Source organism: Nicotiana tabacum, chromosome 3 (assembly GCF_000715075.1).
Source record: "Nicotiana tabacum cultivar K326 chromosome 3, ASM71507v2, whole genome shotgun sequence".
NCBI classification, from domain to species: domain Eukaryota; kingdom Viridiplantae; phylum Streptophyta; class Magnoliopsida; order Solanales; family Solanaceae; genus Nicotiana; species Nicotiana tabacum.
Window position 1 is genome coordinate 122,912,046 of NC_134082.1, and position 71,733 is coordinate 122,983,778.

The 71,733-nt window shown below is 35.2% G+C and overlaps 5 protein-coding genes and 2 long non-coding RNA genes across 16 annotated transcripts; 5 read left to right on the top strand and 2 right to left on the bottom strand.

The window, feature by feature from the left end:
• Window positions 1-6,768: 6,768 nt before the first annotated feature.
• LOC107831178 (uncharacterized) lies at window positions 6,769-17,391 on the bottom strand. 10 transcript variants are annotated; one of them, XM_016658915.2, is made up of 14 exons: window positions 17,127-17,389; window positions 16,642-16,763; window positions 14,262-14,668; window positions 14,103-14,165; window positions 13,203-13,337; window positions 12,614-12,716; window positions 11,949-12,019; window positions 11,757-11,861; window positions 11,331-11,364; window positions 10,827-10,927; window positions 9,369-9,428; window positions 9,107-9,310; window positions 7,746-7,863; window positions 6,769-7,048 (listed from the first exon to the last, which is right to left on the bottom strand). In XM_016658915.2, exons 3-13 carry the CDS (start codon window positions 14,388-14,390, stop codon window positions 7,777-7,779), a joined length of 1,092 nt encoding a protein of 363 aa, XP_016514401.1. In that variant the 5' UTR covers window positions 14,391-14,668; window positions 16,642-16,763; window positions 17,127-17,389; the 3' UTR covers window positions 6,769-7,048; window positions 7,746-7,776. The 10 variants fall into 10 exon arrangements, with proteins under 10 accessions (XP_016514401.1, XP_016514399.1, XP_016514403.1 ...); XM_016658913.2 differs by having other exon boundaries at window positions 14,262-14,694; window positions 17,127-17,388; XM_016658917.2 differs by lacking the exon at window positions 16,642-16,763 and having other exon boundaries at window positions 6,769-7,045; window positions 14,262-14,694; window positions 17,127-17,391.
• A 319-nt stretch (window positions 17,392-17,710) lies between these two features.
• Window positions 17,711-22,299, top strand: LOC107831176 (ATP-dependent Clp protease proteolytic subunit 3, chloroplastic-like). Its single transcript, XM_016658912.2, has 5 exons — window positions 17,711-18,108; window positions 18,753-18,867; window positions 18,950-19,125; window positions 21,671-21,766; window positions 21,870-22,299. Exons 1-5 carry the CDS (start codon window positions 17,803-17,805, stop codon window positions 22,155-22,157), a joined length of 981 nt encoding a protein of 326 aa, XP_016514398.2. The 5' UTR covers window positions 17,711-17,802; the 3' UTR covers window positions 22,158-22,299.
• Window positions 22,300-22,750: 451 nt separating this feature from the next.
• On the bottom strand, window positions 22,751-27,417 carry LOC107831175 (uncharacterized). The gene is made up of 4 exons (XM_016658911.2): window positions 27,157-27,417; window positions 25,934-26,340; window positions 24,165-24,207; window positions 22,751-23,553 (listed from the first exon to the last, which is right to left on the bottom strand). Exons 1-4 carry the CDS (start codon window positions 27,278-27,280, stop codon window positions 23,099-23,101), a joined length of 1,029 nt encoding a protein of 342 aa, XP_016514397.1. The 5' UTR covers window positions 27,281-27,417; the 3' UTR covers window positions 22,751-23,098.
• Window positions 27,418-39,560: 12,143 nt separating this feature from the next.
• Window positions 39,561-39,989, top strand: LOC107831182 (uncharacterized). The gene has a single exon (XM_016658921.2). The coding sequence runs from the start codon at window positions 39,561-39,563 to the stop codon at window positions 39,987-39,989; it is 429 nt and encodes a 142-aa protein (XP_016514407.1).
• A 2,811-nt stretch (window positions 39,990-42,800) lies between these two features.
• LOC142177247 (uncharacterized) lies at window positions 42,801-43,241 on the top strand. Its single transcript, XM_075245719.1, has one exon. The coding sequence runs from the start codon at window positions 42,801-42,803 to the stop codon at window positions 43,239-43,241; it is 441 nt and encodes a 146-aa protein (XP_075101820.1).
• A 2,854-nt stretch (window positions 43,242-46,095) lies between these two features.
• On the top strand, window positions 46,096-46,851 carry LOC107831181 (uncharacterized). Its single transcript, XR_012707807.1, has 3 exons — window positions 46,096-46,370; window positions 46,462-46,547; window positions 46,655-46,851. It is a non-coding gene; the product is annotated as an uncharacterized LOC107831181 (long non-coding RNA).
• A 22,564-nt stretch (window positions 46,852-69,415) lies between these two features.
• On the top strand, window positions 69,416-70,273 carry LOC107831179 (uncharacterized). The gene is made up of 2 exons (XR_001658303.2): window positions 69,416-69,968; window positions 70,076-70,273. It is a non-coding gene; the product is annotated as an uncharacterized LOC107831179 (long non-coding RNA).
• The last annotated feature ends 1,460 nt before the right edge of the window (window positions 70,274-71,733 follow it).

The window sequence follows — 71,733 nt, forward strand, 5'->3', positions numbered from 1 at the left end:
CCCACAGGTAAACAGATGAAACTTGTTATATATACTTGGACTCAATTTATTTATCAAAAAAGAGAAAAGGAGTGTCACTCGTCTTCTGGGGTACGTCTTTGGACCAAAAAGAAGAAGAAGAATGCCAGCTCTTAAGGCATAATATAGACAACCATTATGGAGTACTGGATATCTCCAGTATTCACACATTGGACCGCCTTTTTATGCCATACTTTTCTTCTTCTTTTCTAGCCGGTTATATATGTTATCAACATATCATCATCATTCTCTACTTATAAGTAACATGTTTGACTTTGAAACAGTTTTAGATAATAATTTGAGTATAATATACTAGTCACACACGTACAGACAATATTAGTGTCATTCGGAAGTAAATGGAGAGCATAACAAATGATGAGCCCAAAATGCTCCAACGATTGGAGTACATTTCATACTTGTCTTTTTAGTTTGGGTGACAAACTCTATGCCACATAGAACCAAAGTGGCCTAGTGGGAAACAAAACAGAATCATACTTTGGTGAAGAGAATATATATTCGACTATCTTCCAACTTATCTGCAAGAATTAGGGACCCCACCGTGAGAATCCAGATTGGAATTTTTAAGTGGTGACCTACTTTTGGTATAATGATTTATAGGTTTCAACTTTCTGACTTCCTTTTGTTTTTCTCACTCAAAATTTCACCTTTATTAGAATTCAATTTCACAATAAAAGAAAGGACGTTGAATCAACGAAGCATATCGAATTTATGTTTGAGTGAGATTTCTCCAATAATGCATTGGGTATTTAAGTTGATATATTAACATGATATTGATGAGTCATGACCCTCTAATTGATGTATACTATATGGGTCAAAATCTATCCCTGGAATATTTAAACCAACAATAGTGTTAGGGGAAGAGTTCTCAAGTCGTCATTTATTGAAATGGCCCGAGAAGCGGCGAAGTTTGTGGTCAAAGAGTCAACAAAGGACGTGTTAGGACCGAAATAATCAGGTATCTTGCGGAAGCTAGCAAAGCAAATCTTAACAACGATAATCATATAACAAACGAGAATTATACTAAACGAAACACAAACATTTAACATGGTTCAGTCAATTGACCTACGTCTACGGGCAGAGATGAGCAATCCACTATAATAAAAGAGAGTACAAAATATCGAGAGAACAACCTCACAAAAACACAAGTGACACACTAACATTTGTCCCGTAAAGTTCTACACTAAACATGACTCTCCAACCCCATATGGCTACATTGTGGATGATATTGAATGAGAAGGAAGGATTCTCAATTTATAGAAGTACAAACATTTTCCTACAAGAAAAAGGACTAGCCAAACATGGAAGAATTATAATTTCTTTCTACAAAAAGAAAAATCAAATTATGGTAAATTTGTTGTCCTTTCCTTCATGAGATAGGAAAACCAAATATGGTAAGAAAATTAGGACAACCCCTAGCAGGACGAAGCCGAAGACTCAACAAAGAACGAAGTCGAAGAGTCAACAAGGGTCGGGGCCGAGGTCGAATGCCTTAGACGGAGCAATAACGGCTAGTTTCAAGGCATGATTTTACAGAGAATATTCTAGTGGATATTCTCTGCATTTATACTATTAGGGTTTGTTAGAAGTAGGTTTCCTATAAATAGAAAAAGATATTATAATAGGGGATATATGATATTCATTTGTAAAACAAACACACTTTGGGTGAAGAAAGAAAACGGATCTCTTTATTAGTAAACATATCACCTTTTCGCTTAGATTCTTGTCTATGTTTTTCCACCAACGAGAATAACTCAGAGATTCAAGGGATTGTATATCATTCATCATTGTCAGAAAGAAACATCCTTTCTTGGGTGACTCATTCATCATATTTACTTAAATGTCAGTTATTGCTATTCATTGTTATTGAACTTTATGTTATTACTTCTAATTTTTGGAATATTTACTACATGTCATTGCACTTTCCGACCATATTAAATTATATAGCATTTATTGATTCTTTAAGAACTCCATCTAGGGATATTATTGTTAGCAAAGCTTAAGCCTCATTTACATAAATTTAATTATGTGAACCAAGATCCATATTTTTGGTAAAACATATACTGCTACAGATTAGCGTTAATCTTCATTGTTTAGCCATTGTCATATGAATCATCACCTTGCTTCTTCAAATTCACCTTGTAAAACTGTATTTTTTTAACATGATCATATGTTTTTTCAATGTCTAATTTTACATGTCTTTTATAGGGAAGTCGACATTACTTCATTATAATTGCGGATACCAGAGAACATGCATGATGACATGGGGTGATGTCACGCTAAGGTACCCGTGTAAGGTACCCAATTTTATGTGTGGGGATGCATGTGAATGCAACAAAAAAGTATGCCTAAGTCATTATAATTAAGGAGGAATTATAATGATTATTTATAGCCATCGTTGTTTAAAATCATGTTAGACAAGGGTGGCTCAATAACACTAATGGCCTAAAATTAAATTTAATAAGAGGCCTTAAATTTTTTAAATTGAACACAAATATGCAAAAAGTTAATGTTGCATTTTTTCTCTTTTTATAGTATAATATAGTAGGCTAGTAGCCTTAAAAGACATTGAGCCTTTAATTTCATATATATAATAATAATATTATTATTATTATTATTATTATTATTATTATATTGATAAAGGTTAATTTCAGGTTGATCAGATGTTAGTCATGTATTTACAATGCTAGTTGGATTAGCTCGGGTTATGCCCGGGCCCAACTACCATATCTTCCTACATCTTGTACAGTAAGTATGAATAACTCCATATATTGGAAATTCAATACTTTTGATTCCCATCAAATGTAATTCCCAAATTTTAAGTTTGAATCACTAAGAAATCAACATCGCGGGAGATTTGATATGATTAGAAATAGTTTAGCACTACAAAGTTATATTCAAAATTTTCACTCCGTTTAAAAATTTATCACCTTTCTATAAAATTACAAGGCCCACAAGATCTGTCGTTAGACGCAAGGGCAATTTTATTAATAGAATTAACGTCGAATACTAATAGATAGACGAGGGATATCTATAAAACATCGGAAAAGGGTCAAATATGTGCCTATACTATTGAAAAAGGTCTAATATTTCCCTCCGTTATACTATCAGTCCAAATATATCCCTAACATCATACTATCGGTCCAAATATATCCTGACATCATAAAAGTGGTACAAACCTACCCTTCCTCCGTTAACTGCCTCTCTATGACAACATTTCATTGCTACCTCACCATTATACTCTCATTTTCATCACTTCCCCACAACCTTTCTTTCCCTTTCATTTGAAGAAAATCACAGATCATAGATATACAAACAAACTATATCAAAAGAAATGCTAACGGCTAAAGATAATATGAAACAACGTGAACCGAGAAATTCTGATTTTGCTATTCAAAATTCATACTTATACGAACGAAAATACATTTTGTTTTATATAAAAAACTAAGCAAAGATACAGGCAAACTAGTTTAAGGTTTCAAAATCGTCCATGGTGAGAAAGAAAAACAACCTAGACACGAGCGTTGATTTTTTTTGTTTATTTCTCTTCAACCACATTTCTGGAAGGCTACCATTTTTTCTCTCTTTACGTTTTATGTTAAAATAAAAGTGCTACTAAATTTTCCCTAAATAGGTCTTACAAATTCAGCGGCAACACAAGGAAATGCAAAATAAAACACAAAATTGTAAGATCAAGTGAAATGTACGTATAATTCCAGGATCGGTCGGAGAAGCAACATGTATTTTGAAAAGCAAGAGGAAGTAGAGGCAATGAAGTCTTCAAAATAATGATAGAACTTTAAAGTAATTGAACTTGGTAGCTGCAAACAGGGGAAAATGGTGAGGTAGCAATAAAATGTGTTCATAGGGGAGGCAGTTAACGGACGAGGGGTAGGTTTGTACCACTTTCATGTTGTCAGGAATATATTTGGACCGATAGTATGACGTTAGGGTTATATTTGGACTGATAGTATAACGGAGGGTAATATTAGACCTTTTTCAATAGTATAAGGACATATTTGACCCTTTTCCGATAAACCATTTAGCAAACGATAGAGCTAGTTCAGGCCTTTTTCCGTATGTAGTATACGTTTTACATAGAAATCCTAAAAGTCCAACATCTTCAAAATAACAAGTTATGATGTTTTACAGGTATTTCATCACAACCCGTTTGGATGATTGTTACCTCTTGTATTTCATCGTATCGTAACTTTAAATATAATTTATATTGATTGTTACTTATTATTGTTTTGTATTGCTAAATTGATCATTACTCAACGACGAAATCAATTTGGTGTGCTCGCGTCGTTACCTTATTTTTTCTTCTCATTTGATTCTTAATAATTTTTTAATATTTATATTTCACCCTCTACACTGTTTTAATAATAAGTCTATCTTGTATCATACTTTTTTTTATATTGTATCCTTCAAAGTGCTGGTGTATGATATTATAAAATGATGAGAAACGATATAATCTATCCAAACATTGTAATCATCGAAACAATACAGTATAATACATACAATAGAATACGATATACACCATAAAATGTTGAATAACAATCATCTAAAAAATACAACAAAAGTTGCAATTTAAATGCACGCATACCCGCTTTGCTTGCATGAGTTACTCATTTCAGGAAAGTTTAATCATTAAAAATCTCTGTTCTTTTTCTTTTTAAAGGACATAAGTTTTCTTTTCTTTGCACATTATTATTTTTCATCTGTTATGCTCACGGTATCATTATATATTTAATCTAGACAAATAAAATACTCCAAGGATATCTTCCTATGCATTTCTAATTAGTTATAATTAGTTTCATCTAGCCTTTCGTCCTTTCCACGTCTTTAATTCGTCTTACATTTTTTATTTTTCAAATTTTAGTTAGTAGAAAGTTTATTTGACCAATGCAATATTTTTTTAACAAAATTAATACTCAGCTACAATTTTCATTTGAAATGATTTTCTCATTTTGGTAAAAAGAAACTCTCTGTAATAAATTAATTAAATTGAGTTATCTAGTATACATTTACAAAACATTGCACGTGACTATTACAATAAAAAACCTGCAAAATCACATTTCGGAAATAGAATGAGCATGAGAAGAAAATTCAAAAGGGGACCACTTATTAGAAAAGTTGTACATGCACCACTACGTTAGCCAAAGCCAAAATACATAACTTGCCCCTTAAACTATGGACCAAATCTCTGTTACACTTTCTAACTACAAAAATTATCTTACACACTTAACCTTTTCAGAGTGTGTCTAATACACACCTCTTTTTTCTTGACCAGTTTACCAAAAGATGTATAATGTCACGCACCAATAAAGTCATGACATGTGTCATTATTATTTTTTAAAAAGGAAAATATTTAAAATTACTCTTATACCCCCAATTTGAAAATCCTTTTAACTTCTCCATCTTCTACTGACGTGCGTCGTCGATGGCACCACAAGAAAAAAACCATAACCACTGTTTATTAGCTTCACCCATATTCAATTTTGCATTGATTCCTCCATAGCAAACCCATGATCGAGAATAGAAGAGATGAAAATTGAAATTGCAACTCCTATATTTTTCATTTTCCTCTTCCATTTTCAGATCTCATACTACACCCAAACAAAGTAAATCAAAACCAATTTTTAATTTTCATGAATTAAACAACTTTATTATGACTAGATCTCAAACCTACCCTTATAGGAAGGAAACTGAGTTGGGATTTTATAATTTTAGTCATTCTCATAAAATATTTTAAATTTTTTTTTATTTATTTAAAGATTAAATAGTTTGTGGGTTTTAATGACAGAAAAAGAAGCGACAGAAGTTTGAAAGATAATTTTAAACGAAATTTATAGCACTTCCTTTAAATTATTTACGATGAGTTTTGTGAATTTTTGAAATTTCAGAGGAAGAGACGAAACATAATGGGTGTTTGGGGAAGGCTGGAGAGGAAGGAGGCGGGTCCTAGTAGTTTGGGTAAGACAGGAGACAGAGATTATTAGTTTGGAAACTTTTTTTATTTGATAAAAATGGAAAATAAAAGAAATACACGCGCTCATTATTTTTGTTAAAACACGCGCGAGCCACGTATCAAAAAAGATGTGTATTAGACACACTTTGAAAAGATTGAGTATGTAAAATGATTATTGGGATCAGAAAGTGTGTAACAGGGATTTGGTCCATAGGTTGAGAGGTAACTTATGTATTTTGCCTTAGCCAAATGGTAACTTAAGGGCTGTCAAACTGCGTTCCACATATTAGGATGTAAGTGCAATTACTATTTTATCCTCGGGCCACCATAACCTGCCTGGTTATTTCCATTTATAGTATAGTAATGATAATGATATTACCTTGGATGTTGTTGTTAAAAATTATTTTTTACTAATATGAATATTTGAATAGTTTAATTCAACATTCTAAAATATTTCTAATGTTAATAAAATGTCGGCAATCTTTTTTTTTTGTTTGAATAAAGATTCTGTACATTCTCTTCGTAAACTTTCTGCCTACTTCAATATTGTCTAAGCAAAAATAAAATAATAAAATTTATTATTAAAAATTTTGGGCCTAAAGCAAAGATATTATTAGCCTCCCACTTTGAGCCACCCTGATGTTAGATAGCCTACATCAAAAATTCATCACCTGCTCTCTATCTATTTAAGCTCCTGAATAGTCTACACTTGATAGCTAGCTAAATAGCTGAAACATGAATATTCTCAAGTCAACAAATAGATTGAGGGAACTTTACCATTAAAAAAAACTAAATCGAGCATACAAATCAGTTCAAACAAATTTATTAGTCTACTCCTGAAGCTGGAATATATCTTGTATAAGAAATGTGACTTCCTTGAGAAGTCTGAATTATCCCGAGAACGGAGAAGATCACGATAAGAATCAGAAGCATCCAATCAAAGTTAAACCCATCATGTATTCTCCCAGTTCTGCGTTTTATGATCAGATATGCAATGAACTCTCCAGAACAATGACATTTTGTGCGACCTGTCGACTTCTGCTGCAAGCCAAAAAAAAGAAGCATCAATCTTTTCTTGTTATGCTCTGTGGATAATGGTTTACTTGCTTTTGGACTGCCAAGTCCAATTGGTTTACACCACTTGAACAGAAAAAGGAGCATATATTCCATATACCACCAGTTTGTGGCTTTTGGTATCTCATTGCATTTGTCAGTATTTCAAATTATTTCACCCTTACATTGTGTGTGTTTTTACTCATTTGCCAAGATACATTAACTGGATTAAACTAGCACATGACCATGGAAGTAATTTAACGGTTTAACCACTTCCATTTATCTGATAGCTTTCGCTTTTACCGCATGCTAATCTACAACCTTAGAACATTACTCTATACGATAAGTTCCTAGAAGTCATAGAATGGTAGTTGACTCGTTATTCTTCAAAAGTAAGTCTTTGCAAAAGTCATATTTAAGGTACAACTCCCGAGTAACTCGACACCATGTATTATAAGCTGAAAAGGAAAATGAAAAGAAAAGGAGTCACAAGAAAAAGAAAAGGAACCTTTTCACAAAGAACAAGGATAATCAAGTTAGTTACTAGGATGTTTAATAAAAATTATTGTGGGTTTGGCATTCAATGGAAACCAAAAAGATAGAGCTGGACAACTAGAGGAATGGCTCACATGTGGCAGTCGCTGCAAAGAAAAAATCATTAAGAAGAGAGTAATTTCAGCCTTACATTTGGTGTGCTTGACCGGCTTTGAGATCCATCATTTTTTCAGTATTTGGCCTCTTAAACCGTTCCAAAATGAAGCTGCATTAACAGCCCTCTTGCCGGGAAGTTGAACTTCCAAAACCTGAAATACCAAAGAACTAGTGTTATCAATCTCTAATATTGCCCATATTCGAAGCAACTCTCTCTCTCTACACACACAAATCACTCAAGACAAATACATGAGATAAACTTTAACGGATGCAGGTAAATGCGTATAACCAATAGTAGGGCTTCAATCCAGATGAACAAAAAGAAACCCAACCCTCTGTTACCGGATTCCCAAGAAACATCAAATTTAGAGTTTACGAAGTTTCTAAATAAAATGCTTAGTAAAACTTTGAGCCAGCATAGAATAAATACATATACAACCCATTCTACTTGGCACCATTTTTCATTTTGGCACTCTATCTCTGCCTTGTTCCATTTTGGCTCTTCAACTCTATTTTAACTCTATTTCTTATGTTTCACTTTAATACAAAAGTTAAAACCAGTGCAAAAAATATAGCGCTCGTGTATACACAAATCTGAAGGATAATAAATATCCAATTAAATGTTGTCACCTGATTTTTTCATCCATATCAAACGGGTCAATACTAAAATACCCGAACCCGGCCATATTTTTTGTGGGTTTATTTCATCTAAATGGGCCAGGTATGAAATCAGCAGATGAAAGGTTTGGCACTTAGAGAATGAAGATGGGGCAACAGTGGATGAAAAAATACGATCGGGTTCGGGTATTTTAGTATTGAACCATTTAACATGGATGAAAAAAATCAGGTGGCAACATTTAATTGGATATTTATTACACCTCAAATTTGTGTATACACGCGCTATATTTTTTGCACTGGTTTCAACTTTTGTGTTAAAGTGGAACATAAGAAATAGAGTTGGAGGGCCAAAATGGAACATATAAAATAGAGTTGAAGGGTCAAAAAGGAACAAGGCAGAGATAGAGTGCCAAAATGAAAAATGGTGCCAAGTTGAATGGGTTGTATATGTATTTGGCCAATATAAAATGTTGTTACACACAGAGACAGAAAGCCAACATCAATTGCGGATATCATGCAGTTATCCAGATTTAATAAGACATGAAAATAGAGAATCTATGTAAGTTGTATAGGATAGCAATTTTCAGTCTTCTCTTCTGTACATATGGTTTTGCAGAGTGTTTGTGCAGTGATATATAAAGTTTGTTACCACTTCAAAAAAGAAAAAAATTAAGACATGAAACTAGCAGCCCATAACATCTAGGATTATAGACGCTGATAGAAAACTTGCAGCTTGAATCAAAATATTCTTGAATTTTAGGTACAAAATCTTCTCACCTCTAGTGCCGTGTCCCCACCGCAAGGAATTACCAGTGAACCTTTAGTAAAAAGCACATCATTGGCTTCTATATCTTGACTTCTGATACCGGTGTAAATCCGAGTAGTGATAATTTTAAGCTCTATACTACTGCTCTCGCCACTGCTAGGGTCAATGACCATAAGTCTAGCTCGAGTTCCAGGCCATCCTGCAAATGCCCGAACCTAAAGCTACTGTGTCATGATCCCTCAGACCAGATTGAAAGACAACTTAGAAGAATACCTTATTATGAAGCACTTGGGCATCTTCATCAAAGGATAACCATGACTCCTCAGGAGTTATCTGAAAGAAGCAAAAATCAGAGCTCATTCCCAGAATTTGATGGGAAAGGTTTATTTTATCTGGATTCAATTAGCCAAAATGAAATCCAAAATCTGCATAAATGCATTGAATGATGTTTGAAACAAATTAATATTTAGGTATTGTACAAAAAGAATTTTCTTGTGCAACAGTTTGAGACCCACTATTGGTGTCACTCCAACCGTCCAACGGTATTATCTCATTTTCAAGATGAATTTAGTTCTCATGTAAACCTACCTACCCATTGATAGTGAAGCATGGCACAACGTTTCAAGCGGGGACGGGCTTACTCTCAAGAGCACTAAAAATTCAAGTATGGAAGAAACATGCTTCGTGAAGTAGGATCCACTATCTGCCTGTGATAATATACGCGTAACCTTCATTCGATCAATCTCTAATATCACACAATAGGAAAAGAGAAAAGCAAGGATTTTGCATGTGAAGATATGCTGACAAGTGAACAAATACGGCTAGAAATATGGAGGGAAGTGAATCCGAAGTTCCTTATGTTTCATGAACAGGATATGCAAGACTTTCCAATTTTGAGCTCCCATCCTCTAGTGAAAATGGACCTAGGCTATTTCAGTAATATCTGGATGGTAAATGAATGGTGAATAAATCATAAAAGGACACGTGGGCACCTATTAGGTGCTTACACGTGTCATTGTGCTCCATGAGTTCACTTAATAGCACTAATAATTAGACACTGATCTTCACCTCTGCACTAGGTAAAGGACCCCCCCCCCCTCAATGCTCCCTTTCATTTATATTTTGACATCTTGGTTCCTAATCGAAATATGGGATTTATTACTCCAGAATTGGAGAACTAACTTGACGAGCGGAGTATTCTGTTAGGGCTCATCTCGGAATTTATTCACATCATCTCAATTTATCTTGCAAATGCATTTGGGATCCTTCAACTAGACTCCACCCTGAACCCCAAGCCCTGATCCTTCAAGGTAACTTTAATCAATATAAGGCATATTTGCACAACACCACGAGACTGTTCCAGAGTCATGATTCCATCCATAGCAGGGCCTATTATCTTCCTACAACAGGCCAATGGTGTCATCTTCAAGTGATACACTTAATGCAATAATAACGAGAGGTTTCTAGGTATCTGAAAGACATACAAAAGTTGAAAGTTTTGTTATGCAGGTCTGGGCATAAGACTTTCCTTAAACTCAGTATACAATACTGGGGCATATATCCAGGCAAGATGGCTGATATCTTAACATTCTCAGGACCTCTTGCTGTTGCTGACGCAGGAAATTTGGGGTTAAATATGCCACGATGTTTAACAAACCCACATCCAATTGGTTGAACATTACACTTGAACTCAGAACCAAACAGTGGACACGCTGTGGGGGGTGATTTTACCTTGGGAGCTAGGGTAGCTTTAGAGTCATCTTGCTCTTCTGCTCTTCCACTTGCAGACCCATCAAATATAGACGGAAGTTCACGAATTAGAAGTTTGGAACCTGAATGGAATAAAAGCCCATCAGCTATTGAAAAATGGAATCTGAATCATGACAAATATTCGACATCCCAATATCTGCACACAGCAAGAAAACAACACCGAATGTTCTTTGGGTACATGAATTTTGTAGAGCAATGATGACAATATTGCACTGCAATACTACCTCTTACGAAAAACCCTGCCAAACATTCTCAATAATTACACAATTAACTTGCTGTGACCAAAATTGAAAGCTGAATACATATCTCCAATTTTACAGGCCAAACGATGCATTCAATATCACAGACAGAAAGAAGGTTGTCTTTTCAACTAAGAATACAAATTTTCATCCAAGGAAGACAAGCATGGTAACAATGAAATGTTTCAGTTAGTGAAGAGCAGGACGTAGAAGACGAGTAACAAACCTAGAGCAAATAGTAAGTCAAGTAAATCTGGAGCCTGCAAAAAAAGATATTATAAAGCATCAGTCAGAAATTTCATTAAAAAATGAAGGTGCTGTCAAGAAGTGGGCGGTCCACATGCCTATAGTTCCAAGGATAAAAATAAGACGAGGAGCAACTATGTGGTTAGGCCAAAACTGATCAATATACTGACACATTTTTCATGTATATGCATCATTATACACCAACTTTAACTGTTTCACCTTACCAAGCAAGAAAAATTAAAAACGTGGAAAAAGGAATAATCACAAGAATCTTTTTCCAATAATAGCAAGCAGCCCGGATCATTTTTTTGCTGCATACAGCACAATGGGCTTGCAGAACTTAACACATCCATCCATGATAACAAAACTAATAAAAAACAAATTCTGGAAAGAAAATCACAAAGACCTTTATTTGATCATCAACTGTTACTCTTTCAAGCGCAATAACCGGTCCAGCATCCAATTTGCGAACTGTATAAGCTAGCGACACCCCTGTTTCTTTAACACCATCCTGAAATTACATATGCAGTTCCACAAATGATAAATCCATCAAGCGAGTAACCCATATAATTTCCATAAGCTTTCAGGAGAAAGAGACCTGCAATGCTCTTTGAACAGGTGCTGCACCACGATATAGAGGCAGTAAACTTGGGTGTATATTAACTGTTCCTGCTTGATTGGACCAAAAAGGCTAAAGCTCATTCAGAAAATTGAGCTTAAGCAGAAAAACTTTCTTTGTAAACTCCAAAAAGAGCAGTTGATCTGTTTAGGCATTAGCTATTCGGAATCCCCTCTACTCGTCTAAGCTTTAGTATTCATATTACAATGACATCCCTTCTTACTTAGTATGCAAACTATTGGAGCTTCCCCTTCCATTAACATCGCCAGCTAAGAATGTTAAAAGGTGCTGACACCCGGCAGCTGCCATAGATTGTCCATTGTGAATCTCAACCGAATGTGCTACATTCAAATATTACATTCCAAGTTTTCACAATCAAATTTGACTAGAAGATTCTTGAGAAAACATCTTCTTAAACCACAGGAATGCCAAGTACAAGAACAATGTGGCTGAAAGCTATATCATGAACTAAAAAAAAAAAAACTAAGGGCTCCTCATCAAGTTTCAAGTGAAAGATGCTTCTACCTCTGATAGTTTCCAAGCTCCAGCTCTTAAAAATATGACAATGAAGCATTACCGAAGAATAAATTAAACCACTAGTTTAAAAGAAAATTGCATAATAATTGAGCGATCTATTGCCTAACCTTTTGACGGAATATTCAGAAACTTTGTGGGTAAAATATTTCCATATGCAGCAGTAACACAAAGCTCTGGCTCCAAAGCTTTAAAGTTAGAAAGAAATGCTTCCTGCATTAGAATAACACAGTTAATAAGACGCATAAGCAGAATCCAGTCACTATAATTTTACAAACCACTGAGGATTGACCGGCAGAATCAATGATAAGAGCTTGGAAATTTTTCTCAGTGAAACACAAAAGCATAAAAATGCATCAAGAAAGATATCAGTTTCTTACAGTTTCATCGCTTAAGCATCATATTTACACTTATTAGGATATAAAACCACAGATCATTAAAAGAAAGGTAACCTAATTTCTTTACCTGTCTTGCTACCCAAGAGAAACTATCCGAGGTTGGCCACCATACTTAATAATGGTTGATGTGCACATACTTTTCATGTCTTAAAGAATTACAACCAAAACTACGGTCTCTACAAACAAAATGATTTCAGTGAAAAGGCACCATGGCAATTTGTCATAAGGAAGACAACCCAGGAGCAGGGGTGCAAACTAAAAATATATACAAAATTCATAAATACGTAAATAACATAATTACCTCACCGGCCTTCACAGGTGTGAAAATCAAATCAGAAGGGAATCCTCTGTCAAGAGCATGTTGAGCAACCGGTGAAGGCATTACTTTTCTTCCTCTATCCCTTCTGGTGGGTGGTTGCGTAACAATAGCTGTGACCTAACCAGTGTCAAACTAGCTCAGTTCTCCACACCATCCGCAAATTAAGTACAACCCAAAACTGAAAAGATGCTTATAGTGACTTTAGCTACGTAAAAGCTACTGACCATAAACATCTACCGCAGATAGTATGCAAAAGCTAGATGCAACCCCAAGAAAGTAAGAAGTCGGCTTCATTCAAAGAAGAAAATAAGCTTGTGAATTTGTTTAGTTATAAGCACACAAAAAAAAAACTGCAGACCCATCAACAAACTTAAGAGAACCACTTTTGGTGCGGCATTACTAAAAAGAATTACTTCAAGGAAAAAAGACATAAGAATATAGAGGAACGGGCATAAATTACCTATGATTATGTAGAATAAAATGTCCGCAAAATTAATTAGGGAAAGTGGTTAAGTCCTTCTTGAAACTCAAGTACACAATAAAGTTACCTTTAATTGTAAAAATCAAGTCTTTCGAGACATTCTTGCTCAGAGGCATCGAATATGTTCATGCACAAACAGCTAAACAACATTACATATATGCCCAGATGAAAAAGAATACACCTCAGTTGGAATAATAACACCACAACCACTACCCCTCGATTCTAAACTAGTTGAGGTCCATTATACAAATCATCTATATCCATTCTACTACATTTTGCACCAGCTTAATTCCAAAGCTCAACTATTTATCTTAAAAAACACAATACTGCAGCAAGAAATATAGACATTTGCTTATGACAGATGTTACACTAGTTTAATCTACAAATGTCTGTAAGCATACCTCAAATAGGGAATCTTGGGCAGCAGAAGCATTGAATAAAGCATCAAGAACTGACGCAGAAACCTGAAATATGCAATGAACAATAAATATTGTAATAGTAAAAGTTTACGCTTTTGCTTATACGAAGAAAGGGGAGATTGGAGCAATATACCAACGGACCTGAGGAGAACCCAGAAAGACAAGACGTTTCTTCTTTGAATTGGAAGTGATAGTACAAGGAGCAGAAGAAGAAGAAGCGGTGACAGTGAAGCTACAAAAGCGTCGAATCATCACTGAAGAAGACAGCATCCTAATTCCCTCCCTGTAAAGATGAGGATGTTTTACTTTTTCAAGAATAGTTTGTTTGGATACACTAGATGAGATCAAGCGCGTGCTCAACGTTATGCTTATGAAGTAGTGGCTTGTTGGTTTTAGCGGGCAAAGGTCATTTTTACGACCATCATTGATCAGGTATGACAGGTTTTGAGACGGTATCAAAATGGTCTAATTTTTCCTTCAGCTCTATTTTGCAGGGAGCTAACTCATCTCGCGCTTCCAACTAAAAGATATATGTGCTTCGATGGTGTCTGCAAACATGGAAGTTTTAAATTATCTGCCATTAAAAAGTGCAACAATGAGTTAAAACTTTCATCATACAAAGAAACGTCCTACTTATGAAGCATGATAACTGAGCTTCTCCAAAATGTACACAAATGAAGCAAATTGATGTAAATTCACAAGGCCCGCCTCATGGCCTATGGACCAAATCTATTACTCAAATATCAAAAATAGAAAAGGAATAATAGTCAACATTAATTTAAATCAAGATAAAAACAACAATGTTTTATTTTCTATATTTCAGATAGGGGATTTTCTTGTAACAACATCAATTAAAGCACTTACCCTTTTATATGTTCACATTAGCTATAATTACGACAATTGATATCTAATTTTTTTTTTTAGATAAGATACAACAATTGATACCTAATTCAAAACTTGATGATGACAATGGTTTATATTTTGAGCTTGTAAAACTTTTGACTTTTGAGTGGCTCCAACAACAAATTCAAAGTATTGGACCCGTTTCTCGAAAGAAGCATCAAAATTTGGAGAAGGAGCAGGGTATAACAACCCCATTGTATAACAACTTTTCACCCCTTAGAGGTCTTAGACATGCATAGTAAAAGGAGCAGGGTAGTTCGCAAGATATTGCATAAACTATCACCTCATCTTGAGTTCCATAAGTCTAAAAACTTTTCACAGTCCCCTTCCACATAGTTATTTTCTACAACTTGTTAAGATTCTTGTTTCAACTTTTATTCATGACATTTTTGTGTTAATACCTCAACACATAATTAAACATACATACTTCAGAAAAGTTGCAAGCTTTTTCACTTCAATCTTTTCCTGAATCAGTTTTTTTTCTCGCCAACTTAATGGATCTTCTAAAGCTTCAACCTAGTAAAATCCAATACAATAGAATATACTTCTAGAACGAAAAAGAAAAGGTTACCAGAAATTTTCAACATCAAAAGTTGTCAATTACTGGAAATTTTATTGAGCACAAGAGTCACTAAGTCCAAGCAAACTCTTATCTTCTTTTGTAAACACGGAGCTTTCAACTCTACGCGTGTTTTTCTCTTTTCTTCAGCAAATGACACTCTATATATCAGAATACTAAAAGTCAAAGTAAAATAAAACAATAAAAAAAATACAAAGTAGTTGAAAGGAGATTAAAAAGCTAAATGTAAAAACCTGATTAGTATAGGTCTATAGGACAATCTTCCAATCAAAGCTTTAAAATTCACATAAAAATGACTACCAACATAATAAGATGATATTTTAGGAGTAACTAAATGTTGAAACAGTCCATAAAAAAGTTAAGTTTTTCCAAGTATCACCATCTACGACATTAATAAGATTGAGAAAAAAACCATAAAAATGCTATAAAATGAACGTATGACCTACTTATGGGAACATAGCATAGTGTATCTAGCACTACAGAGACAAACACTGCAACTGCAAGCTAGTAGCAATTACACGAAGAACTCGAGAAGAGAACCTTCGGGATAGGGGTTGGAGTATACCCACATTTAAAATGGAATTAGCTGAGAAGTTTCTTATAAGAAAAGGCTTTCAAAAGGAATTTGTCCAATATAGCTATGAGGAACCAAATACAACATACAAACAATTACTTAATAATAGATTTTCTAATATTGAACAGTAACACTCTGACGAAAGTTTTGAGTCATTTTCAGATAATCATCAAATCACAATTTAGGAAGTCATGTTTAAAGATAGGTCACATTATAAGAACTCATGTTTAAAGATCTCAAATTTATTAGAGTATAGTGAAAAGAAAGAAAGAAAAAGGCTTAATCAACTCTTAACCGGAAGCTACAAAAGGCCTTTCAAAACATATCGGAAATGGAACGTCATTGTTACTTGAACACGAAAGCATGTATCTACAAGAGCCAAATAATTGGACCGTATCATATTCACATGTCAACCAGATGTATCATTGTTCCCAAATATTGGAGAATGAAGTAGTCAAATTTACCTTATAACAATTTCATTTCCTTTTCAAACTCTCTTCAATGGAAAACAATAAACAGGTTATTGTTATTAATTGTCTCTAACTCTTCCTCTTTAAATAAAACAAAAATTATTCATATCCAAGTTCTGCAGAAAGAAACAATATAGTTTTTCAGAATCATCAAAATATTGCATACTGACAATAGGAGGAAATTTTATTCACGAACGAAAAGCATAAACATAGTGCTCCTATTAGACAATTTTCAAACCAGGGATTAAAGAAAGAAAATGACAAATTCAAGCTTAACAGATAGACGAAGCATCCTAACAAATCAGAATTTGTCGAGTAAGTGTTTGAAGGAGACATCACTCAGCATAAATAATGTCAATAAATACACTTCAAAGAGAGCAAATATTCTCCTTAATTTTGATCATACATCGAAAAACTCAAAATTCTAAATCTGAAAGCCTTGTTTGAAGAAAGTAGCTGGAACAGTAGATTTTGCTAACCTGGTTATATGAAATACAGATGAGTTCTGCTCTGTTAATCTTCCACCGCAATTACATATAGCATAAAGGCAAAGGTTTAAAACAAAGATGAGTAAGAGAAAAACTCAAAATTAGCTAATTCCAGAATTTGGCCAATATAACATGAAAAAATCATTATTCTACCTAAACTAAATTTGCTCTCTATTTTTTGCAGTATTCTCTGGAAGTGAAGAGTATGAAGGAGAGTTGAAGGAGTAGAAGAGATGGAAAAGTGAGATGTTTCTAGACTTAGGTTTAGTGCGAGTGGGATAAAGAAAATTGAGAAATTAGCATGAAATGACTATTTTGCCCTTGGTCGACCATGATGCCTTTTCTTGAGGGGGTTGAGCTATTCCTTTTTCTCTTCCTATTTTGCTCCTCACAAGTTAGACAATTGTATATGATTTTGTAAAACTTTAAAAAAAAGCTCATATAGTATCAGAATTTACATTGTAAAGACCTCGGGCACAAATTAAATGTTTTTTTTTAATATATATAAAAAAATATAATACACACACATTATATATAAAGTAGGACACTAGAAAAATGTTTTTCTTTTCCGGAATATATATCTGTTAAAAGGAATTGAAAAAATCAATACTTCAAGTCGTTAGCCAAAACCCCTAAAAGCAGAGAGGAAGAAAGAAGGAGAGCTTAGATGGAGGGAGGTTGTCTAACATTCACCACAGCACCAACAAGACCTTCAACCTTATTCAATTACAATCCTACAATTACCAAACAATTTTACAGCAATTCACTACCAAATACTATTACACATGATAAACGAAGAAGAGGATTGTCAATAAAAGCATCGACCCACAACTTTTCTACAGCGAAACCGACGCTATCTGGGAACTGGGATGTTTCCAGTTACTCAAAAGCACCTGCTTGGTTGCCCAGATTTGAAGAACTTGATACTACCAATATGCTTCTTCGTCAAAGGATTATCTTCTTGGGTTCTCAGGTTCTCCCTTATTTTAATAAAGATTTGTTTTTTGGGTTTTGTTAATTCACTCTTTATAATAAAAATTTAAACTTTATACGTGGTTTTGTTAATTGACCATGTGGGTATTATGTTTCTCATTCATTCTGCTTAGCTTAATTGGTCTTAGGTGTCATTACTCTGGTAAAGATTTGTTCTTTCTTCTTTTGGGGGTTTCTAATTCAATAAAGATTTGAATTTTGTACGTGGTTTCTTTAATTGGCCATATAGGAATGAGTTTTTTGTCTTTTTCAATTCCGTTTTGATTTATCAATTTGCTGCAGCTAGCTTAGTTTAATTAGTATTGCTTGGATAATTTGTCACTGCATGGATTCGTTTTTCTTAGATGGGTTTCCTGTTTGTTAACAACAATTCACACTATTCTATTGGCCAAACAGATAGCTCTTCGTTCTGCGCGGACAAACTTTCATTTGATTCTTGTGGAATGACAAGTGAATGATACGCTATCTATGATATACTTTTACCTTATAAAAAAAAAAGATGATACGCTATCTATGATTGATTACATTATGATTAGAACTTGACAATGAGGAATTATCTTATATTTGAATCCTAGAAGTGCAATGTTGTTTCTAAGACTTGGGAAACTGTTTGGTGATGAACAGGTAGATGATACGACTGCAGATTTTGTTATAAGCCAGCTATTATTTCTTGATGCCGAAGATCAGAAAAAGGACATCAGATTGATCATTAATTCACCTGGTGGTTCAGTAACTGCTGGTATGTCTAAATGTTTCACTTACTTTGGTTGTATCTGATGCTATCCTTTTCATCTGAAGTTGAAACACACCATTTTTTATAGGGATGGGAATCTATGATGCTATGAAATTGTGCAAGGCTGATGTTTCTACAATCTGCATGGGACTGGCTGCATCGATGGGTGCGTTTCTCCTCGCATCTGGCAGCAAGGGAAAGAGGTACTGCATGCCGAACGCAAGGGTGATGATTCATCAACCACTTGGAACTTCTGGTGGTAAAGTATGTGCTTACACTTCCCTTTACTCATCAATTTGTAGTGTTTTCTTTTTGTGTTTTCCTTATTCGAGAAAAACCTAAGTTATGCAAGGGCGTGATTGATGGTTCAACTTTGATGTACTATTATTTGTTTGTGCTCACTGAGCTTCTCTGAAGCTTTTTGTATTTTCTTTTGCTACATATATACATCCAAACACACAGAGAAGACTTTCTTACCAGAATATTTTCTATGAAATACGCATTTGCCTAAGGATTTTTAATGAAAAACACTGTTCTCTTAACACTAAACACTGTTCTCTTAACACTGCATCTTGAGTTCCCGATTCTGCAAGATATTTTACTCTCTGATTTCTGAACAATTTTCATTCTGTTTGTTTTTCTATTCTGAAGTTCAATAAGTTAGCCCTATCAAATTTGGAACATCCTTATCTTTTAGACTCGGTGCTTACTGGTTGTCCTACTTGTTAGTATTATCCCGTTCGTATTCAGTTCTCTTTATGGATATATCTGAGTTCATTACATATAACTTTTGATTTGCTCATTCAGTTGATAGTGGATTGGTGTAAAATTCTGAATCAACGTATAATAAATACTAACTTGACTGATGGATTGGTTCTAAAACTGTTCGACATATAGTTAATAGTTTATTGGTCTAACTAACTTATTCTTCTAGATGCAAAAATCTTTTAGATCTCTCTCTCTCACTTCTCCTCCCACCTCCCTCTATGTCCCGCAGTCAAAATGTCTGCAGTTGTCCACTCAAATGGGGTTAAAGCTTTTGCTTTACATTGTATGCTTGTAATGGGTGTATGCACATACGATATGCATGATATAGCCAGCAATCAGGTTTCAGGTTGAGCTTTCACTGGCCATTTTTAGATCTAGACAGCCAAGCTAGTATTCTTCTGTATGAGTATGACTGAAGTTCAATAACAGTTGCACCTGATGTCTTGAACTTATCTGCATTTGCTATTCAGTTTTGAATTTGTTCTGTCAGATTCCCTAGCAGCTTCAGGAGTTACTGGGTGCACTGGCTATTTTGTCAAACATGAAGCATAAACCTCTCGTGTTCCTGTTGTGCCAATAATCTTTTGGATAGCCTAGCTAGTGCTGGTTTAAATAATAAATAAATTCATTCTGATATCACAGAGCAAAGATGTGATTCAGGGATTCATTTGCTAATCTTATAGTATTTGGGGCTAAAATATTTGATAAAATGGATCTTGGGCCTAACTCAACCCCAAAAGCTAGCTCATGCGGTGAGGATTGCCCAAGACCATATAAGGAGACCAAGACACCCATTACCCACCGATGTGGGACACAACTCAGCAATATTTGTCTTATGCTCTGTGAATATTTTGGTCCAGCTCGATGCAGAAGTCTAACTGAGCTGTGTTGAGGGAATCCTTTTGGCAAGTATCAGCTTCAGTATAGGAGACCTGAGAGAATGAAGTCATAGGGACGCCTGTCAAATCAGCTAGCAAAATCACTATATTTTAGGGATTATAATTATCCTTTTCACGCACACATGTTGCTCACTCTGATTTTACACTCTATACAATTCTCCGAAACTAATTACCAAAATTCAGTCAACTACTACAACAATTTGTATAAACAATTTCTAACAGCACTTTCTAGTACAGTGCTCAACCATAGCTTTTTTTTGTCATTAAAAAATATATATAATTGGGTAGAACCAAACCAAGGAATGTGCATGCTTTGGTTTCATGTTGATTTCTTATGGACATGCAAGTACACAGTGGTCTTACAAGTAATATTGAGTGAGCGAGTGTTGATCCAACGGCAAATTGATGCCAAGTAGTGTTAAGAACCAAAAATAAACCTCCTATACTTGGTCAAACGACAAGTAATGAAGGAACTAAACTAATTAACAATTTAATTAATATCTCAATAGTGGTGCTTGTAATGGTTCTGAAATTCAAGGGAGTTAAGCCTAGAACTATGATTTTCTCTAATACTGTAATCAGTCAATTGCTTCTTTCAAGGTAACTATCTTTCAAGTTGCTTATAACCCTATCTTAACCTATTCTCTTTATGTCTATGAGGATACTGCCAATGAAGATGCATAAAGCTCCACGCCTAATTATGGTTGCATAAGGCAATTAGGTATATGTTCTTCATAAATAAATAAAAAAGGCAATTAGGTATGTGTATAATATATCCTAATTGTAAATCAGTCCACCTAGTGAACTCAGTAACCTGATCTTATGCTATTTGGCTTAGTTCTAACCCTTAATCTGCTAATATTATTGATGTGACATTAATTTATTTGAGGAAGTTATGCCAGCACTCAGTATCATGTCAATAAATGTTACTCATAAGCTACTGTCTCTTTTCTGGATGCTTTTCAAGTAGGTCAATTTCCGGCATCCTAGCATGCATCCTTCCTAGTTTAATTACTTTCTTTTTGTTGTCTTTTTCCTCTTTAATCAAGATGTACTTCCTTGAATTCATCTTCATTGCTAGCACATCGGTATGTGTCTTTCAACTATTTTCACAATAACTTTTATTTGACTTGATATTCCAGGCAACAGAGATGAGTATACGGATCAGAGAAATGGCATACCACAAGATTAAGCTTAACAAAATACTATCAAGGATTACTGGAAAGCCTGAAGAAAAGGTGATTATTTTAGATACCGTCTCTTACTGTAAATGAATTATTTGTGAAAGTTATATAGCTCTTATATTTCTCTATATCCTTTCTTCTTCTTTTTTTCTTCTAGATTGAAGTGGATACAGATCGTGATAATTTCATGAATGCTTGGGAGGCTAAGGAATACGGATTGGTTGATGCTGTTATCGATGATGGCAAACCAGGATTGGTCGCACCAACTGCAGATGCCACAGCTCCGCCAAAAACACGAGTTTGGGATATGTGGAAGATTGAAGGAAGCAAGAAGGCAAAGAAAAATTTGCCTTCTGAAGAAAGAATGTTGCAAAATGGGTATGTGAGTAGTCAAGATGATGAGCAAAAGAGCAATGAACAGAAAGATGAAGCACCTACTCTATAGTGTATTAGGATACATGTAACATGTGGCCTTGAACAAATGTACTAGTCGTATTCAATTTGAGATGTCGTCTCAGGGATTAATTGTAGATTAATACTAATTTTTATATTATGCTCGAGGTCTCTTGAGCCTTCTGTTGTACCAATGTCTATTGTTTCAAGGTTGTTTAATATTTGAATTGGTATTCTGTTAAGGATTTAGGTCTATTGTTAGAAAACAGTTCGAAATGCAAACTAGCAGAATGTTATGCCAGTTTGCACGACTCGTTTAGGTTAAGCATTAACGACTAACATTTTATAAATTAATAATCCCTCCTGAATAATGATATTTTTGGAAAGAACTCAGTTCACCTAATGATTGAATGAAATCTCCTATAAATTAGCCAGTCAAAGAATTATTTTATCGTAATACTGTTGTAACAACTGTGCAGCAAATATATTGTTTAGTATTATCAAAGATACAATTAGTTTACATGCTATACCTAATATTTGATACTTAAAGGAAATTCTTTGTATTGTCAACCAAAGCAAGTGAAGGATTCTTCCTCGTTGCTTTCCTCTTCAATGATCGCTTCATTAAATGCATTTACAGTCCAGTAAAAGGTCAAAATATAAAATGTCATAATTAAGGAAACTAATGGACAAGAGCTTCATTACATGCATTTACAATCCAGTAATTATCTTTTCTATAATACAATCTTCATTCTTTCAGTTTCCTGCATCTGTAGATAAAAGCCAAAAATGACAAATAGAAAGGGAATAGCAGAAAGGAAAGGTATACTGCAAAAAGGACTACAAAATAAGAGGACATGCCAACAAAGATTTAGCTTGATCCTCGGACTGCATTGTCAGTCAACTGAACCTAGAAGCAATGTAGTGGCTTCTTCTGGAATTATTTCAAACTTGAAGCATCCACCCCGAAAACCACCAGAATACTTCAAGTTCTCAGATAGAGTTGACTGTGTCGCTGCTTTCACTGTCACTGCTGCTGCTTGCACTATCACTTCCACTTCCACTCCCGCTGCCACTCCCACTTCCACTACTGTCACTTCCACTACTACTGCTAGAACTTGAAGTATGACCCTCTTTTCCCTCTGCATTTACCTGAGCTCTAAGTTCTTCTGCAGCATTGCGGCCCTTATCCTCATCATCATCACTGACATCCACATCAGCTATCTCATCGTCTGTATCGTTTTGGTGTGGGATATTAATATCAATGCCTGTTCCGAATTCTTTCACGGTGATATTCCCTCCATTGGCTGCTGTAGTATCATCCTCGTCATCATTCAGTATGTCCAATTCTTCCTCCAGGTCATCATTCTTCATGTCTGGTGATGCAGTTGACTGATTAGCATGTGAAGATGGATATTCAGAAATCTTCTCACTTTTGTTTCTTGAATCTAGAAGAAAGAAGACGAAGAGTCAGCTACTAAATAAAAGGCATGAATGACAAATAAGGAATCAGAAATTTCAGGGTTTCTTTAAAAATGAGCTTGCCTATCCCATAAATGATGCAGATTGAGACAAACGATTGAACCAAAAAAATGAACAGATAAGTGGGAGCAAAAGCTTAGCCAATAATCAATCAGAACAAATGCAAAATGATTTTCTAGGTAGAAACAGATGAGATGTGTGCTGCTTAATTCAATCAAACTACTGATTAGAAAGGGGAAAAAATATCAAGTAAACTATTGTGTCGTGGATGATATGATACAACTTAGCCTATCCTAAACTGTGAGAGCCAAATGGCAGAAGACTCCAGACAACTTAAGTCCCAAAGGTATCTTCTTCTTGGTCAAGCTAGGTCCTTGAATAATTAATTTCAGCAACTTGAGTGATCTTTTACACATTTTTCATCTCATTCCTTTTCTCCCCTGCATTTCCAATCTGTGTCTAATAACCACTTACACTCCTTCATTGGATAATTCAACCAAACTTAAGGTAAAAACCCCTTCTTCCCTATCTTTTCAGCTTAACACCACCATACAGAGCTCACTTTGAGAATACATACCTGAACTTCGAAAATCACCAACTTCAATCCGTTCCACCTCAACCTGAACAAGCATCAAACAGAAAAGTTTGAGATATTGGTCTAATAGTCAAAACTACAAAGGATATGGAAGCGGACAAACTAATCATTTTTCCCCTTTATCTTGAGGGGCAAAAATAAAATAAAAAGGCTGAAATTGATATACTAAAGGCAGCTAGATATTATGGAAAAAATGAGAGGTTGATGAGACACATCAGACAGCGACGAAGACATGAAAGGAGTAAACGATTTTATTTTATCTGTAGTCAGTAAAATTTAAAAAATGAGATACAATGAAGAATAATGTTGCTGGAAAATACAATCATCTGAAGGCAATTTCAAGAACTAAGCTAGACAAGTTCAAGCATGATTTAAACAAGAAAATTCTGTCACTCAAGACTGCAGTTTTAAACTAATGGCTGTAAAAGTTGTTAGCAATAGGCAATGCACCCATCGACTACAGACCCCACCATTTCTTTTCGTTATATTGAAACAAGTAGAATGGGCGGAGAGAAGATACCAACATGTGCAGTGATAATCACTTTGCCAAGTACTACTTGTAATAATAGGAAGCGGCGGCAAAGCCCCCAGCATCTACCATTCCACCAAAATGTGTAACTACACCATGTGCTCAGTTATTTTTTTTTATTGTTTTTTGACAAAGCCACGTACCCAGTTATGCAAACATACATATAACACAATGTCCTGCTATGCAGAAGCATAAAATCAGTGCAAGCAAAGGTAAATTGTGGTTTCCAGCCAGACTCAGTTTAGCATTCCAAAATTGTGGGGAGTCTCGACAAAAGAACTCAAGATAGAGAAATCAATCAAGTAATATCTTTCACTGATCTAAAGGGTGGCTCTAAGCAAAGGCATACAGGTTGAAGATGAGAAATAATCATGGGAGGAATCACTTTCATCTTTCATCAAATCGTAATTAAGTTTGAATAGACCAAAACCAGGATAAAACTTGCTTTTATCTTCACTTTGAGATTGATTTAAGGGTGAAGAGAGAACATGTGCATAACTGAAACCAACCCAACTTTCCTTCAAAAGGAGTGCATTCCAGTTGGAAACTACAAATGCAACAAGGACTCTGCCACCTAAATTTGATCTATGATTGAGCAAGAGTCCTTGTTGGTCTCCAGCCAGAGAAGAATATCTCATTCAAAACTGAGAGTTGCAAAGCAGATGATGAAATGACATCTGCTTATTGGACAGAGCAGCAAAAAGAAGCCACTGCCACTGTTAATTTTGGAATGAATAGTTAGAAAGTAAAATGGAGATCTACTGATTGGAGTCAGGTTTACCAAGGAAATAAAAAATGATCAATGTCAAATGTCACAGTTCATTAGGTCCCAATTGGCATAGACTTCTGCATGTTATCAAAATACTGGAGCAGCCATAATATGTCAGTTCTATCTGGATCAAGCTACTACTTGGACTATGGAATATGGATATAAGTATATAACTGCAAATTAAGCTTATTTCATTTTATCTTTTTCAATAAACTTGTGAACAGATATCATCCATGTTACTAAGAAGGTGAGTTTATCATAATTTATCATCTTGGGAATCTCAATTAGCTTTGCCTAACTCCCTTGAAATCTTTTATCAGAGAATAAGGTAAGCAGTTTCTTCAAATGGTAAGCATAAATACAAAAAGTCATGTATAAAGATCTGCAAAAGTATGACATTGCAGTTCTAAGTAATCTAGAAGAAACTGAAAGTAAGTTTGCAAAAGAACTTACTGGTACAGCAGGAACTGCAGTCTTATTCTGAGACTGAAATTTAGCCCCTTTGGAAACTGGAGGTGAACTCGCCCCTGCAGGCATTCCAACCGGTGCAGATATTGGTGAAGGTGTAGGTGCACGTGCAGGTGTAGATGCAGATGCAGCTACTGCTGCTGCAGCGGATTCTCCGGGGAGTCGGTTATACCTCAACCGCTTAACTGCCGTGTGTAACCGCTCCAACCGAAATGACTCACCATCAAAGAAAAGAACAGCATCATTTTCCTTGTAATCCTCACTACTCCCATCAAAGGCGACTTTGGGTTTACCAGGCTGGTTATTTTGAAATTCAACAGAAATCTTATTGTCCTTGGTCTTGTGTAGTTTTCCAGGTTGGTTTTTATCGATTGAAGCAGGTTTAAATTCATCTGGAGATACAGAAAAGAATTGTCATTTTAACTATTCCAACAACCATATTAGGATAGCACAAAAAAGAAGATAATGTTAGGGGCAAGTTGTACAAATCTCATCCTTTGTCATTTATGCAAATGCAAGTTAAGGACAGTATGGTCAGTTCTAATAAGGGGATTCAAAAAGATAAAAAAAAAATACAAGGACACACATGGGATTTAAAAATGTGACCAAAATCAATACTTGAACCATCTTTGCCACTATATTAGAAGTTATCCTTGTAGAAAGGGGATTCAATAGTGTGTGCTTTTATCCTATTTTCATAGTATAAGGGGATTCAAGTGAACCTCCTTTACTTGGTGTAGCTACGCCCCCAAGTATGGCCAACTAAAACACAGCTAGCTAATTCAGCATTTTCACCATACTTGGCTAAAGATTGATCTAAGAATTTAAGTTAGTGGATGCAGAGTACCACTGCATTACTAGTCTATTTGACATTGGGTGAGAACTGAGAACTAAGTATATATCTCTAAATTTTACAACATAATGCCTAAATGTGCGCAAGCACACGTTGAGCCTAAAGATTTCAAATTGCCGCACCTCACGTGTATTTGCAACTGTTCTTGACTTGTCTTACACAAGAAGCAACATAATATAGGACGTATCGCAAAAAGAATTCAACACAGTTGAAATAAAGTTATAAAATTACAGAACCTGAACATATTCATCAAAACAAAGGAAGTTTGTTCGTCGTATTCATCTATGTGGATACTAGTAGAAAATGACGTACACAAAAGAAGGGAGAGCGAGAGGGGGAGATCAGGAGAACATACAGCGTAAAGTACAGAACTTGGAGGAAGGATGGTGGTCTTTGAAGGAAGAGCCTAGGCTCAGATTGTACCACCGATCTGGCTGTGGCGCCGTGCTTGGCTCCTCTTTGTTGTTTATGTTTGCCATTTTCAATAGCCCTAGCCGACAAATTCCTCCGAAAGACGAAATACAAGGTCGGAGAAGACAATAGTGGGGTGGTTTGCAACTTGCAGCTGCGCGCGCGCGCGTGTGTTTTATTTTCCTTTTCCCTTTTCTGCGAAGAGTTTCAGGAAGAATTGCTCAATTAGGGCTATAAGGGCCCCTTTGGCCAAAAAAACATTTCACTTTTTTTTTAAATTAGTATTTGGTTATGAAATTTTCAATTTTCACTTGAAAATAAATATCAGAATTTTTTGAAAATTTAAAAAATTCCCTAAAATTATTTTTCAAAATTTTTTCTACAGATCACTCACAAAAATTCAAAAATAGCCCAAAATTATATTCATGCCGACACAATTCTATTTTCAAATAATATTTTCACTTGAATTTTTTAAAACTTTTTTCTAGTATTTTACAATTCTTATGCCCACTAAGTCGAACATGCTCAACAGACTGGTCCACCAAAGGTCCTTTGGTTAACAATTATTATGCATAATTGTTAATTATTGGATAAATATTCTCTCCGTTTCAATTTATGTGAACCTATTTTTTTAGTCTTTATCAAAAAGAATGATCCATTTTCATATTTGAAAATAATATATGTATGCATGATTTATAGCTACACAATATATGTGCCTCATTTACCACAAGTTCAGAAGTCTTATCTTTTTTCTTAAATTTCATGCCCAGTCAAATAGGTTCACATAAATTGAAACGGAGTGAATATGTAATTTCTTTTACAAGGAATGAATAACATATAATGTGAGTAATAACACATAAATTATTTATTCGCCAAATAATAAAGCAAAATTGTTATAATCTATGAATTTATATGTGGTGAAAAATACTGCATGGAATGCTATGCAGGAACCACATATTTTAGGATATTTTTGTTTTTAGTTACTTTTAGTCGGACATTGTTAGTATTAATAGTACAAAGTGCCACATAAATTCATGAACTGAGAAAATTATATGCTATGTGCATCTCTGGGACATGAGATTCGCGCAACACATTTTGAATCAGAAAGCTAAAATTCTCTAAGTTAAAAGACCGTACGGATAACCTAAAGCAAAAGAGTGAAGACTACGAACTTAACCCTTATGGCTCGTTTGGTATATGAGATAATAATAATAATTTTGGGATTATTAAGTTTATTTCATATTTAATTTGGGTCTTAGCTAATCCCGAAATAATTTTTATATTAAAATGGTGGGATTAGAAGATGGAATAACTAATCATTTTATCTAATGAAATATCATTATTGTACCAAATGATCGACCCGTTAAGGTGAATGGGGGAAAATTTTCGATATGTAAACTATGCACAAATTTCTTCCAGTCTAGACATACTTGCCAATTAACATTACACTAATTACAAGATAACCAAGCAGAATATCCCTTTGATCCTGCGCTGCTGCACCTGATGCTTCCTTTATATGATTAATTTATTGTTTAATGGTCACAGCACGTACATATGTAACTTAGAGCCTGTTTGGCCAAATTGCTAAAAGTTACTTATTTTCAAAAGTATTTTTAGAGATTAGTAGTTTGTGTACAAAAAAATTATATAAATAATACTACAAACTGCGATCATATAGTATTTGTATACTACAAAAGAAAAAAAATTATATATTCTGAAGAACGTGCTTAAATCTGGTAATTAGAATTGTTATTTCAAAGAGTAATAGGAGACGAGAAAAAGAAGAAACGGTAGAAGAGAAAAGAAGAAATTTATTTATAGTAGAGAGATTATTCTAGAGAGAAATAAGAGAAGAAGAATAAAAATACGCTAAAAATAAAAAGAAGAAGAAAAAGATGGCATAAAAAAAAGTAAAGTTAAATTAATGAGCGATAATTTAGGAAATATAAATTTATGATAAGGAAATTTTTGTCTTGAAAAAATTAATTTCTTATTTCTGCTTCTGCTTTTTAGAAGAAGCTAGAATTTGTAGCTTCTTCCCAAAAACAGAAAAACTACTTCTGCTACTGCTCAAAAGCATTTGTCTGTTTTGACCAAATACATCATATTTCCAGTTAAGTACTTTTTTGGGAAAAAAGCACTTTTAATCTCCCATAAACTTGGCCAAACGGGCTCTTAGCTACCTTGACTTTCACGATTGAAGTCTCCTCTAGTACTTGTCCAAATTTATAGCTCGTTTGGATATTAAAAAAATTATTTTTTTTCGAAATCAGTGTTTGGCCATAAAATTTCCAATTTTCACTTGAAGATGAATTTTAGATTTTTTTGAAAAACTCCAAAAAGCAGTTTTTCAAAATTTTCACTCATATTACTCAAAAAAATTCAAAAACAACCCAAAATTATATTCATGTCCAAACACTACTCTAATTTTCAAATATCATTTTTATTTTAAAATTCTTTTACTTTTTCTTTTTTTTGAATTTTACAATTCTTATGTCCAAACGCCCACTTAATCTTCTAATTGGCAACACATCGTAATAGTCTTGTCATTCAATAGTTATTTCAGCTCTAAGACTGATAATTTTCATGTGCATACTCTTATGTGCTTATTTGGGATAAAATCGCTATCTACTTAAAGCTCCACATCGCTAACACACTTAACTAGTAACCACACTTTACTATAATTGATGCGCTGCAGCGATTTCATAAATATTATTGCCTAAAGCACCACATTGCAATCTGACATTGTTTGCAACTTTGAGTATACATAACCCATAGAAAAATGATATGTGATTAATGAAAATTCAGTACATGGAATTAGAGAATAACAAGATAGACACTAACATAACTAAGATAGGAATAGAAAGAAAGCAGGGGGAGAGACAGAGGCACAGAGAGAAATATGCAAGGGAGAGAAAGACCCGAGAGAAGAAGTTTTTCTGCAATATTCCGCATACCTCTACTATTGCTACTCTACCCTATTTTAACCAGTTTGGTTAATTGTTTACAGTACTTGGGCCCATCAATCCGGATCCCACACCATGGCCCATTGACTAAAAAAAAATATAATTTTTTTGGCTATTATTTTGAGAGCGGCTATATATATAACCAAGACAAAAGATTTAAGTATTATGTGGTTATACATGGTAAGATAAATGGTATTTTTCAGACATGGTTAGAAGTACTAGATTCCATTAAGGATATAGAAAAACCACTTTTCAAAGATTTTAATGATTTTACTGAAGCATTAGATTATGCAAGAGGAATATTAGGACCAAACTACTATATCTCCCCAGCACTTAGACAAAACCCAGAAAAAATCCCTCAATACACCATCCGAAAAGACAATGACAAGATAATATTCTGTGATCATTACTCAACTCATAATTTCTCGCAACACCCCCCATCCTGTAGATCTTGTCTTAGCATATAACTGTCCTGCTATTTTTCCTATGTCTTTTATAAAATTTCTCGCATAATTTACTATACCTAAAAACTTTTGTAGCTCTTTGGTATTATCTAATTTATCTGGCATTTCTAGGGCCTTTTTAGCTATATGGGGTTGTAATTTAATTTTTCCATTCCCTAAGATTACTCCTAAAAAATTTATATAATTTTTACATAGTTCCATCTTCTTTTTACTAATTATTATTCCATTATCTACAAATAATCTAAATAATGTCTATAGATGTCCTAAATGTTCTTTAATATCTTTACTAAATACTAATATATTATCTACATATACTAAAACAAATCTCTTATATTCTCCAAATATACTATCCATTTTTCGTTGAAAAATTGGTGGAGCTGTTTTTAGTCCGAACAACATTACTAACTATTCGAAGTGTCCTTCTGGACAAGTAAATGCAGTCCACTCAATGCTTTCTTCATGGATCTTTACTTGCCAATATCCTGATTTACAGTCAAACTTGCTGAATCTTTTTCCTTGTATTCTATTTATTAGTTCTGTTTTATCAGGCAACTTATATCCATCTGTTCTAGTATTATCATCAAGTCTTTTGTAGTTTATTACCATTCTTGTTTTTCCTCTTACTATCTCACTATGGTTTCTAACCATAAAGGTTGTTGACCTGTGTTTAGAAGCGGGTCTTCTTATTACTCCTAAATTTATAAGTTCTTTAATTTGAATTTTGAAGTCTTCTAGATCTTGATTTGTAGCTTCTATTGAAGCTGTTTTAATTATATATTCTGGATTAATTATATCTAGTTTACACATAACTTTATTGTTTTTCCAATGTTTTAAAGGTTTTCTCCTATTATGTCTATTTCATATAATATTTTTATTATATTATCTAGATCCTTTTCGTTCTTTATTATTCCTATTTTTTGTAGTCCTGTTTTAAAATTGTATATTTTTGTTTCAATATCTATTAAACTATAGTCTTTTTCTAACATATCTCTATCTTCATTTTCTTCTAGTATTAAGGTTTTAGATTCTTCTTTAATCTTACAACATGTATTTTTATCTTTACACTCTTTACAACATTCTTTTTGATTTTCTTGCAGGTTTTTCTGGCTTGCGTTTAGTCGTGTTCTTATCCTGGTTGCAGTTTCTATTGTTTGTACGGGTGTTTGTGTAATATTTTTAAAGAATATTACTCCATCTCTACTGAGTAGGCAACTACCATTATTATGTAATATGAAACTTAGTCCTAATACAAAGTCTACATTTATGTTTAAGTCCCTTACCCAGATTTTTTCTACCTTGTAGCTGGGTTTGTAGAAATCTAAACATGTATTTATAAAGCTGATTTGTGATTTATCTACATAATGTCTGTATATATTATGGGTTCCATCCATTTGCATAGCTGCAACTGGCTTATCTAGGGTTTTGATTAGATTTGGAGGAACTATCATTTTATTTATTATACATCTTGTGCATTCGGAATCTATTAGGGCTAATGTTTCTATTTCGTAATCTTCTATTTTGATTCTTGCTAAAATCTTTATTGTACTAAGTTTTTTATCGTCATTACATATAAGCGCATCGCAATTTTCTATACTCATTAATTCTTCTTCTACTGTTGTTATATTTTCTTTTATATCTTCTAATTTCTCTTTTCCTTTTTTCATTTTCTGTATTCTTTTTTCTAGTTCATTTATTCTAGCTTCTAACGTCATTATTCTCAAATTCATGGTATGATCATTTATTTCTTGGTATTTTTCTTCTTTATTTATTTTTGTTTCAAAATCTTTTTCTATACATGAAATACATCCTTCTAGATAGCATAATTTACATTTAGCTCTTTTATTTCTTCTAGGGTACCATTTGCATATGAAACACTGATTACTATCTAATCCTTTATTTCTTTCAAAATTATGGGTCCATTCCTCCGATATGTTTACAAAGGTATTTTCTTCTAAGTCTAATTTTTCTAATCCTATCTCATTTATTAATTCTTCTTCTTCTGATTCTGAGGTAATTTGAGTTTTTTCTTCTATATCTACGCTTACTATAGAGTATATACTTTCGTTATCTGACATATATTCGTCTACATTTATTAGGGTTTCTTGAAAATCTTCTATTAACTGTGAATTTCTTGTTGTATTATTAATTCTTTTTGGGCACGTATTTGCTAAGTGTTCTACACTACCACAAGTAAAGCATTCTAGTTTGTTTTTATAGTTGATATCTGTTCTATACTTTCTAATATGTCTATCCCTATCTAGGTAGGGTTGTCTAGCTGATGATTTTCTAAGATAATAATTTTTTCTGTTGTATCCCTTGTTGTATTGAGGTTTATATTTTCTATATTTCTTCTTTTTATATTCATTTTTGTCATAACTTTGTGTTGTATACACAGTTGATCTACAGAAACTCATATTGTTCTGTTTTAGTTGTTTTTGTGTCTGTAAATTGGTACATTTTTCTTGTAGTATTTCCATTATATGTTGTACTTTGTGCCTTATAGACCATTTTGCATGTGAATTTTGTATTACACCTTCTCTTTTATACCATCGTTCTTCTATTTCTCTTCCTAAGACTCCTGGTAGTTTATTAAATAACTTTTTACTTAGATCTTGATCAAAAGCGTTTCCACTAATAGTACAATAATAAAAATAATCATTTAAAAACTTTTTTATATGAAACCAACTGCTTATACTTAATTGTTCTAATTTTATTACAGCGTTCTTTTGTAATACTACTAATCCACTATTTGGATCTTCACTTGTGATCAAGCTATGTATTTTATTTGTAAAATTATAAGGATTTGGTCCCATTGCTATTAACATTTGAAAATCTTGTGGAAATTCTGACTTATAGGCTTCCCATAAGCCCTTTATTGATTCTCCTAAGAAGGTCTCCATATATTTATACATTGTTTCTGCGTCTGTGTCATTATAAGTTTTTATAAAGTCTGCTACTACTATTCCTTTCCATAGGTCAATTACTGAGTTCCACATTTGTGGATCATGAGCTGCTATATTTAGTATTTTACCCTTACTTCCTCCTTCATGTAGTCTTATAGGTTCTTCTATAGGCATTCTTTTTCCTGATGGTTTTACATTTTCTATTTCTGTTTCTTGGTCTATTCTATATACTCTTTTTCTAGGTACATTTCCTGTGCTAGTATCAATGGTACTTTGATAAGTTGTTCTCTGAAATTGGCTTGGGCTAGAACTAGTTGACTCCATTAATTTTTTTTAAACTTATTAAAGATTCTGTTTTTGTTTCTTCATAACTATCTTGTATCTCTTCAAAATTTGATCGAATTTATCTGATTTTTTCTGTGAAATATTTTCTTTTCTATATGCCCAATTATCTGTTCTTAATTCACATTTCTTAAAATGCTCTTCTACTTTGCTTAAAGTTAATTTTCCAAGTTTACACCCTTTACATTGGAAAGTCTTATTTTTATTTTCTTTAACTAGCCTCCTTGCTTTTTCTAATGCTATGTCTACTTCGAATTCGTCTTGTATTATTTCAATATTCATAAATTTAGTATCATTATCTTCTATCGTACTTTCAGTTCCATCATCTATTTCTTTTTAGGTAGAATAGTTATAATTGGTAAACCTAATTGATGTTTCTCCTTTAGAGTTTGTATACATTAAATGAGATTCTGGTTTGAATATTTTTGGCTTTGCGAAATCTTCTAGATTCCATTCTAATGTAGCATATTCTTCTGGGTTTATCTTAATAGGTTTTATTATTTTTATCCCTTTATTTCCCATTACTTCGACTACATCGTCTATCTTAATTTTAAATTTTGTATTACTATTTGTTGCCATTTTTCCTATGAAACCTACACATATCAGTAAATTATTTTCATTATTCATTTCTTCATATCCCTTAGTCTGTATTCCTATTTTGATATTTTTCCAAATTCTGCTAGATTTATCATGAAATCTGGGGTAATGTAAAATATTCCTCCATTATTTGTCATGTCTACTTCTGTTAAACCTATTATAAATTTCTTTTGATCTGACCATCTGTCATCATATACTACTATTAGTACTTTAGTTCCTAGATTCTTTCTAGTTAGTCCTTTTAATTTGATTACTATTAGTCTCATATGCATTAAATTCTTTTTATAATTTTTAATTTGTCATATTGATTCTGGGTTAATTAAATTTAATGTTGTAACCTTATTTCCTATGTCTGATAATTGCTCTTCTCTATAATATCTATATAGTTGAGAGTTATTTGAAAAATATCATGTATTATATAGTATTCTTGGATTGAGTAACCTTAGTTGATTTTGTTGAAAGATTTGTATATCTTTGTCTATATCTATTATTTCGTCTAATTTCTGATTTTCTTCTTGTCTTTTTCTAGTTAGAATTCTGGCAAACATATTATTACCTATTCTATTATCTGAAAAACTTATTCATGATCTTTCTTGGTTTGTTGTTCTTGACTCACCTGGAAAAAGGTCCATTTTTGTGGTTTTCTTATTTTAATTTTATCTTTTTGCGGGGTTATTTCAACTCTTTTTAATTGTTCTATTAAATCGTCTACTTTTGGGATTTCAGTCTTTATATCCTTTTCTTTAATAATTTTATCTAGCTTTTTATTAATTTCTAAAAGTAATACTATTAAAGTATTATTCTGTTTTATTATTATTTGATCCGCTTTCCCTGAGGAGTATAACTAGTCAGTCCCTCTGGATTGGGTTGAATTCTTTCTGTGAACTTTAATGCTTCCTCATATACTGGATCTAGTTGTAATTGTAACTCACTCATGAAAGAGCGATTTCTTTTATTGTGTCTATCTTTTCTTTTAAGGTATTTATCTCACTTTTTATACTTCTACTTGGTGTGTTATTTTTTCTACGAATCTGGTTTGTTTGTATTTCTAATTCTTTAGGCTTTTCTGTAATAGTTTTAATTAATTTTTCGATTTCATCTTTCTTAGGTATTTTTTCTAGATTAAACTTATTGTTCAGAAATTGTATTTTTCTGTCTATTTCTAGTTCTTGTGATTTTAGGAAATCCAAATTTTGTTCTAATTTTTCTAAAGTCTTTCTTTGTTTAGTTTGTAATGCTTCTACTAGTTCTAGTATTCTTATTATGTTTTTATTATTTTCCTGGGTTTTTTCTCCAAGGTTGATTATTAAATCTACTAAAGTATTGTATTGTTTATCTTCGGTATGTAATATATGTTTTCCACTACTAAAATTACACTTAATTACCGTATTATCTTTTAATATTCTATACTTCTTTTCTGGATATATTTTTAAATCTAAATATTCTAGGTTCTTTAGTTTATCTATTTTTTAACCTAATGGTATCCAAATTTTTCGGTTCTTAAAGAATTTTATTCTTTGATTTTCTGAATATATTTCTCCTTCTATATATTGTATTTCCCACTCTAAAGCTGATATGGTTTCTGAGCTAATACTACGTTTTACTATATAACTTGGTTCTCTATTTATTTTTAAATCTGATTCTTTTATTTGTTTAGCTAATTCTAAAGTTGATATTAATAAAGCCTTAATCTTTCGTAGTATATTCTTTAATTCTTCTTTTCTTTGTATATTTCTACTTAAAATACAATAGTTACAAGCTATTTCTTTAGCTAAAGGATGTTGTCTCAACATATATGTTACCCCAATGAGATATGTTTTATCTTGTTCCTGGTGGTTTGGATATAATCCTTCTCTTGTTGTATTTCAATATTAATTCTTTCTATTTCAAGAAGAAGGAAATTTTTAAAATCTTCCGTATTTAAAATATTTAGTTCAAAGAAACTTAGTTGTGATTCTAATGTTTCTCTATATTCTATATTATTTTTAATACTCTCACGACTAATATATATTAGATGGTGATGGTAACTGATGTATTTAGCAAAAATAAGTTGTTTCATAAACTTTTTGGTCCGAAAATCTTCTTGCTCTGATACCAAAAATATAAGAGGGGGGTAGGTTAAAAAGTTAAAATTTTCTTCTTAGATGGTATAGTAGGTTAAAAAGTTAAAATCTTCTTCTTAGATGGTATAGATGATATGATTGATGGTATGATAATATTAACAATATCAGATGCAGTTGTTTTCTATATATATCTGAACAAATACTACTATTGTGTTGTAGATATATAAAATGTACGGTTAAATCTACTATCGATTAAAATCCGATTTCTATGTCTAATATAAATTCTTCTAAACTTTGGGTAAGGCTCCTAGCAAAGCTTTTTGGATGGATATAGTTATTACGATTATTGGACATTAACAATAAAATTATTTTTTGCGATTAAACTCTTGTGTTGTAAAAATCCTACTCGGTATTCTCTCTCTCTTATTTTATAAACTTGTATAGTTACCATATTATCCAAATTATGAACTGAGATTACCCCTTTACTACTCTTTTTTTTATCCACTCCGTTCATCTCTTCTTCCCTATCTTTTAAAGATTTTAACTCTTTTCTTAACTCTTATTTCTTTAACCTCACCCCGGCTATGGTTAAACACTTATACCCTTCTTAATTGTTTTTAGGTTTTACTTAACCAGTTTCTCCTAGAAATTTACAGGTTAATCCATCATAATTGTTAAAAAATTGGGAAGCTAACCATATACTAAGAGTGATATCTAATAATCGAACATATGAACATAAAACTATACAGAATAACATAAAATTTTAAAATAAACAGGGGTAATATCTAGCAGAAACATAATTTAGATAAAGATGAGTAACTTACATGCTTATAGGAGAGAGATTTCCCTTTCGGGAAACCCGAAAAAGTCCACTGAGCTTTGGGAATTAAAAACGATCACACATAAGCATAAGGACTTATTTATTTAACAAGATTAGAGGTGGAACTACTAAAATTTCATAAGAAAATATTTTACAAAGTATTTTGGAAGAGGGTTTTTGGTTGATGATGAAAAGGTTGGTTGGATGGGTTCTCTTCAGAGTGTTTTTCTTTTTGTTGTATCCTGTTTTTCTTCTGCTTTCTTCTCCTTTTTATAGCTAAATTTTGAAACGGATTTGAAAAATGGATTCCAAACTCTTCTGAAATCTATCTTGTCTAGCCTTGCAGGGTACTTCATTGGGCCCCATCTTCACATGGCTTGGTCGGAGATTCCTTTCGTGTTTGTAACTTTTTCTCCACTCAAAATTTTATCTTGTCTTTTAGCACAACTAACATTACCTCTTGTCACATCTTCTCTACTTTATGTCACTTGTCACTTTTGTCTTTTAGCACAGCTAGCATTTTTTCCTGTCACATCTTCTTTACTTTCTTATTTTTCTCATTGGTACGCCAACATTATTGCTCTGTATACCAGCCTTGTTACTTTTCCTTTGTCTTTGATGCTCTTTAATTGCTGTTTAACTGAGACTTTGCTTTTATGTGTCTAAATTATGTATAGCTATTGAATCAAAACTCATTTCTGACTCATTTTCATATGGATCTTGAGCATCTTGATAATTTAGGTTGTCTTCATAGTTATCATCTTCTCCTGAACTTTGGGTCCTTTATGGATTTGGACTTGGATTCTTAATCATGTGTTTGTCTTGTTCTTCCTTTTCTTGAAAAAAGTTTTCTAATGTCTGTTTGATTATATTTTCTATTTTTTCATTTTTTTTTGAAATTATACCCTTCTTTTTTAACGCTTCTCCTTGTGTTAATGTTCTGGGTAGTCTTCTTCTGGATAGACCTTTGTCTTACCATGTATAACCACATAATACTTGAATGCCCTTCCCTTTGTCTTCAGTCTTGGAAACTGTTGGTCTCATGTTGTACATGTAAAATACTTGTTTATTAATTGACAGTAATTCTAAGCCTACTTAACTGATATTCTAAATTATTATCTTTTCCTTTAATATGTTCAAAAACCAGATTATATATTGATATAGTATCAATAAAATTTAACCATCTTCTTCTACTACTATTCTTTGCGTTTATCTTCTGGTGAAATTTAACTATGGCTTCGCAATCAGTTCTAATTGTTACTTCTTGTTTATTTAATATATATAATTTAAAACTATTTAATCCGTAAATTACAGTTAATATCTCTGCATCTATACTACTCATATTTCCTTTTTCTTTATATTTACCACTTTGATAAGCACATATTTTTCTGTGCTCTTATCACTATATTTATTTGGTTTTGCTTTTAGAACTGCTCCCCATCCTTCAAAACTACCGTCTGTTTCTATTATCAAGTAGTCTGTTTCTAGTGGCATATTTAAATCAGGAATATTTTTTATTTTTTCTTTAATATTTTGTACTAATTTAATGTCTTCTGTGTTAACCTACTATACCATCTAAGAATAAGGAAATACTCTCACGACTAATGTATATTAGATGGTGATGGTAACTGATGTATTTAGCAAAAATAAGAGCGGATATATATATATATCATTTTCCCCACAAAATTTGCTAGTTTCTCAAACCCGTTTTTCATCATGGCCTATTGACTATTTTTATTCATAACAGTGGTAGACCACGAAGTTTCTATAAAATGGAATCTAAAGTTTAATTTGGTACAACCTAGCTAGCTAACCGAAATAATGGTGTTATTTTTCAATAACTCATCTAGTTGACTTAAAGCGCTTTTCAGTTTTCAAGCTAAGTCAGCACATTAAATATTAGTAGTACAAATCTGACTAAAAAATAGAGTATATGATCACCGACCCTTGCTTAAAATAATCCACCAGGTCAGGTCGGCTTTGAACATTAAAACAGCAATGTCAGCCTTATGTGGATCTGAGAAAATGTCATGTGGCAACTGGCCTATACTAGGTAGTTTCCTTTTCCTTTCCAATCATAAATCTTGTTATTCCCTTAAGACTTCATCTTAGTATATAAATAGCCAATCAAGCCAACCAAATTATGCATATTCATTCAGCAGTACTTGATTATTATTTTCTCATATATCGGCCATGGAAAAAGTCTTGTTTTGGTCTTGTACACTTCCATCTTTGTCTTTCTCTGATCCAAAATTGCTTAGCCTGAGAAGATCAAAGGGTAAAATTTCTGCACGACGTAACGATTCTTGTGACTGGGATTATAGGGGGCGATTGGTGGATGAAAGCATGATTGTGTTAAGGAAGAGAGTTCATGAGATGAAGGTAATTGAGAGAAATTATGAGCCACCTGCAGAATGGATGGAATGGGAAAAGCAATATTATGCTTGTTATGATGAGGTAATATGTAATTTGGTTGGGTGTTTACAAATGCAATTGTTGAGTACAAGGCCTAGTTTGGCTCTTGGGATGTTAGTCCTCCTCCTCATCAGTGTTCCAGCTTCGACGGCCATGATTTTCTCTCATTTGGTCAATGGCGTCCTGTCCACCGTTCATCTTGGTTGATGTCTTTTAATAGTCAGCCAGGAGTAGTTGTGAATTGTAATGGGACTGCAGTATGTATACATATTTGATAAACATAGTGTAGACCTGGTAGTTGTATTCTTTCATTCTTAATTTTGGCTTTTGGTCAGTACTTTTCTTTCTCCATTAGGTACTGCTAATCTACTACATGGTTGTAATTTGTAATGTATCCAATTTGTTTCCATTACATATTAAGTTCTAATTGACAGTTCTAACTCATTAACATCGTCCAAGACCAAGGCAGGATTTTTCTGTTTCATTCTATCTCTGCCCCTGCCCCTATTGTTAAATTCACGAACAGAGATATGCTCTCACAAGTCGCACCTACATGAAAGGAACCCCAACATTATGATTAACATAGTAAATGGTCAGATTCATAATTGATTCTAAGAATCCTAGAAGATAAGTGAGCTATATATATGTGAAGGAAATGAAACGATCCTTTTGAGGCTATCGCATAAATGAGATACTAGAACGCTAATACTAATATTGCAAATTTAAAAAAAAGGCAGCCTAATGCACAAAGTATTCCGTATTCTGGCAGGATCTAGGAAAAGGCCGTATCCCAAGTGGTGTGATGTAGACAACTTACCCTAGTGCAAGCATCAGTGGCTGCTTCAACAGCTCGAATCCGTGACCTTAGGTCACACGGAGACAACTTTAGTGTTACTCCAACCCTCCCATTCAATGTTAATATTGCAAATTGTGAAAAAGAAACAATGAAGAAAAGAAATGGTCCAACGTACCAAATGTTTTTCCGTACTTATGAGAAAATGGTCCAATTTAGCAAATGTCAGTCCTACTTAGAAGAATCTGAGATGAGAAGCTTGGGAAAGACAGTCAGCTCGCTTGCATTCCATATTAACCAAAAACTGAAGAGGCTTTATATATACAAGTGTTAGAGTTACCCCAACAACTCTAGCTAATTAGGCTCAAGTAAATAACCACTCACTTATGCTAGCTACTATTATCAGGATTCGTGTTCGGTACATACTTTGAGGCCCGATTAATCTAAATTCGTATAGTATAAGATCCATTAAAGATGGAGTGCTCCTTATAAAAAAAATTCATTCCTAGAATTCGAGCCCAATACATACGATTAAGGATTGAGAGATCATATTCATCCCATCACGACCCTTGGTAATGCTAAAATAATTGTTTCACCGAGTAATAATATAATTTACGGATTTGTGTAAAAAGAAGAAGTAGGGGCTGGGGAGAAAATAGAAATGGAGTTAGACTTTGTCATCCCTTTTTTCCCACCTTTTAAATTGTTCATGAACCTTAACTATTCGTTTGCCCATTACGTCAAATCCAAACTCCTTTCTCTAGATCTCTTCCTCTTCCTTTTATATATATGTTTCGTTTAAAGAAAATTGGAAGGCCATAGTATTAGGATGACGTTATCTCACATTTTAGTGCTAGAAGCATACTTTTGTGACCATACAATAAGGTTGAAATTATTACTCCTATTAAGCGCTTAAAGTTTCTAGAAGCTAAGCATGGTTCCCCGTCTCATTCTCGTACGGTGGGCTTTAGACAAGACAAATACCAAAAATGACAATTTCCTCATAAGTGAGAGAAACAAACACTTGATTACCAGGTCATGTCCCTTTCTATTGCGGCCAATTCACGCAATAGAGTACCACGAAATTTCAGCACTAGTCTCATTTTATCCAGAAGAACCCTATATAGTATTATTATACAAATTCAATTACAACGAAAGTACTCTACACGTTTTAAAAAAAAAATAATTCCAGAAGAAAGAGGGGATAGAAAAATACAAGAGATAAAAAAAGTTTAACAAAACGATCGAGTTTCAATGCAGGTAACTAGTGAGAATGAAAATTTCAGTCTCGTAAAATAAGCATGACACAATTGTCCGCAAGATCATAAGCATCATTCGCATTTTAATCTCTCCAAGAGTCAAAGTCCTTAAATCTAGAATAGAAGTTCTTCTATATATTAAATTTTTATTAGGGTGTTGCGACCAAGAAAACAGGACAAGAAAAAGAATAGGAAAGTTTTCTTGTTTAATTTTCTTCCGACCAAATATAATAAACACTTTCCTCAATTATACTTTGACAAAAATGTATTTGCCCGATTCATTTCTCTTCTTTTCCTGGTAAACCCACTATTGGTGTATTGTATTCATCACGTTCAGCCTTCGCAAAGATTTGGGCTTATTTGACTTCACCCTCTAAAGCAACTTTCTCCCACTACAAATCATCTTTGCTTTTATCGTCTCTGTTTTCATCAACTTAACCTTGCATAGTTGCATACTTGCATGTATAACAAGCAATCAAATGTAAAAATATTTACACAATCATTAATAAATGTACGTGATTAAATGATAACTAATACTAATTTCAAACTTACATTGCATTAATAATATTTAAAACCCTATGCAGCTTTCACTGTAAACAAACAAATCAAACCGCAGTTTCCCAACCTTGAGTTACAAGACAGACTTGGGGCAAAACAAAAGAATCACATCACTTTCTCCTTAATTATCTATGAAGTTCCTGTTGCCGTCCCTTTCTTGCGGCTACGCGCATTGCGCCGACGTCGCAGTTTTGGAACCTTCTCTTGTAATTTCCATGCGTAACACAACACCTTGTTCCTCGCCCTCTATATATACTTCATAATCCATTATACACACCCTCCATATACAAATCACAAGATTTCATCAACACTTACAATTGCTATATCTTTCCAGTAACAATAACAACTACGCCTCAATTTCAAGCAGTACACAAAACTTAATTTTTGTTTCTCCGAGAGTAATTGGAAATGAATTCATTGATCTCTTGTTCTAGGCTTCTAAGTTCAAGTCACTCTTTGTGGATAAATCCTCCTTCAAGCTCAACGTGTATGAAATTAAAGACGCGGAGGCAAGTGGCGAATGCAAGATTCGAACATAATCACGGTGAAAGCAAGCTTGTGGATGAAAACATGATTGTCCTTCGAATACGTGTTAAAGAGATGAAATTGCTAGAAGCTGGCAAAATAGGACCACCTTCAAATTGGATGGGATGGGAGAAGAAGTACTTTGCGCATTACAACGAGGACGTTTGTGAAGCTATAGGGTTGCTACAGTTGTGTTTAATGGAGACTAGACCAGCTTTGGCTCTAGGGATGTTGACGCTGCTTTGTTTAAGTGTGTCCTTCTCAACTTATGTTTTGATCCTGCATGCCATGGAGATGACCAAGAGTTTATTCTTTCATGTTTAATGTTAACTAATTAAAAACAACAAGTAATCAAGTGTTTCCTTTACCGAGTACTTGATCTTTTCATGTTTCATTAATTAACCAGCCAAATACAGAAGTTCCAAAGAAAATGTCGTTTTGGTTAAGACTTAACTTGAAATGACAAAAACCAATTACAGGGTTCATTTAAGAATTTTAGAAATATTAGCTATTCCCTAGCTAGAATATGTCATATATGTGTATGTGTGAGAATGACCAGAGGCGAATTTGAGGATTTAGAGTAGATGAGTGTTATTTAATTGCATGTATATGGGCAAAAACTTCATTTTATGTGTTTGACCCGGTCAACGGCAATAGAGCCTATGAAGATTGTGACATGTCAACCTAACTCCAAAAGGTCGAGGTCAGATGTGGAGGATAAATCGTTGTCGAAGGTCGAAATGGTTTAACAGAAGACGAGGACAAGGACGAGCATCCGCCTTCGGTAAGAAGTGACGACCAGTTTTAGTATTTACATTCCCTAGAGAATATAATATTCTAATGGATATTCCTTTCTGTTATACTATCTAGTGTTTTGAGACACATGTGCTCTTATAAATAGGAAGAGATGTATATCCGAAAAGGGATTGGATCTTTTGTAAAAAATTTCATCAACATTCTTTGTACAAGATTCACACGTTATTGAATAGAAACAAAGTTTGATTTTATACTTTCTTTCTTTTATCCCTCTCACCCGATACAAGAAGGATTGGAATACAAGGTTGCTCATCGTTATCCATTATTGTCAGAAAAACATCTGAAAATACCATCTTTGTCGTGTTGTCTTTATCTTATTTACTATTTAGAAGTCATTTATTGCTATCCTTTACACTTCTAGGTCTTTATTGCTTCTTTATTATCTAAAGTTATCTTTTTTGGTGTTGCACATATTTATCATAAAGCGACAGATCTGTCATTGGATATTGATATTGACTGTGATTAACCCCGATTTTCTAGTAATTTAATTGTATAGAACCAAAATCTATTTTTTGGGTCATACAACATGTATGCTAATTGTTTTTATATATTTACATAATTCGAAACAAATGCAATGAGTCAGCTGGACACATAGAATCCACATGCTGACTCTATGAACTTTCTCAACTTTGCACCTGTTAGGTTGTTTAAGCATTAATATGACTTAAAAGAGGGTGAATGGGAAATGGAGGAAAATAAAATTTTTAAGCGAAATTTTAAGTCCCTCCCTCCCCCCGACAAAGGGACATTGTCACATATTGGAAGAAGAAGAGGTTTTTGATGGGTATATAAGCAATTGCTCTTCTTCTAACTCTTAAAATATAGAGAAGAAGGCAAGCCTCGCGCCGTCGTCGTCACTCGCTCGACTGAGCTTCGGCTTCAGCTTCGGATTTGGTCAAATGACTGATTGATTAATTTTTTGGGCCAAATTTATTTGTTAATAGTAAATATTAAGAGAAATGTCATTAAATATCCGTTTTAATAACAGAATATTAATCCCTCTTTAATTCTCAGTTTATTATTGCATAAATTAGCCATTTATGTTATGGCCTTTATGCTATGTCCATTTTTCACAAATAACCATTCTGAAGAGTTGCACCTCTTCAGTTTTCATCCCAACATTGGCTAAAAATACAAGTCTATTCTCTCAGATTTTCCATACGATTTTCTTAGTTCTCATCCTTCTTTTGTATTATTTTACTTTCAAAGAAAGCAACAGTAAGTGTGATTTGCTACCGAACTTTGTGTTTGCGGAAACACTGGGGTTTAAAGTACCACTATACCAGTGTGTAATTGGTTCTATCCTGGGAGGAAATAATCCATAACATTTGGTACTAGGAGGGAATTAAATTCCTTAAGGAAACACTATGAATTCAGTGGGCTTAGATTAACTTTTGTTTTGTTTACATTTTCTATTTATATGTTATTCTATTTTTTTTCCAGAATTAGTTTACAAATACAGTTTACTAACAAGCTTAAGGAATTTAATTATGTTCTGGAGATTAAAACCTTTGTGGTTTTCTACTCCGTTGGAGATTAAAATCTACGTGATTTTAACGTTTGTTTGTGTCATTCTTTTACAGAAATGACTAATGATAACGGAAACTAAGCTGTTCCGATGGTGACTGCCAATGCGTCGACAAGCCGAACACCAGCATTGGCACTAGCGGAAAACCTCGAAAAAAAAATTCGGGATTGATTTCAAGCGGTGGCAGTAGAAAATGTTCTTCTACCTGACTGTGAGCATCTAATATTTTCCCCGCATAGGAAATTACTCCTAAAAAATCAAAAAAATAATTTTTATCGAAATTGTAGAATTTTAGGATTTTCTCTTAAATTGATTGTATGCATTTTAGTTGCATTTCATGCATATTTAACATTTTAAAATCATGAGAAAAATACCTAAAATGTCTAAAATATCTCATGCATAACATTTTAGGTCTTAATTTCATTCAGAGTTTAATTGCATTATTGAACAAAAATCACAAAAAAACACAATAGTCATGTCCACATTTTAGCTTTTAGTTTTAAATTAATTAGTGTTAAATTAGTAAAAATAAGTAAGATTAATTTTACAAAATAATTTAAGTTAGAGCTTAATTTAGAATTTTATTTAGCTTGTTTAGTTAATTCAATTAGATTTTTAAAATCAAAAGAAAAAGAGAGAAAAACAAAGAAAAGGAAAGGGCTACTTTTTTGGAAAATTCAAACCAGATTGGGCTCAAATTAAATGGCCCAATTTCCCTCTTTCTTGCGTAACCCATGCTCCCCTACTCGGCCCAGGCCATTGACCCATTACCCCTTTCCCATCTTTATATCCTAATCCCTCACATTAATAACATGGGACCTTCCCAATTTTTGAGAGAACGTCGTTTCCACCATTCCAAAAGGGATGCTCCTCTCAAAACAAAAGTCTGATTCTCCCATCCTCAAACAGAGGCTAAGAATCAGACCCCTTCCCCCTCCCACATGAGAGAATCGACGATTCCCCCTTTTAGAACAATGAGCAGCCTCACCTCTCATTCTCACTCTCACCTTCATCGCACATGAAACAGTTGAGAACTAACCTTGAATTTCACAAAATCAGATCCGGAGAAAAGAAGCAAAGAAAACAAAAAAGAAAAAGAGAGTGAAACTGTGAGTTCATGCAATTTTCGAGTTGTTTGTTCATGGTTATGGGTTTTCTAAAGCTAAGCTGTGTCAAAACATTGCCAAATTTCTGATGTAGACTGCTGAAACTTCTGTTGGGCTCCGATTTGAAGCATTTAGCTCTTATTTGGCTTTCGGCGTATTATCGCACATTTCATGAGTCAAGTATGTATTCTGTTAAATGGCATTACTTTCTTGATGCTCTATTTCTTGTATAAGCATGCAGTTTCCTTGTATAAGAGTTTCTAGTTTGTTTATTTAATCTTGTGCAGATATCCTTTTGGTGATTTCTCATTTTGGAATTCCAGACAATTGTTGAGTCTTAACTTTGAAAGTGGATTGTCAATATCTTTATTCCCGTTTTGACGAATAGCAATTTCAATTTTCAAGTGCCATGAAATGGCTAAAGATGTTACGCTTGTGATAAGATACTTTTTTATATTTATTATTCATCAATGATTTTGTTTTAGTGCTTATTTTGTTGGCATAAATTTCTATATTCAAGGTTATACGGTTGTTGCTTCATCGATTTCTAAATTGAAGATAATTTGTATACCATTTAGTTAAATTAGCATTGCACTGTAACTGAGTGAGATTTAGTGGATGTTAATTCTGTTATAGCTTACTCATATTGTTGCACTTAAAGTGGTGAAGTATCTGATTGTAAATTTGTAGTCTTAATTTTTCCTCTGAGCATTTATAGGAAGAAGCATTGAGGAAAATAGTGAGGCAGTACTATATTTGCTTTGTCTCCCATAGCAGAGAATCATAGTGCTTTAACTTTCTGTCAACATTAGAGGAGAATACCAATTAAGCTCCATGAAATTATGAATATCATAGCTTGCTTTAGGCACGATTAATTTTAAATCATCGTGGCTATGGGTACGGTTCCTGTGGCATGGTCACAATACGTAAATCCCAATTCGGGTGTGCATTTCATGTGACCCGACCATAACTTCGAACAATAATAAAAAATAAACATGTTGTAGATCGTGGGTACGGTTCCCGTGACACGATTAGCAATGTGTACAAAAACAAACAAGTGCGCAACATCGTGACTCATTCAAATAAATTCCATAAATCCTAAAAAGTGGTTAAATAATATAAAAGCGGTTTAAAGGTTAAAAATGCACATTAGGTTTTAAATATGTAATAAATTAGGTAATTAGGCCAATTATTAATAGTTAGGCGACCGTGTTGAAATCACAGAACCCGGGAATGCCTAACACCTTCTCCCGGGTTAACAGAATTCCTTACCTAGTTTTTCTGATTTCGCAGACTTTTAAATGAAGTCAAATTTCCTCGAGTTGGGATTTTAAAAATAAACCGATGACTTGGGACACCATAAATATCCCAAGTGGCGACTCTGAAATTAACTAAATAATCCCATTTTGATTAATGTCACTTTAATTGGAAAAACTCTCTTATATCCCCCTCGGGTAAAAATGAGGTATGACAGCTCTGGCGATTTTGCTGGGGATTAAGAACCCAAAATCTCTGGTTCAGGGTTCAGAATTCGAGCTTAGAATAACTGTGATACTTGGTTGTGTTTGTTATCTGATTTTTATATGTTTGAGCCTAATGTGCTAAATGCCGCTTTTTACCGCTTTGATAAAGTTTTAACTATATATAAAACTGTTACGAAACCCTTCTTCTCTCTGAGTCTTCTAAATCTTCTGGGGAGTGTGCGTTTTGCTTGACTTCTTTTCTGTTAGAGTCATATCCTAATTTTAGAACGAGGTTTGGACAAGTTGCAAAGCCGGTGAAGCATCTGTATTCACGGTACGCTGCCCCCCCTCCCCGGGCTCGAGTTGTCCGCTCGGGTAAGCCAGGTCAAGAACAATACATCCATGTTTTAAACCTAGAATAACATAGCCTCACGCCGGATCCTTAGTAGGTCCATTTGTTTGCATCACATGCATTTGACTTTGGGGACTCAACACAGGAGTTGGGTCCGTCTAGGACAGGTGTACCAAAATTTAAAAGACCATCCTGATACATCTTACGTGCTACTTGCGCATCTGTTCATTTCGGCTTGCATGTTGATCGGCTTCTAGAATAGGAAAAAAAAATAAAAAAAAAATAAGAGTGAGGTACGCATTTGAAAATCTTGAAACTCTGTCGAAATTCTGAAGAAAAAAAAAGAAGAAAAAAATCATTTCAAAATGAGCCAAAATTTTTAAGTGTCATGTTTCCCTTGTTCCGTCAAAACTGACCGAACTACGCGGGTCTGATTCTCACAGGATGTGAGATACGTAGGCAACCCTCATCGGTTCCGGCCCCAATTTTAAAAATCCAAAATATTTTCCTTTAATTCCTTCTTTAGAAGCATTTTCTTAGAAAATTCAAAAAAAATAGTTTCCTTCTTTCTGAAGTCTTTCATATGGAAAAAAGAAAAAAAAAGAAAATCAATCAAAAATCAAAGTCTAAACTACGGGTTTCCTTTATTTGTATTTTTCCCAAAAATTTTAAAAAAAAATAATAAAAAAAAAGAATCAAAAAAAAATTAATATTTTTTTCCTCTTTAAAAGTCCTTCTTTCGTAAATATCAAAAAAATTAATTAAAAATTGAAGTCAAAAAATATTTTGGTTTTAGAAAAATAGAAATACTTTTGTCAAAAAAAACCCCCATAGAAATCCAAAATATTTTTTTAAAAATCCCTCTTTCGAAAATTAAGAGGCAACATCCAAAATCCAAAAATATTTTCTTTTCTTCTTGAAAAAGAGAAAACAAATGAAAATTCCAAAAAAAAAATTCTTTTTACTTTTGAAATCCTTTTTCGAAAATTAAGAGGCAACGTCCAAAATCTAAAAATATTTTCTTTCTTCTTTAGAAAAAGAGAAAACAAATGAAAATTCCAACAAAAATATTTTTTTTTACTTTTGAAATTCCCAAAGTTCAAATCAAAAGAAAAGAAATTTTTAGAAGTTTTTCTTTCAAAAAATCCAAAAAAAAATCAAAGATCCAAAAAAAAAAATATTTCCTTTCTTCTTTTGAAGCATTTCTTTCGAAAATTCCCAAAAAAAAACAACAAAAAAAAAGAATTCAAAGAAAAATATGTTTTTCTTTTGCTTAAAGCTTTCATGATCTGAGTTTTATAAAAGTAAATAAAAGTAAAAAAAAAGAGTTAGCTTATTTACTCCATTCTCGATTTTCTTGAACTACGCAAGATCTGATTCATGCGGCGTCATGATACGTAGGCAATCCCCATCGGATTCGATCATAGCCATAAATAAATTGAGTGAAAAATAATCCGAAAAAAACAAGAAAGAAAAAAAATTAAGTGAAAAATAAAGAAAAAGTGAAAAAAAAGAGCGACATAAAATAAAAGAGTGACAAAAACCAAAACAAAAAGAGAGAGTGCCAAAATAAAGGAGCGACAGCAGCAAAACAAAAATCAAGAGTGATTGAGAAGCAAAAATGAAGAAAAGAGGTGCAAATTGAAAAAAAAGGGTAGTTAAGGTCGGAATGAAACATGCAACTCGTTCAAACACATAGTAGAAAACGTTTAACTGTTTAGGTGCATTACATCCCAATATGCAATTTCCTATCTTTAAGCATCTCAAAACTAACAAGGTTGTTGGGTGTGCAAATTAGCCAGGTTCTGTTCAGGTGGTTGGTTTTGTTGGTAATCTGGCTTACCATCTTTACTTCACAAGACCCAAAGGAAAGGTTCCTATGACCTTTGAAAGCCATCTACAAATCATTGATCCTGAGGATAGCCCAGCACCGGTTGTTCCACAACTAGAATCAGCAGTTGCTGAAGAGAATATGATATTGCGTCTCCGCATATTGGAAATGGGGGACGCCTGATCTAATGGTAGGGAACCGCCAAGTGCAATCCCTGGGTTCCCTGAGTTGATCCCCAGGTCCGATGAGGTTACCAATGCCCCTATGCCCAACCCGCTCATCCCATGCGGGCACCCTCCAATGCCGTCCAATGTTCCCGGCATGCTTTATGTGGTTCGCCCCCAGGCGCTAGTTTCCTGGGCACATCCAATATTGTTCTCTACAGCACCAGTCTGTACCAGAGCACAACCAACTTTACCACGACCATATATTGAGCCTCCAATGTTCACCTTTTAGGGTCCACAACTTTAATCAGAAATAACATATGTGACCCCATACTCTTTCACTCAACCTCTGCAATATGATCTCTCGGTGGAGCAATAAAAGGTTGTTAAAAATCCCGAGCAAGAGGAAATGGCTCGGAAGATGAAGAGCCTGGAACAAAGCCTAAAAAACATGCAAGGTCTGAGTGACCAAAAGAGTATCTCATACTCTGACCTCTGTATATTTCCCCATGTCCACTTGCCAGCTGTCTTCAAGATGCCAAAATTTGAAAAGTACGACGGGCATGGAGACTCGGTTGCTCACCTGAAAGGATACTGTAACCAGTTGAGAGGCGCTGGTGGAAAAGAGGAGCCGCTAATGGCCTATTTTTGGGAAAGCCTCACCGGAATCGTTTCTGAGTAGTATACGGATCAAGAAATTACTCATTGGCACGTGTAGGGCGATATGGCCCGAGATTTTGTCCGCCAGTTCTAGTATAATATGAAAATCGCTCCCGACAAAAACTCTTTGTCCAATTTGAAAAAGAAAACCGCAGAAAGCTTCCGCGAATATGCTTTAAAATGGCGTGAGCAAGCTACCAGGGTAAAGCCTCTAATGGATAAAATTGAAATGATCACGGTCTTTTTACAGGTCCTAGAGGCGGACTACTTCCAGAACATGATGTTCGCTATGGGCAAGTCGTTCTCTGAGGCTATCAAAATTGGGGAAATGGTTGAAAACGGTTTAAAAACAGGGCGAATCTTGAGTCATACTGCTTTTAAGGCCACATCACAGGCTGCTCAGAATGGTTCGGAGGGTTTGATGAATAGAAATGGGAGTGAAGAGGGAGCTTTGATGGTTTCAAGCTCGAGGGGGGCTCGCAGGTCATTCAGCTAATCATATGAGCCTCATATGGTCCCACCACACTATTATCCCCTTCAAGATGTTGCTTATGTCGTGCCACCACCTTCTCATACAGTGATGAACGTGCAACCTTACACGCGGCCATAATATTGATAGATCTTAAATGCTCTTGCCTGATGTTTTAATGATCTAACAAACTTACTGCTAAGAACCAGATATGGAACCTGACCTACTTGGATTGCTGCAAGCGTTAACAAATTTCAGCTAAGGATGAATTGCTACAGCTTCAGGAGCTAGGAACCAAACAAGGACCTGATGCTCTTGTGGTTTCCTCATAGCAGTACAAAGTCATTTGGACACAGCTGGAAATGAACTGACCGACGGCACTATTTCTGTCGCACTGCACCACACTGTCAGCCCACTCATTCTCTAACCAAACAAAGTACTCACATCATTTCAAGTGATGTGATCAAGATGTACCAAATGTGCTTTATACAAAAACATCACTGAAAGGTTTCTGTTTCTCATTCAAGCCTCTTGCAAAAACAGAAAAATTATCCTCTCAAGCTTGAAGAACAAGGTTGAATGCCACTACAAACCAGTTCCTAAAAGATTGATTGTTGCTGTCCTAGTTGAGTTGTAACCTTGTTATTGTACTTACTATATCTCCTAAATCGCTTACTTAGAAGCATACTGATTAGGAATCCTCTTGTAAATCCGTAAACTCGTTGAGTTTATGTTGTGACTAGATTTAGTCATAAGGAAAAGTCTTTGTAATCGTAGAGTTACAAAGTGGCTTGTGGTGATAACATCACAAGTTAGAAAAAGCCTTTGTAACTAGGATAGTCACAAAGTGGCTTGTGGTAAAGGTACCATAAGTTAGTTGAGTAAATCCTTTACAATATGAAGTATTGTAAAGTGGCTTGTAATAGGTAAGATTACAAGTTAGTGAAGTTAAAAGCCTACAGGTGCAGGTCGTATTTTTTTGATCCCCTTGTGCGGGATTTTTCTACGTAAAATCCTCTGCCTCATTTACTTACTGCTTTACTATGTGCTCTCTGCAGAATCTTGTAGAGGACCAGGTACTGTACGATTTGGTGGATCCATAAAAACTAACAATTGGTATCAAAGCGGGTTCCTCCTATCAGGATAACACCTAGGAAGGATCCTCATGGCGGCTCCACTAAATTTTGAAGAAGGTCAATCCATATACCACCCACCCAAGTTTGATGGAAAATGCTATTGGTTGTGGAAAGCTAGAATGCACGATTTCATCATGGCCGAGGATTGTGAGCTATGAGATGTCATTTGCGATGGTCCGTTTGTTCCAGTCAAGGTACTAGATGAATTCCCATTTTCAAAGGAAAAAACTAGCAAAGAATACACTGAAGCAAACAAGAAAGCGATGAAAAAGAACTTTCGTGCCAAGAAAATTCTAGTATATGGATTGGGACCTAAAGAGTACAACAGAATCTCTACCTGCGACATTGCTAAGGAAATATGGGAGGCTTTGCAAATAGCTCATGAGGGAACTACACAAGTAAAACAAGATAAACCTAATACTGGTGATAGTTCCATGATGGCAGTTGAAGGCGAGGAGATTGGATATGACTCAACGCTTTCTTTGATGGCTAAATCAGATAATGATGAAGACAATGGCAACGAAGAGGTAAACTTCAGGGATGTTCAGAAAAATTTGAAATCCTATTCTCCAAAAAAACTCATATGTTTAGCTGATGTTTTAATTACTGCTTTTTGTAGTCTTGCGAAGGATGGGGATTCCTTGTTCTTAGAACTAGAAGAATCTGAACATACTAGAGAAGACTTAGTGGCTGCAGTTACTGATCAAAAGAAAACCATTGAAATTCTTAGAAAAGAAAAGAGTGGTTTGTTGGCAGAAACTGCAGACCAAAGGGAACTAATAGTGAATCCATTGACTAAGTCAAGACCTGAAAGCTCTGAAAGAGGAAAGAAGATAGTTAGTGAGGAATATTTTAGGCTTGAAGATGAGGCGAAGGCATTGAGATGTAGGATGTGTGCTGAAATTTAGAAAAACGAGCTCCTCCAAGCCAATCTAGAAAAAGTGAAGAATGGTTTTGAAAGGTCTATAAAGTGGACCTGGTCCTTAGAAGCTACCACTGCCTTTCTCACTAATGACAATGAAAAGAGGCGGGGAGTAGGGTTCCCAAGGGAGAAAACTCCTCACAGCCCTCACAGTAAGAGAGCCACTACATCTGATAACTGGCCTCATACCCAATGTGGGAACACTAGGCACTTCAAGGAAGGTGTTCCGGCCAAGAATCAATCAGTACTGAAAGACAAAACGGCTGTTGAAACTGTGACCACAAAAGAGGGACCAAGTTCCACTCACAGAAAACGCACATTATCTGCATGGACTAAGAGAGCTCTTATTCATCCTCTTGGTTACTATAAGGGACCCAAACTTGTTTGGGTTCCTAAAACTAACTCATAATCTCTTGTGCAGGGAACAGTGAAGGGAAGCGGTCAACAATGATTCATGGATAGTAGATGTTCGAAACACATGACTGGGACTACCACAGACTTTCTTTCACTAAAAGCCCTGCAAGGAGGGAGTGTATCCTTTGGCAACGGCAAAAAGGGGTACATTCTTAGAGTTGGAAAAGTTGGGAAGTCACTCACTCACTCTATTGAAAATGTATACTATGTCAATGAACTTAAGTATAGTCTCCTGAGTGTCTCTCAAATTTGCGATAAAGGAAACAAGATGGAATTCTTGTCCAAAATATGTACAGTCACTGACCTTGTGACCGGTGAAATAGTTCTGGTGGCCAAAAGATACAAGAACATCTATTTTGTTGATTTCGAATCTTTACAAAATGGTGATCTAAGTTGTCTGAAGGCGGTTGACGATGATGATGAACTATGACACAGAAGACTGGGTCATGCAAGCTTTTCCCTTCTGAACAAAGTAATTCAGAAAGACCTGGTCCATGGTCTACCTATGTCACAATTCAAAACTCAAAAAATCTGTGATACCTGTGCTTGAGAAAAACATGTAAAGTCCTCCTTTAAGTCAAAAAGAGATGTGAGCACCTCAAAACCACTTGAGCTCCTGCATATGGATCTGTGTGGACCTATGAGGGTGCAAAACAGAGGAGGAAAGAGATACATTTTCGTAATCGTGGATGACTATTCCAGATTCACATGGACTTTGTTTCTCAGAACAAAAGATGAACTGTTGAATTATTTGTGGCCTTTGTGAAGAAAATCCAGGTGAAAATGGAGTCTAGAGTTGTATGCATTGGATAAGATCATAGGACAGAATTTGACAATGTCAAATTTGATGAATTCTGCAATAAAAACGGCATCACTCACAACTTCTCCGCTCCCAGAACTCCACAGAAAAATGGAGTAGTAGAAAGAAAGAACAGAACTCTAGAAGAAATGGCAAGAACAATGTTGATTGACAGTGACTTGCAAAGAACTTCTGAGCTGAAGCTGTCAACACTGCCTGCTACTTAGTGAACCGGCGCATGATCAGATCAATTCTGAACAAGACCCTGTATGAATTGCTGAATGGAAGAAAACCCAAGCTGACTTACCTAAGAACATTTAGATGCAAATGCTATGTTCTCAACAATGGAAAGGATCAACTTGGTAAGTTCGATGCCAAAAGTGACAAAGGGATATTTCTTGGCTACTCTTCTCAAAGCAAGGCTTACAAGATATATAGCAAGCAGACTCAATGTGTTGAAGAAAGTATCCATGTTATTTTTAATGAATCTCATACATCATTTGAGAAGAGTGCTGAGGAAGATCAAGATGGAGAACCCCTACGTGTTCCTGGTGAAGTCATTAACATGACAAACGGAAAGGCAGAAATGATGAGTCAAGTGAATAAGCCAAAAGAAGATAACGCTACCCCATCATCAATAGAACCAATCACTTCAATTACAATCACTGAAGTTGAAGAAAGAGTGGTTGATGCAGTTCAGGGAACTCCACTGGCATCTAAGAGAAGGATAGAGGCGAATCAGCCAAACATACCTTCTTCCTCTCAGAATGAACCCCAGACATGTAACTGGAGACATCAAAGTTTTCATCCTATAGACAACATAATCACTCCTCTAGATTCCGGAGTTCAAACCAAGTCAAGAGCTAGAAATTCACTTGCCTTCTCAGCATTTCTCATCCAGATTGAACCCAAGAACATCAAGGATGCCTTAAAAGATGCAGATTGGATTAAAGCCATGCAAGACGAGCTGCATCAGTTTGAGAGAAATAGTGTGTGGCACCTGGTACCCAGACCCCCAGATAGAACCATTATATGAACTAGGTGGGTATTCAGAAACAAGCTCAATGAACATGGAATTACCACAAGGAACAAGGCCAGGTTAGTGCTCTAAGGCTACAATCAGGAGAAAGGGATTGACTATGATGAAACATTTGCCTAGTGGATCGCATGGAAGCCATCAGAATTCTGATCACCTTTGCTTCTCATATGGAATTCACTTTGTTCCAAATGGATGTTAAAAGTGCATTTTTAAATGGACTGCTTAAGAAAGAAGTCTATGTGAAGCAACCCCCTATGTTTGAATGTCATGAGCACCCTGAATATATGTTCAAATTGGACAAAGCTCTGTATGGGCTAAAACGGGCTCCTCGAGTGTGGTATGAAAGATTGTCAAAATTCCTCTTAGAAAATGGTTTTAAGAGAGAGAAAATTGACAACACTCTTTTCTTGAAGAAACGAGGAAAGAACCTGCTCATTGTTCAGGTTTATGTTAATGATATCATTTTTGGAGCAATTGCTGACTCACTGTGTGAAGAATTCGCAAAACTTATGGGAAATGAATTTGAAATGAGCATAATGGGGGAATTAAACTTCTTCCTGGGTCTTCAAGTAAAACATTCCCCAAATGGTACTTCTATTTGTCAGCAAAAATACATCAGGGAACTCTTGAAGAGGTTTGACATGGAAGCATCAAAAGTGATAGACACTCCCATTGCAACTGCCACTCGACTGGACATGGATGAAACTGGATCTCCTGTGGATCAAACAATGTATAGAGGCATCACTGGGTCTCTCCTATATCTCACTGCCAGTCGACCTGATATTGTTTTCAGTATAGGGTTGTGTGTGAGGTTTCAATCAAATCCCAAGGAATCTCACTTGAAGGCTGCCAAAAGAATACTGAGATATCTCAAAGGCACGCAGGACCTGGTGCTATATTATCCATCAGGTGACAGTTTTAATCTGATTGGATATGCTGATGCAGACTATGCAAGTCATCTTGTGGACAAAAAAAACACTTCTGGGATGGCTCACTTCCTAGGATCATGTCTTATCTCTTGGGGTAAAAGGAAGTAAAATTTAGTGGCTTTTTCAACAGCTGAAGCTGAATATGTAGCTGCAGCATCCTGCTGTGCTCAACTTCTATGGATCAAGAAACAACTGGAGGATTTTGGAGTTCTCACTGAGAGTGTCCTCACCTATGTGACAACACTAGTGCACTCAACATGGCAAAGAATCCAGTTCAACATAAAATGACCAAACATATTGATGTGAGGTATTATTTTTTGAGAGATAATGTGGAGAAAGGGTTGATATGCATGAAGTTCTGCAGCACAGGAGATCAAATTGTAGACATTTTTACCAAGGCACTAAGTAGGGGACAGTTTGAAAGAAACAGTGTAAAGCTGGGACTGTTGAAGCCAAATTAAGAACATGATTCCTCTTTAGCCGGCTTGTATTCTTAAGAAATAATTAGTTTAAAGTGTTTTCTGGACCTATCTAACTCACTTCAATACCATTGCATGTAGACACGCATGATAAGCATAGAAGCAGTAGATTCAGTACATGACTGATAAAAGAGGATTAATTCTTTAAAAAAAAGGATGAAGAAAATGTTTTTCAAGAACCAGGTTCCTGTACTAAAGGTTAGTAGTTATGTTCATCCCTTTTAATAGACGTTTTAAAAAGGTACAAAATACAACTGCCATATCATCAACTTTTCAGATCCTGCTATTGTCACACCTCTTTTTACCTACACCCCGTAAAGGGTATAAGGGAGTTTTCCCCAACTTAAAGTGACAATCGAAACGGGATTATTTTTTATCAAAATTCAGAGTCGCCACTTAGGATAATTTATGGTGTCCCAAGTCACCGGTTTAAAATCCCGAATCGAGGAAGTTGACTCTTATTTATGGTCCGCAAACACAGAAATCCGGGTAAGGAATTCTATTAACTCGGGAGAAGGTGTTAGGCATTCCCGAGTTCCATGGTTCTAGTACGGTCGCTTTGATCATACTTGGCTTATTAAAATTATTTAATTACTGATTTTAGATCCTATGTTCATTTACCCTTTACCGCTTTTAAATCACTTGATTATTCGTAGTTAAAGAATTGAGTTACGCGTACGTATACTCTTTTCCTTTGGCGCGTCAAAAATCATGTCACGCGAACGTATCCATAATTAATAACGCTTTGTTTATTTATTAAGAAAATTTAGCCGAAGTTACGCAAACATATACTCCGATTTTGTTTTTTAGAAATCGTAATCGTGTCACGCGAACGTGTCCACAATCACGGTAGTATTTTAAACGGCCCTAAGGTTTCTCTACAAACATTTGTTATTTTACATCTACATTATGAAATTAACACAAGAGCCATTTGCTACTAAGTGTCTAATTATGGCTTGCCTCAAATTTCCTTTTTAAGACCCTAATTATTTGACACTAAAGTACTTGACAAATCCCTTCCAATCAACAAGGCTTCATTGAACCATTTTATTAGAGGAAGGGCCTGAATTAAACAGGCCCAAACTTCTGAGAAAACAAACCTGCCTCAACGTGAGGAAACTCTTTTGATTTAAGAAACTCCAATAATATTCAGGCCCAAAGGCCCAAATAGTTTGGGAACGCTGGCTGCAGGCAAGGGCTTCAGGATCGAATCCCTGAAGCCAACATCTAACAATGACCTCACTCATAATCTTTTGACCATTGAGGAAGGGGGGGGGGTAAAACGAATTGAGGGCATGGATAAGAACCTTATACATCGATCAATAATAACCCTTTTTTTAAACTGAGGCGTAAACTGTACGGAAACATCAATTGGCCACAGTTAAAGTCAAGCAAACTATACATACATAGGTTAACACATGAATTATAATAAGAACACAGAGGTATAAACAACAGAAGCTAATAGAATCCAACATCTACATAAGATTTCTATTCGAATTCCAATTTGAACATCCAAATCTGCATACAAATTCAGTCTAGCTCCAACTTGTAGCACTTCATTTGTTAGCAAAGGGGATAAGGAAATACCTCAGAGCACAAATAAGAGAGAGGTAATAAGATCAGCAAAGAGCAGTAGCAAAAGCAAGAGTCAGCAGCAAAACCCAATCAACAGAACCAACCAGCTGCTCTAAAATTAAATTTCAAACGCAGAATTTGAAGTAAATGTCCAGAAACTAATTCAACCCAAACAATGGACCAGGCAGAACTTCAGCCAAGCTGATTTCAGTTCATTTCTAAGGTCATCTAGTCAGAACTTGTTGCACCACCAGGAAAATTGCAGAAATTAACAGAAGACTCAATGAAACAGTAAAATTTCTGGCATTTTTTTTGTATTTTTCTGAGCTTTTCTTCTTTTCTATCCCCTTGGGTCTGCCTTGAAAGGCAAGAAATGATGCCTTTATAGGCGAGAAAACAAGGCAGCCTTAAGGGTTCAGTTTTTTATTTTAGTCCTTTTCAAATTTTTATTTTTGCTTAGGGAACCTTAGTTAACTCTCAGAATTTCGAAACAGTCCCCAACCCCAGCTTCTTAGGAAGCTTCCTATTCTGTTACACCAAAGATTACCTAAGCCAATTTCCTGAACTACCCCCACAACCCCTGAAATTACCTTCAGCAAATTATATGGGTCAGATTAACCCAATTTGAAGTGTTGATGGATCAAGTTTGACCCAACACTTAACAGGCCCTTATGAAGGATTCAAAAACGATCCCAAAGCCCAAACAATATCAAAAGCTCATTTTGAAATTAGGAGAACAAAATTACCTGAATAAACTAAGCTCTCCTTTTAGATTAAAATAACGAGCTACGATTCGAATTAACCAGATCCAAATATATGATTAGGAACACAAACCAGAACTGAATTAGGCAATATGCACAAGTTACAACAGAATTCATGAGAACTTCTGCCAGAAAAATTGTAAAGCTTACCAAAGGAATCAATATTTAGTGTTTTAATACTTCACCCCATTCAAACTCAGAAATTAAAGTAAAGAAACTAGAAGAAAATGAAAGGGACAGGTGAACAGAAAACGGACAGAAAAAAGAGAAGAAGCAGAAGGGTGCGAGTATACGAATAAACAGAAGATGGAGATGAAAGGGCAAAAACAGAAATACCTAGGAAATCACATGGACAGAACTGGGGCAACCTCAGGTGGCTTCGACTTGACTCGAAACTGGTATTACCCACGTGTTCTCTTTGAGAACAGATGGATAATACTAGTCTCGAGCCGCATCGTTCATAGAAAACTTGACAGATTGCCAGATTGTCTCTTTCTTTGTTCTCAGATTTGATTTGGACCTGGTTTGGTGAGGATTTGGGGAGAAATGGTGGTGGATTGGGGTTAAGGGAATGATGATGGTTGCATGGCTAGATTTTGGGTGGTGTTCAAGCTCCGCCGTCGGGCAGGGGTTGGGAATTCTAGGGCGGCGGTTAGGGTTTGAGGTTTCGAATTGAGATTCGAACAGTTGGGATTCGATTTGAGGGAAAAGGGGTATAGATCTGGGATGTGGAGATGGAGGAGGGTATTTGGTGTAAGTTTGGGGTTGATCAGAGCACCGCTGCCGGCGGAGACAATTTTCGGCCGGCAATTTCGACGGGGATGGTGAGAGGGGTGAAAGAAATGAGAGGGGAGGGGGGGTAGGGCACGTTTGGACACTTAAATATCCCATGACCCGGGCTTCAGGACCGTCCGATCAAGAAACCTCGACGGTCCTGATCTATTGCCCATGAAACGACATCGTTTCGTTTGGGGGGAAGCCGGACCGGGCTAGGGTGGTTTGGGCCGGGTATTGGGTAATTTTCGTTTGGGCTGGGGAAATTTGGATTGATTTTGGCCCAGATTTAGGTTTCCTTTCATTTCTCTCTTTTCCTTTTCAATTTCCAAAATTCTTTTCTTTTCAAAATTAAAATAAACCCTAAATTAACTAATAATAATTTTTAAACTAAATTAACCTACCCAATTAGATTAATCACTCATCATGGTATTTACAATAACTAATTAAATCCTAAATTTAAAGAAAAATTATACAATTCAAACTTAAAAAGTAAAATGCAAAATGAATTATTTTTGTGATTTTTATTTTTTATAAGAAAATTAATTTACTAATTAATCTAAAAATATAAAATTAAATCATAAATGCAGATGCAACATATTTTTGTATTTTTCATGAATTAAATAAAATAAATGTACAGACAAATGCAAATAATTAACAGAAAAAACCACGAAATCCAACAAAATTGCAAACACTGAAAGGTATTATTTTGTTTTGAATTTGTTGGAGTAATACATATAGGGCAAAAATCACGTGCTCACAGCTATCACGTCCCTTCAATTCAAATGTTCCATCTCCCTCTGAAACATTACAATTCTTCACGCCCAACTGTCGTTTCAGAACTGGTGCCTATTCCTCTCCCTTCATAATTATTCTCTTCTTTTAAAAACCCTCTCTTTTGTTCTTATTGACCATAAGCCTTACTCTAGATTCACCCAAAAGGGAAGGATCGTCACACCTCTTCTCCTAATGGCTGAGAAAACTTCCGATTTCTCTACTTCAGTGGTTACTACCTCTGACCCATCTATGGAACCTTTCGCTTTTATTGAGCCTTCGTCACCCACTATCACTCCTACTGCTGCAACCATACCTTCCCCAGTCTCCAAATCTCTTCCCAACTCAGAAACCCTTGAAATTGCTGTTTCGCTTTCCCCGTCGTCTGTTGTACCCACCAGTCAAACCCTAATTGGAGAACAAGGTCAAAATACTAAGTTCACAAAAGGTTATGCCATCGTTGCCGTCAATTTTATGGTTGTGGAAACACCGGTTGAAGAGGAAAAGACTGTGTTTGTGGTATCTGCTGATGGGGTATTGCATGAAGTTATTTCCCAGAAAAAGAAGTCACAAAGCGTGTGGGTAGAAGGGGCCATCAGATGAGGAACCGGATCCCTCTCCGGAAGACCAAGGTCAGGACTCTCATCCCCAGGACAATGCTATTCCTGCATTTGACGTTGTGCCCATGGTAATTCAAGCACCAGAAATGCGATCTAGTGATGAAGAAGACCTGGACAACGTGGCCCTTGATGCATTCATAAGTAAGCGAAGGGTTGTCTCCACCCATGAGTCTGAAATTAAGCGGTCTACTACCAGGCTTCAAGTCAAAGTGGCCTACGAGTCTGCACTCCAAAAGAGCAAGAAAAGTAGTAAGAAGAAAAGAAGAAAGTTGGTGAAGGATGGTGTACCTGTAAGTGATGAAGTTATCCCTGTAGTGGAGGTGGAAGAAGGAACTCTTGAGGAACCTGGTTCCTTTGTAAGGCGGTCCTCAAAAAAGGCTGAGTCTGTTCCATGGAGAAAGGGTCTACATCTAAGTCCAAAATAAAGGAGGAGGTGAATGATGAGGATATACTTGTCAAGTCCAAGGGGAAATGCAAAGTTAGTGGAGAAAATATTAGGAAATGCAAGCCTAAAATAGTTGAAGAACCTAGTTCTGGAAAGAAAGCAAGAAGTGAGGTCTGCCTTGGCTCTGAGCGCCTAAGGCATCAAAAAGTTCTGTTGGGCCGTACGTTTGACCCAACAATCTCGGAGATGGCCGGAATGCGCCAAATTCTGAAAATGGTGGAGTTTCAACAATGGTTGCATCTATTCTACATTGATGCCCCTAAAGTGTATGAGGAGGAGGTACAGAGTTTCTTCGCTAGTCTCTTTCTAGTCGATACTGACCATGTTTGTGCGTTGGTCAATGGGGTGGACATTGTCTTTAACGTGAAATTACTTGGATAAATTTTGCAAGTTCCTACAGTTGGGGTGTCGAGTGTATGAGATGTCTGTCAGTACAACTTCAAAAATGCAGTGGTGAAAGATAACTCTAATCAGAAAGGGGACCATATTCATAAGAAAGTACTACTTCATGTCTACCAGCTGCTATTTGATCTGGTTAACAAAGTACTGTTGCCTCGAGCATAAATGAGGTCTATAACTGCAAAATCTGATCTATACCTAATGGAGCAACTGGACGGTTTCAACCCTGTGAGTCTGCCTGCCATAATTATTGAACACATGCAGAATGTGGCCAATTATTGAACATATACTATGGATTCTTGCTCACTCAAGTGTTCAAACTCTTTAAAGTTCCATTGGGAACAGGTAAGGTGGGGACCCGTAAATAGACATTCTCACAGATAACCTTGGAAGAGTGTGAGTGTATTGAGAAGTATGGGGGTATAGGAATTACTTCAACTGTGTCTCAGCTCATCAATGCCCAGAACAGTGCAGCTGAGGAAATACGTCGATTGAAGGCCAGGAATGCTATCCTGGAAAGTCAGCAAGCCCGAGAGGTTCCCATGTCAAATGATGAGGTGATATGTTTGACCCAAGAAAATGCTGATCTCAGGGCGCAAGTCGAGAACATGAAGGCTGAACTGCTCAACAAGCAAAAGTCGGGAAACGCCCGAATAGACCTTTTTCTCCAAACGCTTGCCGCAGCTTCCAAGCCTTTTCCTCCTAGTTCCCCCTAAGAACCCCTTCAATGACCAGTTTTCTGGATATGTTTCTTTTTTTGTCTTGTTTCTTTGTTGATGGTTGGTGGATATTTTTTTTGTTTTTGTTTTAGGGTTGGGATGTACTACTACTACTGCTCCTGTGAACAAGTCCAATGTAGCCTCTTCCTTTTTCAAAGGAAGAGGCATATTAAAAATTATTAATATGAATCCTTTTTATTATGTCTCGTACTGTCTCTCTGTGTTCTATTCTTTCTCATGATTGTGTGCACATGTGTGGCATGAGTTAGCTTAGCTGGACTTCTTTGTGCTGTTATTCTTTTTAATGATTCCAAAAGGGGGAAACACATTGGGGAACTGGTTCTTATGCTCTATTACTCTTTAAGATAAGGCATAGTCTCAGAGGAAACTCTTTGAAACTGGTTGTCTGGTTTTTACTGCCCCAATTCCGATTTATAATTGTTGAAGTTTGTCATCATCAAAAAGGGGGAAATTGATAGATCTTAAATGCTCTTGCCTGATGTTTTGATAATCTAACAAACTTACTGCTAAGAACCAGAAAGGGAACCTGACCTACTTGGATTGCTGCAAGCGTTAACAGATTTTAGCTAAGGATGAATTGCTACAGCTTCGGAGCTAGGAACCAAACAAGGACCTGATGCTCTTGTGGTTTCCTCATAGCAGTATAAAGTCATTTGGACACAGCTGGAAATGAACTGACCGACAGCATTGTTTCTGCCGTACTACACCACACTGTCAGCCCACTCATTCTCTAACCAAACAAAGTACTCACATCATTTCAAGTGATGTGATCAAGATGTACCAAATGTGATTTATACAAAAACATCACTGAAAGGTTTCTGTTTCTCATTCAAGCCTCTTGCAAAAATAGAAAAATCATCCTCTCAAGCTTAAAGAACAAGGTTGAACGCTACTACGGACCAGTTCCTAAAAGATTGATTGTTGCTGTCCTAGTTGAGTTGTAACCTTGTTATTGTACTTACTATATCTCATAAATCACTTACTTAGTAGCATATTGATTAGGAATCTTCTCGTAAATCCGTAAACTCGTTGAGTTTATATTGTGACTAGATTTAGTCATAAGGAAAAGTCTTTGTAATCGTAGAGTTACAAAGTGGCTTATGGTGATAGCATCACAAGTTAGAAAAAGCCTTTGTAACTAGGATAGTCACAAAGTGGCTTGTGGTAAAGGTACCACAAGTTAGTTGAGTAAATCCTTTTGCAATATGAAGTATTGTAAAGTGGCTTGTAATAGTTAAGATTACAAGTTAGTGAAGTTAAAATCCTAAGGTGTAGGTCGTGGTTTTTTGATCCCCTTGTGCGGGATTTTTCCCCGTAAAAATCCTCTGCCTCATTTACTTACTGTATTACTAAGTGCTCTCAGCAGAATCTTGTAGAGGACCAGGTACTCTACGATTTGGTGGATCCATACAAACTAACAAACATTATACACAAAACCGAGCTCCACCTCCCAGAAATGCACATCCTTACCAAGCTCCATATAATCCCCAATCAAATGTTCACTAGAATAATCCTCGCCCAAGAGAGCCTTTCAAAAGGAATCAATTCACCCCTATTGGTAAATCATACTCGGGCTTGTTCCAAAAGCTAGTCAGGTGAGGTCTGCTTCAGCCAGTGGCCCTAAACTGGACAAACCCCGAGTCCCTCCACACCGAGCTGTTGCTAGATGTGAATACCACTCTAGAGAAGTGGGGCACAGTACATAGGACTATTGGACCCTTAAAAGGGCAATTGAACATTTGATCGAAGCTAAAAGAATCGTTCTTCAGGATGAGGAGGCTCCTGATGTGACGAACAATCCATTGCCTGCTTACAATAAGTAATTCGATCCGGCACTGAAGGCTATTGCAGCTATTGCCGAGATAGAAGAAAAATCAAAAACGGTCGCTAAGCCTGAAAGTTTCCTATCAGACGGAAATCTCGGTAGCCAGTCTTGTTATCCTTTCTGCGTCCGGATTATCTCAGGGTGTGATCCAGATGTTTTACTTTATTGTCTTACTTTCCGATGTAAACCCTTTTATCTTTTAAAATTCAAAAAAAAATCAAAATCAAAAATAAAAAAAATCAAATGAAATTAATATTTCACTGTCCAGGAATGTCTCTTTTCTTAATCTTATCACTTTTCTTATTCTCTTTTTAGTTCCATTAAATGCAGATTTCAATAATATGACATGCTTGCGGACTTCATGCCCAGATCCTGAAACGCTATCAGACTACGAAATAATGAATCAAGAATCAGAATGCAATGAAGATAAGTTTAAGGAAATAAAACAAAGACTCGGAACATCTGAAAGAAAATTGGATCCATATTGGAAAGGTCCATACATTGCAACAAGAGTACTGCCAAAAGAGTGTGTTGTACTTAGACACATCGAAGGAAATGTCCCTGAAACAACTGTCAATGCAAATGCAGTCGATAAGTACTATGTTGGATCATCTATATAGCATTAATGTTCTCCGATTGGGATGAAGAAGGCTTTCTTTCTCACTATCCAAATATTCAACCCTTTGCAAACCCTTTGAGTTGGCTCCCATTCTTTAATTACCCTCTTTGGAACTTGGAAGTTATAATTGAGAGAAATGAAATGAATGAAAAATAAATAATAAAAAAAGAGAAGAAAAAGAAAGATGCAAAAAAAAGGAAGAAAAGACAAAGAAATTGAAATGAAAGAAAATGAAAAAAGTGAAAAGGGAAGGGGAAAAGAATGAGAAAACAAAACAAAACAGAAGAAAAATAAAAGAAAATAAAAAAAAGTTCCCTGGACTACGCTCGGCTTGATTCCGAAAGGATACGTAGGTAGCCTTTCTCTGGGGTTCAGTCACACCAAAATAAAAATCCAAATTTCCCTAAAAGTTGAAACTGGGGCAGAAGTAACAATGGTTCGGCGATGGTTTCACCTGAAAGGTTCTAAAGTTGTAATTCAATCCAAATTCATTTTACCCCAAATCCTGTTCAAGTCCTTCAGATCAATCGGTGAGAATGTTCAAGGATCGGAGAATGCAGCTACTTGGATCCGATGCAATCAAAATGAGAGAACTAAAATGAGAGAGTTTTGTTAGTGAAAACTCGTAAAGAGCACTACAAGGCGGTGGTAAGAAGAGAAATGAGAGAGGTCAGCTCGTGAAAACCCGCAAAGGGAACCGCTGGTCAAAAAAGTGGATCTTCAGTCACTGAAATTGACACAGTCCTGGGCAAGGTTTTTCGGTTTTGAGGCAAAAATTGTGATAAATTTCCGAGAGTCGGACAGTTTGCATGGATCAGACATCCAGTCCAAAAAGTATGTCATGTTTATTGAAGTCGACATGTACTCCAAATAAGTCCTTCTTTTCTTTCCCCGAAAGGGATACCTCTTGTCTAAATTCACTTTTCCATTCCATTATTTGTTATTTCCTTTGAATCCCTTTCGGTCTAACTCTATTCCGAAACTGAGACAAAGAAGGGATGACAAGACTGATTTACAGGGTTCTCATTTGATACAAGCTAATATGCAAAAAAGGCACCCAACCTCGGCAGGTGCATCGAGTCGACTTCGATTGGCCGTAATGGCCAATGCTTTAAAATGAAAAAACTCCTGAAAAGAAAGGAAATCAAAGTCAAATGCCCATAAAGGCAAAATAAAGTTGAAAAATGTTAAGTCCCACGTGGCTAACCATCTCGGCAAAGATTTGAAAAGCCAAGGGATCCCAAATGCTCTGAAACTAAAGTTGGAAGAAAGACGCCAGAAATGAAAGGCCTATGAAGGCGAAATAAAGTTTGAAAAGGTTAAGTCCCACGCGACTAGCCGTTGCGACAAAGTCTGAGGAGCCAAAAGTTCCCCAATGCTCCGAAGTTAAAAAGAAAAACAAGTCAAAAGGGAAGCGCCTATAGAGGCAAAATAAAGTCGAAAAGGTTGAGTCCCATCGACCAATCGTCATGGCAAAGTCTAGAAAAGCCAGAGTTTCTCAAGGGTCAGAAATGCAATCGGTATTCAGGAAACAACCAGTTGTATATGAAAGGGGCCGACAAGTGGTTGAAATAATCAAGGCCACAAAACCAACCACCGTTTCAAACTGACAAATTGTTATTTGTTTGGAAAATAGGAAACAGGTACAATGCACAAGAAACCTTGCAAGAAGCAGGTTCTACCAAAAAGAAACTGCGCAAGAGCTAAAAAAAATAGCTTTGCAGCAACAACTCCAAAAAGGGAAGTCTCATCCAAAATTCTTTCCCGCATTTACTCATTCTATGAAATAAAAAAAATGATGATGAAAATGAAAAAAAAAGAAGAAGAAGAAGAAGAAGAAAAAAAAAAATTCAAAATCATGGTAGTATAGGGTCTCCAATCCCTAATTGTGTCTTTTCCAACATAGGGTCCCACTCCCTAGTTGATTCCGGCATAACCCGATGGCTTATCCAACATAGGGTCCCACTCCCTAGTTGATGCCGGCATAACCCGACGACTTTTCCAACATTGGGTCTCACTCCCTAGTTGATGCCGGCATAATCTGATGACTTTTCCAACATAGGGTCCCACTCCCTAGATGATGCTGGCATAACCCGACGATTTTTCCAACATAGGTTCCTACTCCCTAGCTGATGCCGGCATAATCCGATGACTTTTTTAATATAGGGTCTCACTCCCAAGTTGATGCCGGCATAACCCGATGATTTTACAATATAGGGTCCCACTCCCTAGTTGATGCCGGCATAACCCAATAACTTTTCCAACGTAAGGCCCCACTCCCTAGTTGATGCCGGTATAAACCGATGACTATTTCAACATATGGTCCCACTCCCTAATTGATGCCGGCATAACCTGATGAATTTTCCAATATAGGGTCCCACTCCCTAGTTGATGCCAGCATAACCTGATGCCAATATAGGGTCATCGCTCCCTAATTGATGCCAACATAAGGTCTCCACTCCCTAGTTAATGCCAGCATAACCTAATTCCAACATAGGGTCACCTTTCCCTAGTTGATGATTTTTCGACAATAGGGTCTCCAACCCCTAGTTGGTTTTATTTTTAGATATAAGGTCTCCACTCCCTAATATCTTTTTCCCAAGGATACACAATCTTGATTTTTATTGCTTTCAATAAAGAAGTAGTTTAGAATTTTGTTACAATAACTCATGAAATTTTCCTAGTGAAAACTGGGGTAGAAAAATTTTGTTTGTTTGTTTGTTTTGGTATTTGAGCAGGTTTTACCTCGAGGCATATGGTTCAAGACGACCAAAAGAAGGAGTCTCAAGTCAGAAAAAAAAGGAAGAAAAAGAAAAAGAAGTGAGCTCAAAGTGCAGAAGCGGAGAAAGATGTGGACTGCTCAAGACACGATTGAAGTCACAAGCTTTGCATGTCCCGTCTTGATTCGAAAAAGCTAAAGAAGATTGAACCAGCACCTGCAGCTAACAAACATCAAGATTCATATAAGAGCCCGCATGAAGAACCAGCCAAGACTAAAGATCAAGCTTCAGAAGACTCATAGATAGGAATCTTGTAACTCGTAGCTGATAGGTTAAGTTAGTCTTTTACATTTTGATTTTGGTGTAATAAGGAGCTCAGCAAGTAGCAACAACAGTGAAATCACAGCTATTCGGTAGTCCCAGCTACCAAAACTTCCAGAACTACACCGACCTGATTCCTTTATAGCCAAGGATATGTAGGCAACCTCCGTAGCAAGGTTCGGTCAAACTTTTTCAAAAAAATGCTTCCTATGAAGTATCAAACGGGCAAAAATTATTCATGATTGCTCACTTTATCTTTGCCTGAAAACTCTTCATGTTTTCGAGCAAAGAGGGGCAGCTGTGAGCACCTAATTTTTGCCCCACATAGGAAATTACTCCTAAAAAATCAAAAAATATAATTTTTATCGAATTTATAGAATTTTAGGATTTTCTCTTAAATTGATTGTATGCATTTAGTTGCATTCATGCATATTTAACATTTTAAAATCATGGAAAAAATACCTAAAATGTCTAAAATATCTCATGCATAGCATTTTAGGTCTTAATTTCATTCAGAGTTTAATTGCATTATTGAACAAAAATCACAAAAAAAATACAATAGTCATGTCCACATTTTAGCTTTTAGTTTATAATTAGTATTAAATTAGTAAAAATAAGTAAGATTAATTTTACAAAATAATTTACGTTAGAGCTTAATTTAGGATTTTATTTAGCTTGTTTAATTAATTCAATTAAATTTTTAAAACCAAAAGAAAAAGAGAGAAAAACAAAGAAAAGGAAAGGGTTGCTTTTTTGGAAAATTCAAACCAGATTGGGCTCAAATTAAATGGCCCAATTTTCCTCTTTCTTGCCTAACCCATGCTCCCTTACCTAGCCCAGACCATTGACCCATTACCCCTTTCCCATCTTTATACCTTAATCTCTCACATTAATAACAGGGAGACTTCCCCATTTTTGAGAGAACGTTGTTTCTACCATTCCAAAAGGGACGCTCCTCTCAAAACAAAAGCCTGATTCTCCCATCCTCAAATAGAGACTAAGAATCATACCCCTTCCCTCTCCCACATGAGAGAATTGGCGATTCCCCCTTTTAGAACAATGAGCAGCCCCATCTCTCGCTCTCACTCTCACCTCCATCGCACATGAAATAGTTGAGAACTAACCTTGAATTTCACAAAATTAGATTCGAAGAAAAGAAACAAAGAAAACAAAAAAGAAAGAGAGAGTGAGACTATGAGTTCATGCAATTTTCGAGCTGTTTGTTCATGGTTCTGGGTTTTCTAAAGCTAAGTCGTGTCAAAACATTGCCGAATTTCTGATGTGGACTGCTGAAACTTCTACTGGGCTCCAATTTGAAGCATTTCGCTCTTATTTGGCTTTCGGCATATTATCGCACATTTCATGAGTCAAGTATGTATTCTGTTAAATGGCATTACTTTCTTGATGCTCTATTTCTTGTATAAGCATGCAGTTTCCTTGTATAAGAGTTTCTAGTTTGTTTATTTAATCTTGTGCAGATATCCTTTTGGTGCTTTCTCATTTTGGAATTCCAGACAATTGTTGAGTCTTAACTTTGAAAGTGGATTGTCAATATCTTTATTCCCGTTTTGATGAATCGCAATTTCAATTTTCAAGTGCCATGAAATGGCTAAAAATGTTACGCTTGTGATAAGATACTTTTTTTATATTTATTATTCATCAATGATTTTGTTTTAGTGCTTATTTTGTTGGCATAGATTTCTATATTCAAGGTTATACGGTTGTTGCTTCATCGGTTTCTAAACTGAAGATAATTTTTATACCATTTAGTTAAATTAGCATTGCACTGTAACCGAGTGAGATTTAGTGGGTGTTAATTCTGTCACAGCTTGCTCATACTGTTGCACCTAAAGTAGTGAAGTATCTGATTGTAGATTTGTAGTCTTAATTTTTCCTCTGAGCATTTATAGGAAGAAACATTGAGGAAAATAGTGAGGCAGTACTATATTTGCTTTGTCTCCCATAGCAGAGAATCATAGTGCTTTAACTTTCTATCAACATTTGAGGAGAATACCAATTAAGCTCCATGAAATTATGAATATCATAACTTGCTTTAGGCGCGATTAATTTTAAATCATTGTGGCTATAGTTACGGTTCCCGTGGCATGGTCACGATACGTAGATCCCAATTCGGGTGTGCATTTCATGTGACCCGACCATAACTACGAACAATAATAAAAAATAAATATATTGTAGATCGTGGTACGGTTCCCGTGACGCGATTAGAAATGTGTACAAAAACAAACAAGTGTGCGGCATTGTGACTCGTTCAAATAAATTCCATAAATCCTAAAAAGCGGTTAAATAATATAAAAGCAGTTAAATAATATAAAAGCGGTTTAAAGGTTAAAAATGCACATTAGGTTTTAAATATGTAATAAATTAGGTAATTAGGCCAATTATTAATAGTTAAGCGACCATGCTGGAACCACGGAACCCGGGAATGCCTAACACCTTCTCCCGGGTTAACATAATTCCATACCTAATTTTTTGATTTCGCAGACTTTTAAATGAAGTCAAATTCCCTCGATTTGGAATTTTTAAAATAAACCGATGACTTGGGACACCATAAATATCCCAAGTGGCGACTCTGAAATTAACTAAATAATCTCATTTCGATTAATGTCACTTTAATTGGAAAAACTCTCTTATATCCCCCTCGGGTAAAAAGAAGATGTGACACCGACTACTTTAAGTTTGCAGAAGTTCATTAAGGAAGATGTTCCTGTTCTGCCCGATGAAACTCCAGAGAATGAACGCTTTCTTGTAAATGAGGCGTGGAAGCATTCTGATTTTCTGTGCAAGAATTATGTTCTTAGCGGACTGGAGGACGATCTGCATAACGTCTACAGTGGTGTGGAGTCGTCAAAATAATTGTGGACTGCGCTTGAAAAGAAATACGAAACTGAAGATGTCGGGTTGAAGAAATTCGTTGCTGCTAAGTTTTTGGACTACAAAATAGTAGATAGCAAGTCTGTTATTACCCAAGTCTAGGAATTGCAAGTGATTATTCACGATCTCCTTGTTGAAGGTATAAATCGAATTAATACTAATGTTGAAAGTAGTAATTTTAGTATTTTTAATAGAATTTTCATTGAAGGTCTTGTCATCAATGAATCATTCCAAGTAGCAACAA

Bases quoted from the DNA above. Each gene is read 5' to 3' on its own strand.
- LOC107831178 (XM_016658917.2), bottom strand. From the start codon at position 14,390: ATGCTGTCTTCTTCAGTGATGATTCGACGCTTTTGTAGCTTCACTGTC. The intron at 9,311-9,368 runs GTATTCTTCTAA...CAGTAGCTTTAG, and splicing joins CCCAAGTGCTTCATAATAAG to GTTCGGGCATTTGCAGGATG. The intron at 7,864-9,106 runs GTGAGAAGATTT...TTGGTATTTCAG, and splicing joins GTGGGGACACGGCACTAGAG to GTTTTGGAAGTTCAACTTCC.
- LOC107831176 (XM_016658912.2), top strand. From the start codon at position 17,803: ATGGAGGGAGGTTGTCTAACATTCACCACAGCACCAACAAGACCTTCA. The intron at 18,868-18,949 runs GTATGTCTAAAT...CATTTTTTATAG, and splicing joins TGGTGGTTCAGTAACTGCTG to GGATGGGAATCTATGATGCT. The intron at 21,767-21,869 runs GTGATTATTTTA...TTTTTCTTCTAG, and splicing joins CTGGAAAGCCTGAAGAAAAG to ATTGAAGTGGATACAGATCG.
- LOC107831175 (XM_016658911.2), bottom strand. From the start codon at position 27,280: ATGGCAAACATAAACAACAAAGAGGAGCCAAGCACGGCGCCACAGCCA. The intron at 24,208-25,933 runs GTAAGTTCTTTT...ATGCTTGTTCAG, and splicing joins CTGCAGTTCCTGCTGTACCA to GTTGAGGTGGAACGGATTGA. The intron at 23,554-24,164 runs GTATGTATTCTC...TCTTTCTTCTAG, and splicing joins TGGTGATTTTCGAAGTTCAG to ATTCAAGAAACAAAAGTGAG.
- LOC107831182 (XM_016658921.2), top strand. From the start codon at position 39,561: ATGGAAAAAGTCTTGTTTTGGTCTTGTACACTTCCATCTTTGTCTTTC.
- LOC142177247 (XM_075245719.1), top strand. From the start codon at position 42,801: ATGAATTCATTGATCTCTTGTTCTAGGCTTCTAAGTTCAAGTCACTCT.